At 40.7% G+C, this 72,089-nt stretch overlaps 1 protein-coding gene across 1 annotated transcript; it reads right to left on the bottom strand.

Moving 5' to 3' along the window:
* Nucleotides 1-35,433: 35,433 nt before the first annotated feature.
* On the bottom strand, nt 35,434-62,592 carry LOC141986965 (uncharacterized). The gene is made up of 11 exons (XM_074952059.1): nt 62,488-62,592; nt 59,835-60,006; nt 58,671-58,785; nt 57,874-57,950; nt 54,950-55,058; nt 53,117-53,216; nt 52,626-52,696; nt 51,801-51,897; nt 38,012-38,110; nt 35,677-35,771; nt 35,434-35,521 (listed from the first exon to the last, which is right to left on the bottom strand). The coding sequence occupies exons 1-11, from the start codon at nt 62,590-62,592 to the stop codon at nt 35,434-35,436; spliced, it is 1,128 nt and encodes a 375-aa protein (XP_074808160.1).
* Between the last annotated feature and the right edge of the window lie 9,497 nt (nt 62,593-72,089).

Here is a 72,089-nt window from a genome sequence, read left to right as displayed (position 1 = left end):
GAAGAGTGGGAGGAAGAGGAGATGAGGGTTTAAAGGTCCCCTCCCCCACAGTCAGTGGTGGGAGAGGAGGACCTTGAGCAGATTGATGGGGATGTAGCACAGTACCTGGAAAATAGTGGTTGGTGAGGGACACAAACATGCAGCATGGCTAGAAAGTGCTGCCCCCACCACAGGTCTGCTGCCTTTCCATTGGCTGGGGATGTGGGACCAGGTTAGCCAATAGGCTTTTGCATGTCACTCCTCAAACCCCTGCATATTTAAACTATCCTGGGCTTTTCAAAAGCCTCTTGCTCCTTCTGGCTCCCATGCCCTCCCTCCCCTTAGGTGTAGCATAGGAGCTGTGTTTTTAGAATATCGCAAGTCTGATTGATTGCCTGTTTCGGGATGAGGAAGGAATTTTTCCAGTTGGACCAAACTGGCAGAGGTCTAGTGTGGTTTTTTTCTGCATTCCGCACAGTATCACTGAGGCAGAATTGGGCTGCATGCAATAGGACTTGAAAGTTGAATATTCGGAAAGATAAGAATGTTGAGCTTGTCGCAACTTGTATCCAGTGTGGATAGAAGCTAAAAAGGCCACTCCCAGAGGAAAATGAGACCTGGGATTTAACTTGTAGACCACATGCCTATAAGAGAATGGGAGATCTGAAGTCTTCACGGTTTGAGGTCACCCTCCCCCTCCCCCCCTCCCCCGATTACCCCTAGGTGGACGGGATTCAGAAATGTATATTAATGCAAGAAGTATGGGGAATAAGCAGGAAGAGCTCAAAATGCTAGTAAATAAACACAACTATGACATAGTTGGCATCACAGAGACTTGGTGGGATAATACGCATGACTGGAATATTGGCACAGAAGGGCACAGCTTGCTCAGGAAGGACAGGCAGGGAAAAAAGGAAGGAGATGTTACCTTGTATATTAAACATGTAGACACTTGGACTGAGGTTGAGATGGAAATAGGAGACAGGCTTGTTGAAAGTCTCTGGGTAAGGATAAAAGGGGTAAAACACAAGGGTGATGTCATGGTAGGAGTCTACTGCAGACCACCTAACCAGGAAGAAGAGGTAGATGAGGCTTTTTTTTTAACTAACTAACAAAATCATCCAAAGCCCAGGACTTGGTGGCGATGGGGGACTTCAGCTACCCAGACATTTGTCGAGAAAATAACACGGGAGGGCACAGATTATCCAACAAGTTCTTGGAATGTATTGGAGACAATTTTTTATTTCCGAAGGTGGAGACAGCTACTAGGGGAGAGGCTGTTCTAGATTTGATTTTGACAAAGAGGGAGGAACTGGTTGAGAATTTGGAAGTGGAAGGCAGCCTGGGTGAAACTGATCATGAAACGGTAGAGTTCATGATTCTCAGGAATGGTAGGAGGGAGAACAGCAAAATAAAGACAATGGATTTCAAGAAGGCAAACTTTAGCAAACTCAGGGAGTTGGTAGGTAAGATCCCATGGGAAGCAAGTCTGAGGAGAAAATCAATCGAAGACAGCTGCCAGTTTTTCAAAGAGACATTATTAAGGGCACAAAAGCAAACTATCCCACTGCGTAGGAAAGATAGGAAGTATGGCAAGAGACCACCCTGGCTTAACCAGATCTTCAATGATCTAAAACTCAAAAAAGAATCCTACAAAAAGTGGAAAGTAGGTCAAATTACAAAGGATGAATATAAACAAATAACACAAGTATGTAGGGACAAAATTAGAAAGGCCAAGGCACAAAACAAGATCAAACTAGCTAGAGACATAATAGGTAAAATAAAATATTCTACAAACACATTAGAAGCAACAGGAAGACCAAGGACAGGGTAGGCCTGTTACTCAATGAGGGGGTGGGAAATAACAACAGAAAATGTGGACATGGCAGAGGTGCTTAATGACTTCTTTGTTTTGGTTTTCACCAAGAAGGTTGGTGATGATTGGACGTCTAACGTAGTGAATGCCAGTGAAAATGAGGTCGGATCAGAAGAGGCTAAAATAGGGAAAGAACAAGTTAAAAATTACTTGGACAAATTGGATGTCTTCAAGTCACCAGGGCCTGATGAAAATGCATCCTAGAATACACAAGGAGCTGACAGAGGAGATATCTGAGCCATTAGCGATTATCTCTGAAAAGTCATGGAAGATGAGAGAGATTCCAGAAGACTGGAAAAAGGCAAATACAGTGCCCATCTATAAAAAGGGAAATCTGAATTACAGACTAATCAGCTTAACTTCTGTACCCAGAAGGATTATGGAGCAAATAATTAAGCAATCAATTTGCAAACATCTAGAAGATGATGAGGTGATAAGTAACAGTCAACATGGATTTCTCAAAAACAAATCGTGTCAAACCAACCTGATAGCTTTCTTTGACAGGGTAACAAGCCTTGTGGATGGGGGGAAATCAGTAGACATGGTATATCTTGACTTTAGTAAAGCTTTTGATACTGTCTCACATGACCTTCTCATAAACAGACTATGGAATTGCAACCTAGATGGAGCTACTATAAGGTGGATGCAAAACTGTTTGGAAAACCGTTCCCAGAGAGTAATCATCAGTGGTTCACAGTCATGCTGGAAGGGCATAATGAGTGGGGTCCTGCAGGGATGGGGTCTGGGTCGGGTTCTGTTCAATATCTTCATCAATGATTTAGATAATGGCATAGAGAGTACACTTATAAAGTTTGTGGACGATACAAAGCTGGGAGGATAGAATTAAAATTCAAAATGATCTGAACAAACTGGAGAAATGGTCTGAAGTAAATAGGGTGAAATTCAATAAGGATAAATGCAAAGTACTCCACTTAGGAAGGAACAATCAGTTACACACATACAACATGGGAAATGACTGTTTAGGAAGGAGTACTGTGAAAAGGGATCTTAGGGTCATAGTGGACCACAAGCTAAATATGAATCAATAGTGTAACACTGTAGCAAAAAAAGCAAACCTCATTCTGAGATGTATTATTAGCAGGAGTGTTGTAAGCAAGACACAAGAAGTAATTCTTCCACTCTACTCTGCATTGATTAGGCCTCAACTGGAGTATTGTGTCCAGGTCTGGGCAACACATTTGAGGAAAGATGTGGACAAATTGGAGAAAGTCCAGAGAAGAGCAACAAAAATGATTTAAGGGTCTAGAAAACGTGACCTATGAGGGAAGATTGAAAAAATTGGGTTTCTTTAGTCTGGAAAAGAGAAGACTGAGAGGGGATGTAACAGTTCTCAAGTACATAAAAGGTTATTAGAAGAAGGGGGGAGAAGACTTGTTCTTTTTAACCTCTGAGGATAGGACAAGAAGCAATAGGCTTCAATTGCAGTAAGGGAGGTTTAGGTTGGACATTAGGAAAAACTTCCTAACTGTTAGGGTGGTTAGGCACCGGAATAAATTGTCTAGGGAGGTTGTGGAATCTCCATCACTGGAGATTTTTAAGAGCAGGTTAGATGAACACCTGTCAGGAATGATCTAGATAATACTTAGTCCTGCCACGAGTGCAGGGGACTAGATTAGATGACCTCTCGAGGTCCCTTCCAGTTCTATGAATTGTAGGGGTGGGCCTACACAGGTCTGCACAGAGGGTTCTTGTTTATACAGTGGGAGCCTGGTAACCCCACACTGGACCCAGTTAAATGCCTGGTATGTGAAAGCAGGGCAAGAACACATAGCTCCCCTTCCAAATGTTGAGTTAATAATGTTGCAGCCTGCCGCTTAAATCCATTCCATATGTCTGTCATTTATTCACCTGCATGTCCTGATCAAAAGATAGAAGGGTGACTTGTCTTTTAAAGATACCAGTAGTTTTACAAGTGTTCTTTTTGTATTTTGCAAAACAGTTACAAATAACTAGCTGAGCACTTTCCTCTTGCTCATTTTTCTTTATAAAATACAACCATTCATAAGGGCAAATTGTACACCTTTATACAAGTGTCACAATATGAGATAGCTTGGTGTGCCAGAAGGGATTTTAAACATGTTGCATAAGCTGTTGGTTTTTGGCAAACAAATTAGAGTGATCCATGTCAGAAAGGGCTACAGTCCACTTGGGTTGTAAAGTGTTGTGCTTTGTACAAAAGTATTATTAGACTTACTTTTTACATATACAGCCTCCTAACAGATCATGGTGCTTTACAAAGCAATTAAACTCTGAATTCCAGTTTCAAAGAACTGACAAGAAAAGAACAAGAGAAAATAACAATACGGAGAGAGAATTATGGAAATACCCCTCCCCATCAAAGCACTTTAATATGTACTCAGTTGATTTCAATAGGCCTGCTCACATGCTTACAGTTAAGTATGTGCTTTGCTGAATTGGTGCTAGTGTGGGAATGTGGTCCCTTAAGAGAATAATGCACCTATCTTAAGGGTTACATGTTTTGTTAGGTTTTTTAAAATTATTTGTGTATTCATTTTTTGTAGTTAAAATTTTTGAACCTGATTCTGACCCCTTATTATTATAAATCAAAAATAACTCCATATCAATAGGATTTTGCCTGGTTGCGAGAATCAGAATCAGGCTCAGAGATCGTAAGTCCCCTTGAACAAGCAAATTTAGTGGGCAAACAGCATGCCCACACCACATCCAGGAATAAAATACTCTATACTTTAAAAAAACCAAACCAGACACAAAAACCCCAACAACTATGGGGAGTAAATACAAGCAGCTATATAAACAGCAAAACCAATGCAAGCTGGTGGCTGAAATATGAAATTGAGGTTTGTTCCCTTATTTATGCAGGGCTGTTTAAAATAAATTGCAGGATTGCATAAATGTTCCTTTGAGGACATAGTTAAAATGTTAATAAAGGCTTCAGATTGTGTGAAAAACACTTCAATCTCTCTGGTCACGCGATTACAGACCTAAAAGTGGCAATACTTCAACAAAAAAACTTCAAAAACAGACTCCAAGGAGAGACTGCTGAATTGGAATTAATTTGCAAACTGGATACAATTAACTTAGACTTGAATAGAGACTGGGAGTGGATGGGTCATTACACAAAGTAAAACTATTTCCCCATATTTATCCCGCTCCCCCCCCACTCCCCACTGTTCCTCAGATGTTCTTGTCAACAGCTGGAAATGGCCCACCTTAATTATCACTACAAAAGCTCCCCCCCGCCCTGGCTCTCCTGCTGGTAATAGCTCATGTTACCTGATCACTCTGGTTACAGTGTGTATGGTAACACCCATTGTTTCATGTTCTCTGTGTATATAAATCTCCCCACTGTATTTTCCACTGAATGCATCCAATGAAGTGAGCTGTAGCTCATGAAAGCTTATGCTCAAATAAATTTGTTAGTCTCTAAGGTGCCACAGGTCCTCCTTTTCTTTTTGCGAATACAGACTAACAGGGCTGCTACTCTGAAATTTACATAACAAGAAGTTTACTAAGAACTGGATTGCACAATGTGTTGATTGTTTCATTGATCTGTTCCTCTTAATCCCTTAGTGCTGGAGCTGGAAGCTTTTACAGTCCCAATGATCTTTATAAATTTTTTGAGCATTACGTCTGAGATTTTTCAAAGGAACCTAAGGTAGTTAGGTGCCCAACATCCAATGAAACTCAATGGGATTCAGGCATTTTTCAGATATGATAGTTTGCACCCTTTTAACTCGGGATTCAAATGTATCATGTTCACCCAAATGTCTTTTCATGGCACTTAACTTACACTAGTATTACTGTCCCTAGAAGGCAGTACATACATTTTTCAGCTGAAGCAAAAGTAAGTAACTTGAGAAAGAAAAAGGTAACAGACACCATATCTACCTACTTGAGTAAGCTCCAGTAGCCCGGGTTGACAAGCTCTGATAATAGAACCAATGTGGATGTGACATGCATGATAAAAAATAATTTTGTTCTGTTTTGTATACTTCCTGAATTTGATTACAAGTCTGTGGAAAACAGGTCATGAGTACCTCAGACATTCTGCTAAATTACGGGAGAATATAAATGGTATAGTGATTTTTTTTTTAATTTTTATTTTTTTAACCATTTGGTCAATGGTTCAAACGTTGTCCCAGGTGGTTGGAAACTGAAAATTGTTAACGTTCGATGTTTTCTTTCATATTTAGTAGCCAATTGCAAAAGGAGTTTGTGGCTTTTTTGTTTTTTGTGTGGCTTTATTTTTATCTCTAATTTTTAGTGGACAAGAATCCACATCACAAAAACTACTAGCGCCTCTAGCACCATTGTTGTGGCAAGTCTCAGCAAAGAGATGGGGGTGGATAAGTGTAGAAATATGGGTATGAAATCTCCTTTGCCCCAAGAGGTGGTCATTTTATGTGAGGATTGAGGTGCTTGCTGTTCCTTTTCTGTTGCTAATTAGACAACTTCATTTTCCTGTACCATTACCTGTGTAGCTTTGATGAGCAATGAGTTCAATGTAATTACTTCTTTTAATTAATAAAGAAAAAAGTTGAAGTAAAATGGTAAGCTACTGTACAGCAAGAGGCAGATTCTCAGCTGGTATAAGTTGTCATCATAGCTCCAAACGAGTTCTGACCATTTAATCAACTGATGATTTACCCCAGGCATTTCCATCTGTAATAAAAAGTAGCCTTTTAGTTTTGATGCACTTTAGACAAGTGAAATCTATAATCCCATAATGGACCACAGTGCATGACTAGCATGCAAGAGAGCTTGCTTTGGTTTATGGCTAGTGTTTGATTATGCATTATTTGATGCTAGATTTCAAGATATAGAGGTCTCTCATAGATGAGAACAAGTGTAAACTAATCCAGGTCTTGTTCTCCAGTTTTATTCCTTTGATGTGCCATGGCCTCCTATTGAGAGAGTCATGTCTTGTCCCAGGAGATGTGATAACATTTTTTAAAAATGTCTGAAAAGAATATTGCTTCTTGCCTTGACCTATAATCCTCCGCTCCATAGCAGGATTGCTATAATCAGAGGTTTACCATCTTGAAACAAGTACACTATAAAGAAAGTTAAAAATGATTGAAACAAAGTATGATGACCACCCGCATTGCTAATCCACTGTTTTGCCATGGAAATTGAGTGTTTTATACATTTTCATCTTGTAGGAGACTACCTTAGACTATCTGAGATGTAAAGCTGAAGTGCAAGCCTTGCTTTCCTGAACTGCAAACTTCAAAGAGCACAGAGAAAGTCTTTGAGTATTTATTCATGTGTTTCAGATTCATACCCACAGAGTGGGAGAAGCTGATCGGTTTTGCTGCAACAGACTACTAAATGGCTTCTTTTTCTCTGTCACTAACTGTTCATCAATCAGACTGTCCCTAAAAAATCAACTTGATATGGCAGAGACAGAGATATGATTGATATATACAGGGAAACGCTCCTCTTTTTACAAACCGGAAAAATTTGTTGCTTGGTGCTAATTGTTGATTTTCTTTCAAATAACCGACAGAAATTACTGTTTACAGTGAAAGATAACAGAAATTCCAGTTAAAATACAAAAGAGGTAAGGGAGATTTAGGATAAGATAGTTTGTAGGAAAGATGAAGTGCTTTGATTCTTTTTTTTTATACTCTCCAACACACTGAAAGTTTTAATTGCCTGTCAACTTCTTTTTACTGGAGTTTGAATATTCAGATATATTATATTTTGGATTGATTACATTAATTTGGATGGGATTTGATGCAGGCACAGATCTGAGACATGCTTAAGTATTTAGATTCCAAGTATTTATAAAGACAGATCATAGCTGCAAATATGTCATTTACCTGGTATCTGTTGTTACACAGTAGAGGGTACATGAGATGACTGTATTGACAATTTTGCAGATCAAGAAAGACTAGAGTCTAACTTTTGTTTTATGTATTTATTATTTGGTGCAAAATTTCTAAAAAGTAATGGTACAGTGAAACCTACCTTCAGCGACCACACAAATTATCAGCAAAAATTGATTGCGTAGAAGAGGTGGATTTGGTTAAACAAAATTGTGCTGGGGGTGTAGTAGGTGAGAAAGCAACTGCCTTATAAGTTAAGACAGAGCCACAAAAGTTAATGAAAAAAGGAGTACTTGTGGCACCTTAGAGACTAACCAATTTATTTGAGCATAAGCTTTCGTGAGCTACAGCTCACTTCATCAGATGCATTCGATGAAGTGAGCTGTAGCTCACGAAAGCTTATGCTCAAATAAATTGGTTAGTCTCTAAGGTGCCACAAGTACTCCTTTTCTTTTTGCGAATATAGACTAACACGGCTGTTACTCTGAAACCTATAAAAGTTAATGTTTTCTTAATATTTTGGGCAGTAGGTGGCAGTGCTGCTACAACAAGGGGTCTCTTGCAGAGACTAGAGAAACTTTAAATAGACTGATAGACAATAGCTCAGAGGCATCTCTGTGCTGTTCCTCTTTTTTTCTTTTTTTTTAAGAAATAGCGAGATGTAATTCACTTTAACTGTGTGTAGTTAAGTCAATTCAGCAGAGTTCTGAACCAACTCCATTGAAGTCAATGGGACTCCTTCCACTGACTTCACTGTGTGTTAGATTGCCCGCAGTTGTGCAAGAGAAACCTTGGATTTACTCAGCTGGCTGCATAAGACAAGAGATACCTGTTAGGAAAAGCACTAGCACAAGGGCCCTTGTTCCAATTTCATTTCACTACCCTGCTCCATCTATGCTCCCATATGAAGAGATCAGGGGCACATTTTGCAACCAGAGTGCAAAGACAGGAAAATGCTGATTATTACTTAATATATTTCACATAGATCATTGCAACATTAACTGTTTTTATACATCTGTTTCTCTGATACCTGCATTTGTGCTTTAAACTGCTATAGTAATAATAACAATAGTCACAGCACTGTGTCCTTGACATTGAATTTTGCATAAAGCTAGGGCTGTCAAGCAATTAAAAATATTAATCACGATTAATCGCACTGTTAATAGTAGAATACCATTTATTTAAATAGTTTTGGATATTTTCTACATTTTCAAATATATTGATTTCACATACAACACAGAATACAAAGTGTACAGTGCTCACTTTATATTTATTTTTGATAAATAATTGTACTGTAAAAAACAAAAGTAATAGTATTTTTCAGTGCACCTAATACAAATACTGTAGTGCAATCTTTTTATCATGAAAGTTGAACTTACAAATCTAGAATTATGTACAAAAAAACCCCTCCACTCAAAAACAAAACTTTAGGGCCTACAGGTCCACTCAGTCCTACTTCTTGTTCAGCCAATCGCTCAAACAAGTTTGTTTACAGTTGGAGAAGATAATGCTGCCCGCTTCTTGTTTACAATATCACCTGAAAGTGATAACAGGCATTCGCATGGCACTGTTGTAGCCAGCATCGCAACATATTTATGTGCCAGATTCATATGTCCCTTCATGCTTCAACCACCATTCCAGAGGACATGCGCCCATGCTGATAATGAGTTCTGCTTGATAAACATCCAAAGCAGTGCGAACCGATGCATGTTCATTTTCATCATCTAAGTCAGATGCCACCAGCAGCTGGTTGGTTTTCTTTTTTGGTGTTTCAGGTTCTGTCGTTTTCCCGTTGGAGTGTTGCTCTTTTTGTTCGTTCCTCTCAGATTTTGGAAGGCACTTCAGATTCTTAAATCTTGAGTCAAGTGCTGTTGCTATCTTTAGAAATCTCACAGTGTCACCTTCTTTGCGTTTTGTTAAATCTGCAGAGAAAGTGTTCTTAAAACAAACAACGTGTGCTGGATCATCATCTGAGACTGCTATAACATGAAATATATTGCAAAATGCTGGTAAAACTGAATAGGAGACACACAATTCCCCCCAAGGAGTTCAGTCACAGATTTAATTAATGCTTTTTTTTTAGCGAGCACCATCAGCATGGAAGCATGTCCTCTGGAATAGTGGCTGAAGCATGAAGGAGCATACGAATGTTTATGAATCTGTCATGTAAATACCTTGCAATACCAGCTACAAAAATGCCATGCTAATGCCTGTTCTCACTTTCAGGTGACATTGTAAATAAGAAGCGGGCAGCATTATGTCCCATAAATGTAAACAAACTTCTTTGTCTTAGCGATTGACTGAACAAGAAGTAGGACTGAGTGGACTTATAGGCTCTAAAGTTTTACAGTGTTTTGTTTTTGCGTGCAGCTGTGTAACAAAAATAATCTACATTTGTAAATTGCACTTTCACCATAAAGAGATTGCACTATGGTACTTGTCTGAAATGAATTGAAAAATACTATTTCTTTTGTTTGCCATTTTTACAGTGCCAATATTTGTAATAAAAATAACAATATAAAGTGAGCATTGTCTACTTTCGATTCTATGTTGTAATCAAAATCAATATATTTGAAAATGTAGAAAAACATCCAAAAATATTTAATACATTTCAATTGGTATTCTATTAACAGTTTAATTAAAACTGTGGTTAATCGCGATTAATTTTTTTGAGTTAATCACTTGAGTTTGCGATTAATCAAAAGGCCTACATAAAGCTTCCATTGACTGTAATAGAAATTCTGCACATGACACATTGGCAGTATATGGCCCTTGGTTACCTTTTTGTATTTTACACAGTATAGATCAACCATATCAGACTTTACCATTTTTATTTATTCTTACCTAAATGCACATCAGCATTGCCTGATTAGATTACCTGATGCTTACTTAATATCCCAATTTGTTTAGGAAGAAGAGGGTTGTGTGGATTGTCACTTTTTTGTGTGTTACATAGAATGATAAAATACTCCAGTCCTATGCATTGTCTACACTGAGATGATACCACTAAGGGTTAGCAATTCTGTATCTATCGTCCTGTCATTCAAGCCTATGATAAATAATCAGCTACTGACATGAAATAGCATGTGGCTCTTATTTAGACTTTACTGCACAGGGACACAGGAAGCTGCATTCAAAATAAAACTACTTGGATTGTGGCAAAAATGCAGATGTGGGAGAGTTTTTTATGTAAATCCCTGGAATTTCAATTATCATCAAAATCCTTCAGGCAGATAACATTTGTTCTCTCTTTAAAACAGGAACCAGTTTAGCAGACTGGGGGAAATAAATTTAATTCCTTAAAAAAAAAATTCTCTTTTGAAGTGTGAAGGGTGAGAATATGTGAGCTCTAGAATGTGTGGACAGTTATCCTGGCTGTAGTTAACCTTGTGCTTCTTCTACACCTAACGATAGGGTGGTGCAGTAGCTTAGAGCTTTCACCTCTGGAGAGCTGGGTGCACATCTTGTCTTAGACCATGTGTGAAAATGAATTTGGTGGTTCCCTCTCACTCTTCATGTATTACTGATGCAGACCTGGACTAGCACAGGTGCTATAAGTCATTTCAATCCAATTCAGTGGAAGTCAGCCCACTTTCCTCCCTCCATGGTCTCTTCCCTTCAGCCTCATGCCACCTGCCTTCTCTTTTCTTTTCCTGTCAGTGTCCCATTTCTGTTCTTCTAGTTCCTTCCCAACAAACCCCCCCAACAATTTTGTTTATAAAAAAAAATATTGTTCAGCCTGCTTCTGTATGGTATCCCTTCCCGCAGCCCTTTGTCTGCCTGGCGTGTTCAGACTTAGGCTCTTCAGGCCAGAAATTGTTTCTTCCGATGTCTTTGTACCTAGCACAATGGGCTCAAGCCATTGCTACTAGTTCCTCATTTCTAGCAGTATTACATTTACAGACACATCCCACTCTGTCTATGTGTGCAGTTAGGCCCCGGGACTGCACAAGTCGGGACTTGCCCAGGGCAGCCTGTCGTACGGAATGCCAGACAGTTGCCCTGTCTGGGGAACGGTGTTTTGACATGTGGCTGAAGGGCTGTCACTGACAGCAGTGCAAGTAGGGTGGTATGGTCCCGTACGCCGTACTAGCAGGATACCTGTAGCTGGTACAGTGTACCAGAAAGAGGAGGAGCAGAATACAGGGCCTCAGGGTCGCCCCACAACTGCAGCTCCTCCGGTCCGGCTGTACCGCCCCAGCCCTTCCACGCAGGGTCTCCTCCCTCCGTACAGCAGCCCCGCCGGAGGGCAGGGGGTGGGGGGCAGGGCTGGAGCAGTACAGCTGCCGTCGGTGTTCTGCTCCTTTCCCCGCTGCCCCTCCCAGTGGGGCAAGGAGCAAACCCCAGCCCCACCCCCTGCCCTTCCACGCAGCTGCCTCTCGCCAGCTCCCAGCAGCAGCCCCACCGGTGGACAGGGCTGGGGGCGGTACAGCTGCCGGAGGAGCTGCTGGCGTTTCTGCTCCCTTCCTGGGACCCGCAGCCGGGAAAGGAGCAGAACGTGGGGCCACCGGGCGGCCCCGTGCCGGCAGCTCCTGCGGTGCGGCTGCTGCAGCGCCCCCAGCCCTGCCGTCCGGTGGGGCTGGCTGCTGTACGGATGGAGGAGACCCTGCACGGAAGGGCTGGGGGCGGTTCTGCTCCTTATGCCGCTGCGATACCAACGTCTCCAGCGCAGCGGCGGGAGGACAGAGCCCCCCCTCCCCAGGTAAGGGGGTGGATCATGGGGAGGGGACGGGGAGAGCGTGGGGGGCCCCGGGCTGAGGTCAGGGAGGAGTCACGTGCCCCCTGTGGGGGGCTGGGGGTGGCCCGTACCGGTGGTAAAGGGATTCCACTTGCATCACTGATCACGGAGGGCCGTAAGGACTGCAGTCTAAGGCCATTGAGTTTGTTTCGTGGGGGTGGCCAGCAACAGCTAGACAGTCAATGTTTTTCCTGCACTGGGGGGGAGGAGGGAAGCATGAATGGTGGATCTGGAGGTTTCTCAGTGCGAGCACGTGGCACAGAGACTGAGTTATGGCTACACTACAGAGCTTGCTGTGGTGCAGCTGCATCTTCCATCGACTTCATTACTCCCCAAGTAGCTATGTTGGCAGGAGACGCTCTCCCATAGACATAGCGTTGTCCACACCAGCACGTAGGTTGGTGTAACTTACGTCACTCGGGGGTGGCTTATTCACACCCTACGTGACATAACTTATACCAGTGTAAGCTGTAGTGTTTACATAGCCCGAGGCCCAATTTAAGAGTGGTTTCAGAGTAACAGCCGTGTTAGTCTGTATTCGCAAAAAGAAAAGGAGTACTTGTGGCACCTTAGAGACTAACCAATTTATGTGAGCATAAGCTTTCGTGAGCTACAGCTCACTTCATCGGATGCATACTGTGGAAAGTACACAAGATCTTTTTATACACACAAAGCATGAAAAAATGGGTGTTTCTCACTACAAAAGGTTGGAGTGGTTTTAGTTGGGGGCTGAAGGTGACAGCTAGTGGCGTTCTGTTATTTTCTTTGTTAGGCCTGTCCTGTAGTAGGTGACTTCTGGGACCTCTTCTGGCTCTATCAATCACCTTCAGCCCCCAACTAAAACCCCTCCAACGCATTATTAAGGATCTACAACCTATCCTGAAGGATGACCCAACACTCTCACAAATCTTGGGAGACAGGTCAGTCCTTGCCTTCAGACAGCCCCCCAACCTGAAGCAAATACTCACCAGCAACCACATACCACACAACAGACCCACTAACCCAGGAACCTATCCTTGCAACAAAGCCCGTTGCCAACTGTGCCCACATATCTATTCAGGGGACACCATCACAGGGCCTAATAACATCAGCCACACTATCAGAGGCTCGTTCACCTGCACATCCACCAGTGTGATATATGCCATCATGTGCCAGCAATGCCCCTCTGCCATGTACATTGGTTAAACTGGACAGTCTCTACGTAAAAGAATAAATGGACACAAATCAGATGTCAAGAATTATAACATTCATAAACCAGTCGGAGAACACTTCAATCTCTCTGGTCATGCGATTACAGACATGAAAGTTGCGATATTACAACAAAAAAACTTCAAAACCAGACTCCAGCGAGAGACTGTTGAACTGGAATTCATTTGCAAATTGGATACAATTAACTTAGGCTTGAATAGAGACTGGGAGTGGCTAAGTTATTATGCAAGGTAACCTATTTCCCCTTGTTTTTTCCTACCCCCCCCCCAGACGTTCTTGTTAAACCCTGGATTTGTGCTGGAAATGGCCCACCTTGATTATCATACACATTGTAAGGAAAGTGATCACTTTAGATAAGCTATTACCAGCAGGAGAGTGGGGTGGGGGGAGAGAAAACCTTTTGTAGTGGTAAACACCCATTTTTTCATGCTTTGTGTGTATAAAAAGATCTTGTGTACTTTCCATAGTATGCATCCGATGAAGTGAGCTGTAGCTCACAAAAGCTTATGCTCAAATAAATTGGTTAGTCTCTAAGGTGCCACAAGTACTCCTTTTCAATTTAAGAGTGCGGTTCTGCTCTGTGCAAGGGGCCACATCCTACATGTCAGAAGGACGTGCCGGAGACAGAATGTAGGAGGAAATGCTGACAAACTTCAGGCTCACAGCAGCAGTGAGATCAGACGGGGGGGGGGGGGGGGTCTCAGAACTTTTGTTATTTTCACACATCTGTAACTCTCAAGTGCTTTAAAAGGGAAGTCATGGTGGTTAGGAAATTCTTTACTAAGCAAATGGCCCTTGCTTTTCTGCCACATTGTCCCCAAAGGAGTTAAACTAATAAGCCCAGAGAGCCCAGAGCCTAGATGGAGCTCTGAGGGACCATGTGTAAGTGACTGGGTTGGCTAGGGAGGTCTGACACTGATTTTTGGGGTGCAGAATGGCTAGTTGGTGATGTCTGTGACGAAGTGGGACTGTTCTTAATGTTTCCCCTGAATAGTGTGGGGGTGTCTCACTTTCCCCTATTCAGTTCTTAAGTATCTAGGTGGTGGGATAAGGGTGTATGATCGTTGCAGAGCCCTAGAGGGCAGGTGCGTGCAGGGGTCTGGACACAGAATGGCCAACACCCTGTTTCCTGGCAACTGATGGCCTGGGCAAAGGCCTGGCCCCCCCGCAAGGTGAGAGCTAAAGGGGTTGGAGAACAAAGGAATCAGGTGCCCTCCTGGCCCGGGAAAGGGACAAAGCCCAGAGGAGGAGGGGCTGGAGAGAGTGTCAGTTTGGGGCTGGCTGGGACATGGAGTGAAGTGCAGACGTGGTTGTCTGGCTCACTGCCCCCCAAAATGGACCCAGCTGAGGGGTCCTGTTCTCTGCACCTGCAAGCTCTGTTTTAGACCATGTTCCTGTCGTCTAATAAACCTCTGTTTTACTGGCTGGCTGAGAGTCACGTCTGACTGCGGAGTTGGTGTGCAGGACCCTCTGGCTTCCCCAAGACCCTGCCTGGGTGGACTCGCTGGGGGAAGCGCACGGAGGGGCAGAGGATGCTGAATGCTCTGCGGTCAGACCCAGGAAGCTTTGTGTGTGAGGACAGGCTGCTCACAGAAAGGAGACTTCCCCAGAGTCCTGACTGGCTTCATGGGGAGCAGTTCCAGAGCATCACCCAGGGACTCTGTGACAATGTCCCACATCCCAAAAAAGGGGTCTCAAAAGATCTGAGTCTGGGAATGTGTCCTATAGTCCCAGAACTAAAAACAGTGACTAGATTCTGACCATTTGGCTTGGAAGCATGTGGAAGCCAGTGGCTGAGTCCACTTGCAACAGATTGGTGACCATACACTGCAGTAGTGGGCCAGTCTATAACACTCTTTAAAATTTTGAGTCACAAAAGACAGTCCTGACAGGTTCCAAAAAAAGGGTCTGGTCCTGTTTCCACTATAGTCAAAACTCTGTTTATAAGGCCTCAAATAAATTATCCAGTTATTACAGTCTAAATGTGTATTTATTAGCTGATAAACTACATATAGGTAAAATGAGACAGAGCTTAGAACAAGATGCTTCAAAGCATAGACGTGTATATTACTCTACACCTGGCTGGTTGGGAATAGGAGGGATTTGTCACCTCTCTCCCTTGCTTTCTCACTGCCAGACACAACAGTGACTGGTGCATGCTTTGAGCCAGTCTCCTCTCCACAAACAGGGATCAGCATTCGCTGTGGGGAGGAGCTCCTCAAGTCTACTGTTATCCATGAAAAACGTGTTTTCCACAATGTTTTAGGAAGGGGTGTGAAGCTGTTTTTCTTTGAGGCATCTGAAACCGGGCTCAAATGTAAAATAAGCAGAAAACCATCTCAAATGAAATTAAAAAAGAAAAATCAGTAAAAGGCACATCGTGAATGGGTCAGGAGAGAGGCTAATGAGTAAGATGAGATTCTGTGTATTTATTTTGGGATAATAGAATTAAGAATTTCTCAGAAGAGAGCAGTCAATCAGAACAGAGTCTCACTGTGGTAAGGGGAAAAGACTAGACTTTGACCCATGCCTCAGAGTTCAGATAGACTCATGTTTCCCCAAAATTTAGCTGATGTTTGGTCTGGATTTAAGTTCAGCCCATAATAGAAAGAAGAGCTAGCTATAAAATTTGGATCTGGATCTAAATTTTGGGGCTGTACAGATCTGGACCATCTCTATTAAAGACAAGTCTAGATTTTCTCGGCCTTGTATTCTGAGCTCCATTATGCCTAACTGGGACAAAAGAAACTCAAAAGTATCTCCATGAAAACTAGCCATTAGTCACCATCCAGGGAAGAGGAAGGTCTCTTTTTGTCATTTATGGAAACAAATCTTATCTGGGCAGTCTCAAATGCCTATGCCGCAAAATCCACACACAAACCTCAAATCTTCTTGCAGTCCATTACACCAAGCTTTCATCTAGCTACTTTTAAAGATAATTTTTAGGGCTCTTAATTGATCGCAGTTAACTCGTGATTAACTCAAAAAAATTAATCGTGATTAATCACAGTTTTAATCGCACAATTAAGCAATAGAATACCATGTGAAATGTATTAAATATTTTTGGATGTTTTAAGATTTTGGATGTTTTGGATTTTAAAATGTATTGATTTCAGTTACAACACAGAATATGAAGTGTACTGTGCTCCTTTATATTATTTTTACTGCACATATTTGTGCTCTAAAAATGATAAAAGAAATAGTATTTTTCAGTTCACCTCATACAAGCACTGTAGTGTAATCTCTTTATTGTGAAAGTGCAACTTAATATAGGGGTTTTTTTTGGTTACATAACTACACTCAAAAACAAAACAATGTAAAACTTCAGAGCCTACAAATCCTAATTCTTGTTCAGCCAATCGCAAAGACAAGTTTGTTTGCATTTATGGGACATAATGCTGCCTGCTTCTTATTTACAATGTCACCTGAAAGTGAGAACAGGCATTCGCATGGCACTTTTGTAGCTGGCATTGCAAAGTATTTACAGACATGCTAAATGTTCATATGCCCCTTCATGCTTCAGCCCTCATTCCAGAGGACATGCTTTCATGCTGATGACACTCAATTAAAAAAAAATGTGTTAATTAAATTTGGGACTGAACTCCTTGGGGGAGGATAGTATGTCCCCTGCTCTGTTTTACACACATTCTGCCATATGTTTCATATTGTAGCAGTCTCAGATGACCCAGGATATGTTTGTTTTAAGAACACTTTCACTGCAGATAGGACAAAATTCAAAGAAGGTACCAATGTGAGATTTCTAAAGATAGCTACAGCACTCGACCCAAGGTTTAAAAATCTGAAGTGTCTTCCAAAATCTGAGCGGGACTAGGAGTGGAGCATACTTTGAGAAATCTTAAAAGAGCAACACTCCAAGGCAGAAACTACAGAACCCAAATCACCATAAAGACAATCAACCTTCTGCTGGTGGCATCTGGCTCAGGTGATGAAAATGAACATGTGTCGGTCCACCCTGCTTTGGATCATTATCGAGTAGAGCCCCTCATTAGCATGGATGCATGTCCTCTAGAATGGTGGTTGAAGCATGAAGGGACATATAAATCTTTAACGCATATAGCACATAAATATCTTGCAACGCGGGCTACAACAATGCCATGTGAACACCTGTTCTCAGTTTCAGGTGACATTGTAAACAAGAAGCAGGAAGCATTATCTCATGCAAATGTAAACAAAATTGTTTGAGCGATTGGCTGAACAAGAAGTAGGACTGAGTGGACTTGTAGGTTTTAAAGTTTTACATTGTTTTTTATTTTTGAATGAAGGGTTTTTTTCATAATTCTACATTTGTAAATTCAACTTTCATGATAAAGAGATTGCACTACAGTACTTGCAAGGGGGGAATTGAAAAATACTGTTTGTTTTTTACAGTGCAAATATTTGTAATCAAAAATAAATATAAACTGAGCACTGTACACTTTGTATTCTGTGTAATTTGAAATCAATATATTTTAAAATGTAAAAAATACCATTTATTTAAATATTTTTGTATTTGATTATTGTTTAACAGTTTATTTTTTTTAATCACGTGACAGCCCTAATAATTTTATGTGCCCATAACACTTAACATTCCCCGCTGGAATAATGTATTTATGTTGCCATTTTTTAAAACTCTTTTTCAGAAACTCAGAACACAGGAATGAAAATGAATGGATGGTGAGGATTTTCTCCATCTGTTTCTTCCAATCAGACTTGGTGGAGTAGAGTGGATTTTTGTTAACACTTTGCTGATGGTCCCATAATTGTTAAATAGGGCAATGAATGCAGAATTTTGTACCAAATTCACATTACAAGGGCACTTATTAAACATGTCAGTGGCATCATTTTTCTTAAGAACAGATAATAAACATAAATCTCTTCTACTAGGATGAGAAAGCTTATAACCATATTCCCTGTAAATAAAAATAGCCCCTGACTTATGCAAGCATTGGGATTTGTCAGATCAGGCATTCATTAATCTTCTGAAAGGTCAGGGAGAACCAGAAGAACTTGGAGAAACCACAGGTATAAATGACAGAAGGGAGAACAAAGATCTTACCAATAGTGAGTGTTACTCTACTACACAAATTGACCTTCCCTCCTCCCCAAATGAACATCGGTGATAGCCATTTTGCATCAGTTGCATTTCACAACTTCAATGATATTGTCTTGGATTATCTACTGTGGGTCTTTGAGCATAAGGCATGTAAAGGGAGCGAAGTAACCATGGTAAATAAGTGTTTAACTGCCCCAGTGTGTTGCCCAGTAGGCACTTCCGATGCATTGTGTAAATTAAAATGCATGTCAATTAGTATAATAGTTGTATATTGGAATTCACCTGTGAGACAGGTATTTGTACATTCAAATTTAAAGCATTAAACAAATCTGAAAATTTATTTCTAACTTTTTAAGATAATTTTGTTTTAAATGGGTATTTTCAACTACTGCTCCTTTCCCTGGGGTCACTGCTGACATTTTTGGTTTACAGCTGGTTCTTTAGAAATCCTGCTCTCACTTTTGCTGATGTAAATCTAGAGGCATACTGCTGAATCATGAGAGTTACACCCATGTAACTAGGAGCAAAATTTGCCCCAGCCCCCACCATCACTATAGGCATTTTAGGATCACAATGAAGACTACATGGGGGTGAAAAACCCTTTTATTTTCATTTCTATTTAAATATGGATTTGTGCCAATTTAATGAGTTTCAAATGGGTCTAGGATGTGAGCTGCTTTGAAGTTTGCCCCATAGCTGCACCTATATTTACATACTGGGAACATGCATATTTCAGTGGTCACACCCAGGCAGGAGACCATGATGAACTGGAAGCAGGTGTATACATGGTCTTACTCCTGTATATAGCCCAGTAAATTGATATAAGGAACAGTAGGTAGTTTTATAAGATTATTACATTCTTCACAGGAAGATGTAATTGATCTGACTCTCAGAACCAGGCCTGGAGCAGAATATTTTATGTGGATGGAAAGGAGAATTAGCAGCACCAAGGGATTTTCTGAGCAACAGCAAAAAGAATGACATGGAAAAGGTATAGAGTTGAAGAAAATGAGTAAAGGAGGACTTGTGGCAGCTTAGAAACTAACCAATTTATTTGAGCATAAGCTTTCGTGAGCTACAGCTCACTTCCTCAGATGCATGCAGTGGAAAATACAGTGGGGAGATTTATATACACAGAGAACATGAAACAATGGGTGTTACCATACACACTGTAACCAGAGTGATCACTTAAGGTGAGCTATTACCAGTGGGGGGGGGGGGGAACCTTTTGTAGTGATAATCAAGGTGGGCCATTTCCAGCAGTTGACAAGAACATGTGAGGAACAGTGTGGGGGGAAATAAACATGGGGAAATAGTTTTACTTTGTGTAATGACCCATCCACTCCCAGTCTTTATTCAAGCCTAAGTTAGTTGTATCCAGTTTGCAAATTAATTCCAATTCAGCAGTCTCTCATTGGAGTCTGTTTTTGAAGTTTTTTTGTTGAAGAATTGCCACTTTTCACTCTGTAATCGAGTGACCAAAGAGATTGAAGTGTTCTCCGAGTGGTTTTTGAATCTTATAATTCTTGATGTCTGATTTGTGTCCATTTATTCTTTTACGTAGAGACTGTCCAGTTTGGCCAATGTACATGGCAGAGGGGCATTGCTGGCACATGATGGCATATATCACATTGGTAGATGTGCAGGTGAACGAGCCTCTGATAGTGTGGCTGATGTGATTAGGCCCTATGATGGTGTCCCCTGAATAGATATGTGGACACAGTAGGCAACGGGCTTTTTTGCAAGGATAGGTTCCTGGGTTAGTGGTTTTGTTGTGCGGTGTGTGGTTGCTGGTGAGTATTTGCTTCAGTATTTGGGGGGCTGTCTGTAAGCAAAGACTGGCCTGTCTCCCAATCACATTCCCACACTGCTCCAAGCAGTCTGACATGCTGTATTAGTGTCTAATTTGTCCTCTTCCTTTGTTAACAATGCAGCTATTAACAATAGAAACATGAATTTAGCCAAAGCTTTCTCCCTGGGCCTGGTTGTTCTTGTAGGACTCTTCCCTCTGCCTTCAGGGCCATGCCTACCTCCCTTATATCCTATCCATGGTGGGGTTAACAAGCCACACCTGCCACAGTGAGGAATCAGGAATCAATTAACATTTTTCAGCAGGGCACCTGACCCTTCCTTAGAGGTTGGGTCAACAGAGGATCGCTGACATCTGGTACAAGGAAACAAGCCCTAACACGTTTTGGTTTTTTTTAAATGGTGAAAGAAAATGACGGAAAGGGGAAGGCTATTGAATTGCTTGTAATAAAGATTATGAAGAGCTTGTACTGTGTGGAAACATTGTAGCAAAAATGACTGTACCCATGGAGCAGATACACGGCTACATCAAATCCGTGTTCTATAGGGGCCAGATCTTATTTAAACAGAGCTCCTATTGAAGCAGAATGGTTAGTGAGAGAATTAAGCCTGGAAAAAGAGACGGTGATTGAGTTCAATTTACAAGGGAGGAATTGTTGTTAAAGGTTAATTCTTGAATGTAAGTGTGTATAAATAAGAGTGCTGCTACCTTAAATTTCACAGGCATAATCTTTGCTTACTTGACTTCATTGTGTATCAGCATTTGTTACAGTATTTAACTCCATAAAATATATTGGGATTATGTGAAAAACTCTATACCAAGCGAAGTTGTGTAGTTCTACTTACCTGAGTTATCTCAGGGAACTTGGGGGGGAAAGGTGTCACCTGTGTTACAGTTTGATCCAACTTATAATGATGGCTATGACCCTTTGGCTCTTATTAGAATGTTGAATATTAAATAGGTACAGGGCCTTCAGAAAAACATGCCTCAGCCCAGAAGTTAGTGAGCCAAATTCACTCATAGTGTGACTACATTGATTTAATTGGATTCGGCCAAATCTGTATGAAATAATGCACCAGTTTACATACCAAATGTTGTGTTCAAATTTTAAAACTTTACAATGGGTTGAGATATAAATGGTCTCGATCATCAACTTGTGTTTTAAAAGTTATGCCTCCTTTCCGCCTTTCTCAGCAAAGCTAGTATTAATTTGTATCTTAGACACAATAAATATAGCAATTAACTCCATTATGGCATCTTCCAAGTGACTTGCTGTACCATAGTTGACCATAAAAATATTCAAATTAAGTTCACATCCACTTATTATTTAAGCAGTACAAAGCATGTCAGAAAGAATGGTTGTTAAAAGCTAGTTTTACACAGTTTCCATGGGGATTTTTCAAACAGCAATAACAAAAGGCTTAGATTTGCTTTTACTTAGAACGATCTTTAAGTATGCTTATGGATTAGAACATACTGTGTTTGAACTGTAATGTGTCCGAAGTGATCAAATAGCATAAAATAACTACATGTAAAATGTACAGGGCAGTGTTCAAATATTTCAGAAGACCACCAAAATAGTTCTAAACGTGATGCTCAATATTGTTTTTCACAGTTAACACACACGCTAGAAAGGAAAACTAGTTCTGCTAGTTTAATATCTCTTGTAATCTATAGGTGGTGCCACAATTTTTACATTAGGCTACCTTCTGGAATGCATTTTGGCTGTGCCATTTCATAACAAAATTAAGAAGTTTATCATGAGGCACTTAAGTCTTCCTGACAACGAAGACTATACATTGGCAACCACGCAGGAGCCCCAGGGCAAGTTGGAGCTATAAGCTTACCTACCGTGTTAAAGTGGAAAAAAACAAGGCACGCAATCATACTATTTGCTCATACTTAAGGCTGGCTAAAAAAATAATAAATTGCTTCTTGTTTGAGTTTGCTAGCAACCAGCAACTTCAGGCAATAATGTTTCTGCAATTACAAACAAAGGCCAACTTGTACAGGCCATGTGTTATATATGACTTCGCAGGTTGAACTTTGAGGCCCCCGGACTTAATCCATCCAGGATAGCCATTTGTAGTACATTGCAGGACGAAGACCTTTCCACACACCCTTGTGAGTTATTTGAACAGATTCTCACTATACTTCCTCTGCATGGTCTACAAAGCACTCAAGCATGTGCATAACTTTAAATGTGAGTAAACCCATCTGTGTCAAAGGAACTGTGTAAGAGTTTAAGTTATGCACATGTTTAAATGCTTTCCTGGATGAGGGCCTAAGTATTGATGGGGCTAGCGCACCATCAGTGAAGTTTATCTTTCTCTCCACTTACAACATGTTGTACTGACAGGGCTTGCTATCCCCAGTAAATCAAAAATTTGGGAGTATTTATTGCTGTGTAATCAGATTTTCACAGGTCTGATTTGTCATATACTTAGGAGATTTGGGACTTTAAGGGGCTAATTGTCCTTCACCTCTGCCTGAGCATCTTGCAAGATTGGGCCATTGGGCCCACATCCTCAAAGGTATTTAGGCGTCTAACTTCTATGAAATTAATAGGAGTTAAAAGTGCCTAAATACCTGTTGAGTATCTGGGCCTTAGTTGTCAAGAATTACCTCAGGTTTGTACCCTACGCACCAAAACCCTAGCAAGTTTCTGAAATGGAACAAAAATGTTTAGTGTTCTTTAGTTGTGAATTACAAATGCTGGAGATGGATTTTTTCTACAGCTAGACTGCAAGAAAAGCTACAAGCATGTACTGAGATTGAAATCTATTTTTGTTTTTGGACTGCTGGTGTTAAAGCCTGCTTCTGTGGTAGGCCCCTCCCTATTCCCACTCCTTTGGAGACTGCTCCTACACAAATTGCGCTCAGAACTGCGAGTTGGCACAGAAGGTTTGTTTTTGTTCTATAGTTACTTGTTTACTTTGGATGGCTGAGGTGAGGCTAGGGAGATTACGATACTTGTATTAAAAAATTTTCTGGATGCCTTTCCTTGTTGGGAAAAACATAGTATCACCTTCCAACAGAACTCTGGGGCAAATCTTAATCCATTTGGGATGAGTGCATAAGGACAGCAATTCTGCTGCTGTGGAGAGGATACACAGAAAACTCCACACTATTGTGTACTGGAGAGCAGTGCTGTGTGACGGTTTGCTCCATGGCTCCACAAAGGAGGGGCTGGAGATAGTAGTATAGCAGGGAGGGATTAGTGGGCCGTGACTACAGAGATTCTTAATCAGAAACCTCCATATGGAGGACTGTAGAGGCATCTGTGTAGGGAGGATTCTTTCCCCCTTCTGAGCCTGTAAAGATCTCCTTTTGAAAGCTCATTTACTCAGACTTCACACAGAGGGTCAACATTTGGTCCAGGAATTATGTGGGTGGTATGTAGGCCTTAAATCTGTTCAGAAGTGAAAGCTTGATTCTCTATTCCATACACCCATTTTATGCGGGTGTGTTTCTGCTGATTGCATTGGACTTGCACTTGCATAAAACAGGTGTAACAGAATGGAGAAATTTTGCCAAATCGAGTGTGCAACTAGCACTTGTGTGGAAATTCCCCATTCCCACCAGGCAAATTTCAAGCAGAAAATATGAGGATTTCACTAAAACTTTCTTTAATTTAAAAAAAAGGGGGGGGGAGGGGCACATTCTCACCCAGGGAAAGTGATGAGTGTTTGACCATGACTGGCTTCACTTTAGTTATCTGCTCCCTCCCTCTCCTCAGTAACTAGTTGGACATAAAATTTGTGCGACGCCTGGGACTGAAAAAAAACATAAGGGAATTCATGAGACACTTTACATGTGTGCGTGGAATCGTCTTTTGAATGCTGCATCTTCACTTTGAGCTGGCTTTATTGAAGGGCCACCCAGCATTCTGTAAATGTTGACACAATTATTTGTCTATTTCATCTATTCAGCTGCATTTCTAATAGTGCCATGTTCATATCAAAGTACCATACACAGAATTAAAAATTGCATCATATGCAATCCAAAATAGTCCTAAACTCGCCATTTCTCTCTTTGTAGCTGCTCTCCTGAGATCAGCTTTGATTAAGGGAACTGATACGAAACTCTGGACTGTAAATATGTTGGTCTTAGTGGTAACCATCAGTCCATGAGCTTAAACTGATAAATAGTATATGCAGTATATGTATTTTTAGCACAATAATATATGGCTCAGAAGAAAGGTATTGCCTAGGGTTACCATATTTGAACATTCAAAAAAGAGGACACTCGATGGGCCGGGGGGGGGTGGAATTTGCTTGCCCTGGCCCCGCCCCAACACCACCCCTTCCCTGCCCCCATTCCAACCCCTTCCCCAAATCCCCATCCTGGCCCCACCTCCTCCCCTGAGCGCGCCACGTTCCCCCTCCTCCCCCCTCCCTCCCAGCCACACAAAACAGCTGTTTCATGGTGCAGGTGCAGGGAGCTAGGGGGAAAAAAGCGGGCACTCTCTCGAGTGATCAACATTCACTTTCTTTCTCGAATGATCAACATTCACTCTCTTTCTTGAATGATCAACTCTTCTTTGGGGAAAAATAATAATGGCAAAATCCCGGACATTTTTAGATATTTAAAAATTCCTCCCAAACGGTGATTTAAGAACCAAAAAGCCAGGTGTGTCCGGGAAAATACAGATGTATAGTAACCCTATTATTGCCATAAGGAGGTCAGCTGTTACTTCTAGGGGAATTCTGTGCCACTGTGCACACACAGAATTCATGTCCCCCACAGATTTCTTTGCTTCCCTGCAGAAAAATTACTTTCTGATGGGAAAGCAAAGGGACCCTGCAAAAGCGGTCACGTGCCCCGCCCCAGCAGCGCAGGAGTGCCATTTTGCACAATTGGTGGAGAGGTAAATCATCACAGGGGTTGGGGTGGAGCTAGGGACGTCCTGGCTGGTGCTTCCTACCCTGTGCCAGGCTCAGCTGCTAGTCCTGTCTGGGCTCGGGGTGGAGGAGGATGGGACTTCCTCTTCCCCTGCAAGGAGTATCTGCGTCTGAATCAGACCCACCTCCAGAAACCTCCCCCGGCTGCAGGAAGCTCCATGCTCCCCCTGTCGTTTCCTGCCCCCATCTCTCCTCAGCCCATAAAGGAAGGGGTCCCTGAAAGGGGAGCTGATCCCCTGTCTGCCCAACCCCCACCCACACCCTAACCCCCCCCACCAAATGCCCTGCACTGGAATCCCCACCCTACTGAGCCTCACTCCACTGCACCTTCACCACCCTGATTAGTCCCTCGCACCTGGACCCTCACTCTGCTGAGCCCCAGCCCCCCACACTCAGACACTTTCTCCTGAGCCCCAGCCATCTTCATCTGGACCCCCCTGCAGAGTCCCATTGCCCCTTCACCCAGACCCCCCCACACAACGAGACCCTGTGCATCCAGATCCTCTCCCCCTGCCCCGCACCCAGACCCCTACTGAGCCACCTGCACCCAGATTTCCTCTCGCCCCATACCTGGATCCCCGCACACTGAGCCCCTCCACACTTGGATCCTGCTGGGCTGAGCTTGCCTGCCCACACCTGGTGCACCTGGCGTGGAGTGGCAGGACTCTTGTGCTGTGTCAGGGTCCTCACTGTTGAGTTTCTGGCCTGGGGGGGTGGGAAGGGCTGCAGGGTGATTTTCTGCCTCCATGCAGCCAGTGGCCTGTGCTCCCCAATGCCATGCTGGAGCCTCCACATTTATTTATTCATAAATAAAATTTGCAAATATTTTTTTTTAGTGCAGAATTTTTAATTGTTTGGCACAGAATTCCCTCTGGAGTAAACTGTAGAAATGCTGACATACAAATCATTGTTGGTTATTAGAGTACTTAATTTTAAAGTACAGAGGAACTCTCGTCAATTAAACACAGAAACAAGAAGCTCTGGATTGTTTATATAATGCAATATGTATAGCCGAATACTGCAGCTAAATTTACCTTGACATTACACCAATGCATAATGGTAAATAGCAGAGGCCAGTTATAATGCCCTGGCCTTGTTCCCTTACGGTCTTCATAATTACATGGCAAAAGAGCCTTCTAGTTTGCTTTGCTTTGCTATATGTCTATGACACTTCAAATAAACAATACAAAAATCTCCAAGATTAATTCTTATCCTTTTTGTTCTTATGAAGGTTTTATTATTGGCAGTCATATAGATATTGTTACTCGATACATGAATGTTAAAAGGCGAACAGCAAAGCAAATACAAATAGCATTTATTTTTGTCTTTTTTTTTGCTTCAAAGAATTGGCTCAAATTTATTTTAAAATGTTCTGTTTGTTTTTTTACATTTGAAAGATCAGCTCTTCACATCTTCATTTTTGCCTGAGGACCTTTGCAATTTACACAGAGAATTTGACCCACTACTTCTGATTTACTCCATTATTAAACCTGCAGTGTTGCTCTACTTTTTTCAGTGTAAAGTGTTGTGCTACCACAGTTTGTCCAAACAATGGGCTTGATTCTCACTTACACTAGTGCCCCTTTGCATTGCTGGAATTCTGTAAAGGGAATTTTCTCTTCATGAGAATCAGGCCTAGTGGTTCTACTTTTTGCCAGTTTTTGAGATGAGCATGTAGTACACTTAGCAGTTTGGAAGACAGGCCATAAAACAGAACTCCACAAGAAAATACAGTAAGGTCTTTAAGTAGAGGAGAACAAATGGAAATCATGGAAGTTGTAAGCTATAGTCTTTATGATAATTTATTTTTAAGAAAAAATCTTCTTTGAGATCATTGCTACCAGGCAAACAACTTCAGTTACTAATAAGAGAAACAGATGGAAATGAGTTGGCTCATTTAATAAAGCAGCAAAAGTTAGTGATCTCTGAAACAGATGATCGTTTTAATTTACATTAAACTCTCAGCATGATAGAGATCATTGGTTTTCTTCTGAGGACTCAGGTGACATTGAAATGTTAGCAATTTTTCTGAATGTTTTGTTTTAATAATGCAACACAATAATTACAGATGTTCCCTGGCTCAGTCTAGATTTGCAAAGGAAACAAAGGTAAAATTGGATAGACCTGTCCTTGGCTGGCTTCTGCTGCAGGCAGAAGAGATTATATTCAAACAATTTTCAGATGATATATCCAAGTACTGAACTTGCTGAATGATCATGTTGTGCCTGGAGGACTGTAGAGAACAGAGTTCTTAAATGTTTTCAAACAAAATAAGGAAAATGTTTTTGTTTTTAAGTGACCTTGTCAAGATTTTACAGTCCCATCACTGAACTACCTGAAAAATTACAAAAATCTGACTGAAAAAGTCTTTGTTTCTATAGTAAATATCTAGGAGCAGATCTTAAGGTAGTGTAAACTGTCATCACTTCTCTGAAGTCAATGGAGCTATGAGAGTTCACACCTGCTGAAGATCCATTTCCTAGACACTAAATCTTCCTGCAGCTGGGGGGAGAAATTTCGGGGTGGGTCTGACCTGGCCCTGGATGCCGTGCAGGGGAAGAGGAAGTCCGTCCTCTCCAGCCCAGCTGGGAGTAGTAGCTGAGCCCAGCGCAAGGATAGGAGCCATCAGCCAGGTCTTCCCGAGTCCCACCACCTGTCCCATAGTGATTTACCTCTCTGCCAGCTGCCCTGGGCACCCAAAACATACTGCTGGGGAGGGTCACACGACTGCTCTTGTGGCTTCCCTTTGCTTCCCTGTCAGAAAATCATTTTTCTGCGTGGAAACAAAGAAATCTGCGGGGGACATAAATTCTGCACATGTACAGTGACACAGAATTCCCCCAGGAGTATAGAGTGCATGTGTGTATGAGAAAATCAGAAATGCAAATGATCTTTCACTTAATGTTTCTTCACAACATTCCTGAGCTGCTGTGTCTCCTGTTATTCCAGCATAGGATATCTCTTGAGAGAAATCCTATCAGTTGTGTTATATTGTGCTCTGTTGCTTGCGTCCTGTTGTCTGCTGTTAGTGTCAGATCGTATTTCAATATTTCTAAAGCTCGGACCTGCATAAGATACACTTGGTAGTGAAATCGTATTAAATACTTAAAAATGGAATTGACAGTCTTAATCTCCAGTGGACAGACTATTGAAGAAACCTAATTTTTCACTGCCAGTATCAACTACGCTATTGTTTACAAGCCTTATGAATTTTAAAATGACAGATTGTTTTCTCCTTATATGTGGTGTGATTAAAACTTGCACAATATTATCATCTTTGCTGAATCAACAGCATTTGGTTGGCTACACCTTTGTGATCATCTAAGAAATCCTTAAAATAGCACTGCAGTTGAAGTTACAATATTCTACATACATACCGCAGTTACTGCTGACATAACAGTGGCATAAAAGGATGTAAAAAAGGAAAAAAGGTATTGTGTATGGGGAAAGGGAGATAATTACAGAATTTTTAAAGGTTATAAACATGGATAAAGTTGTATCTTTAAGAAACTATTTGGTGTCATGAAGAAAAATATTTCCAAGCTCGCTTTCAAGCAAGTGAGTGGATGATGGTTCTGTAGAATTTGGACTCCATGCCTCTAAAAACTCTAGAAGGAGAGAGTAATATCACTTAGTAATTTCACTTCTAAGTAGGAGATGAGTAGGGTGACCAAATGTTCTGATTTTATAGGGACAGTCCCAATTCTGGGGTCTTTTTCTTATATAGGATCCTATTAACCCCCACCCACTGTCCTGATTTTTTACATTTGCTGTCTGGTCACCCTAGAGATGAGGAGCAGAAAGAATGACAAGGACTGTATGAAAGTGGTAACAGCAGAAGCAGAGAAGACAATCTATGGCCAGTAAATATAGTCTAGGAGACAGTGCATGTTTCATGCTGTACTAAGGCCTTGTTCCTGATCCTTGTGGGAGCAGGAGTCTGCCAGCGTAAATCAGCTTGAAGGACCAGGGCCTAACTTTATGTGTTATACCTTGAAAACAAAGAGACATTCAAGTCTTCTCCTTTTGTGGTGCTGTTTTTTCCCCCTTAGCTAATATAGGTTTGGGTGATTTTTTTTTTCCGCCCCAGAAGGAAATGTTTGGGGCTTGTCACAACCGCAAGGCTGCAGGCACTAACCAGGAGGAAAAAATAGCACTGACTCGTTTGGAGGTTTTTGGAGAAAAAAACATTAAAATTGCATTGAATTTGCAATTGCAAACAGATGTTAAAAAAAAAATGGGTCAAACTTGGGGCATTGATAGGTTTTTACTAAAAGGGCAGCTAACTAGAAAATATTTCCAGACAAGATTTAGGTTGGAGTTAAACTGACAAGTTTGTAAGAAGATCTTAAGTACTAAATTCATCCTTGGTGTAACCATAGCTATATCTAATAGCACTGGAGAATAATTTGGCCCACTGTTTTTTCTTAGTAGAACATGGTCATTTCCATGAAATAGTTATTGGGAAAATCAGAAAATCCTACATTAAGATTAGTTTTTTTAAAAGCCCAAAGGTTAGAAAATTAAAAAATTCAGACTTACAGTACCCAAGCAACCTCAATTCTTGATATCCTCCATTTGAGTTATGCATAGACATCATGCTGTATCTCATATACCTTGATATTCAGAGCTATAGCCTCTGTTATACTGTCCCATACTCTACATACTATGCACCCATTATATATAAATGTTATGGGTAAATGGCAATACAAAGAATTAAATATAGAATAAAATTGTGTAGACAGTAGAACAGATTCCATTTTCTTGTAGATGAACTCCATGCTTTTTTATTCTTACTGACAGTGGCTTCCTTGTAATTCGTAAAGTGTGTGTAGCTATTATAACATCAAACACATGTTGCATTCCTATAGCTGAGGTCAGAGAGGAGCCTCCCCGCCTTGCTGGAATTTTTTGCTGCTCAGCTGACCAGATGTATGATTTAGGTTCACTTTCCCTTTAAATGTTAAGTATAGCCACAGCTCGAGGCAGGCCAGACTAGATAAACAGTGTCTTGTCTATTACAACATGACAACCCTCACGTTCCTGTTCAATGCTAAGAATTTTCCACTTTGATTCAAACAAGTATCTGAGTGTGGAAATGAACAATGTTTTAATTTCTTTTGCAGATATCCCAGAGTTATAAACAATAATACATGCTCTAGAAAATCTGCAGTGTACATCATGGACCATAAGGACACTTTCATGCTAAATATTTAAGCTGAGATGAAATTTATTCTAAGCTAAGAGAGAACTTGACAGTAGGATTTGTCCTCATACATGTATTTACCCCTTAATTTGACTCCCTATCTGATTAGTTATGTATTTCTATTATAGTAGTGCCCAAATACCCCATTATGCTATGCATTGTATAAACACAGACATGATCCTTTCCCAAAGCTCTTACAATCTAGACTTGTGAATTGATTTGCTGTTACTAGCCATAACCTACGAATACTCTCACCACACCAATTCTGGGTTTTAGTGTTTTCTTTTCCACCATCTCCAGCTTCACTTCTTTTAGTCTCTCTTTTATACTGATCCCACCACCTTTATCACCTATTCTCTCTCCCCCTCTTTTTCACTCCCCTACTTCCCCACAAATCCACATCCCACCTCCACCCCAGCCCTCCCTTCTCCATCTCTCTCAACCTTCCCCAACATAACCTTTCACCCTCCCTCCAGCCCTTGCCTTTCTTTACCCGCCTTGTCCCTCCTCTTTTCCTGATCCCTCTGAAATGCTTATCCCATTTCTACCATCCAGGTCCTCCATCTCCTCCGTTCTCCATTGCTAGGGGCTCACTGAAACCTGGTTCCCTTCTCTGGCACTGCCTTTGAGCTGTTCTCTCTCCTGGTGGTCTCTCCTCACAAACTCCTTGCCTTGGCTTCCACTCCTGCCACTTCCAGACAGTCCTTATTTGTTCTTCTCTTTGGAACAACGTTTCATTACATACGGCTCTCCCCTCTCACTCCATGTTGCTAACTACTGACGCCTAGCTCACATCTCCCCATTCTCTTTCCTCTCTGACTGTGATACCTGACTCTTTTCTTCTCTTCACCAAGCTCTACCCTTCACATTGCAGTATGTACTGTACGTAACCAAGAACTAGGCAGTAACAAGCTGTAGAGGGGTTTGACCGGAGCTCATCCCTCTCCAAGCAGTGGGGAACCACACCATCTCGCTACTTCCGTTCAGTTGTAACAAGGAATTAGCCTGGCCACGGGAGTCTCTCTCCACAACAGCAGTAGAGGCAAAACACAAACAGTCATTCATGCCTGGTCGGTGGGCAGTAGTGAGTCACAGGCTCAGGTCCTCAGACAGGAGCTGGGCAACGTTATATAATGACCAGGCCCAAGCCATAGATCTGGACAGGGCCGCAAAGAGTCAATGGCTCAGGCCCTCAGGCAGGGGCTGAGCAAAGGCAGGTAAACAGCAAGTCCAGACTCTTGGCTCCGAAAGTCTGGGAGAGGGGGAGACTGCCACCCACAAGTTGGGTGGCAGGGGGGACGCAGGCTCACCCACTCCACTGTGTCCCAGCCCGGGGCCCTAGCAGCGGCAGAAGGCTTGCTGCTGAGTCAGTGGGGATCATGGCAGCAACACACTGACATAGGCACTGGCAGCGCTGCAGCCAGGCTAGAGTCGTCTGCCCCCGGGCTACATCCTAACTCCCCCTCTAGAGGTACCTGGGTCCGGACGGTGTCCTCCGGGGGGGGTCAAGCACCATGGGCTCCTCAGGGTACCTGGTAAAGGGTAGGCTTGGCAGCTCCTCTAGGTAACTTGTGAGGGGCAGGTTTGACAGCTCCTCTGGGCTCCGGTCAGTGTCAGGTGCCAGCAGGTCAGGTCAGTCTCTGGGTCTACCGCCGATTGCCGAGGTCTCCCAACCAGGAACTAGGCTGCAGGCGTCTGGCCTCTCTGGCAGCTGTTCCTTTAGTGAGCTCTGGGGTTGGGCTTTTATACTTCCTGTCCTGCGCCTTGACCTCTGGGGGCGGGCGCAGGATTCACTGGCTCTGCCCACTTTGGTAACCGGAGAGGCTAGTCCCTCTCCGGGGCAGTGGGGAACCACACTGCCTCACTACACAAGCCTAGAAGAGGACTCACTTGAGTACACTGGTGCATCATAAATGTCACCAGAATCCCTCAATGGAATTATAGTCTCCTTAGGTACATTTGGCATAGTTCAAAAGTATTAGAAATGAAACAGGCCTGCTCAGGGTATTCAGTCCAACCTTTTCCACTCCAGGATTATATCCTACAATATCTTTTCTATTATGTTAGCTGGCCTGGTCTTAAATGTCTCACACAATCACTCCGTTTGAGTCTTCCACAGACTAAAAGATCTCACTGACAGGAAAGACTTCCCAATATTCCGTTTAGGTTGCACTGTTATGGACTATTCATAATTAAGCTTGGTTTCTATGCTTGTTTTTAGTTGGCCTTACCTAATTACTACTTGATATCAAATTTTGCTTTTATTTTGCTTCTCTTTGTAATTTGACTTCACTCCTCTCTATTTTATAAGCTTCTCAATCAGCACCATTTTCTAGGGTTTGAACAACAGTGGCCTCTGGAGAACCAGACACGTTTGCTGTCTTGCTTAACAAAGCACTAGTTGAACAGCAATGGTATGCTTCCATTGCAAATGTCACTGTTTTTCCTCCACCCACATGATGAAAGAAGGGGGTAATTCTTCAAATCCCAACCACCGCCAGTTGCCGCTGCATTTCCTTGAGGCACAGATCCATTAGCAATGGGGAAAAAATGCTTCAGTGACCACAATCACTGGGGACCCCATAGTAGACATTAAGGAAGACAACCAATGAATACAGTAAAAAATTTCAAATGAAATGAAATTGCAAAATGCACAGAGGGAAATAATTATTTTTATTCATGTTTTTAGGCTGGACTGACATGGCCCCTCTTGCTACAACGTCTGTTGTAGATTAAAGCTGAAGGGTTTCTCTGAAATGATGCTCTTACATAGTGGCCACAGCTGCAGAACTAGCCAAGCCTACTAATCTTTGGTCAGTCCAAAGAGGTCTTGACTTAAGATACATATTTTTGAATAAATATTTTAGAAATGGGGTTGAACACCAACGTGCCTCTCTCCTGGTCCCACCGGCTGATGATAATATCACTGCTAACAGCAGACTTTACCACTCTGCAGTGTCAGGAAGGAGGCTGATACGAGTCTGCCTCGCTGCCTGTAAAGTGTCCTCTTACAATAAAACTGCAATGGATTGTACTTTAGCTTTTAAGCCTTTTGTTGCAGATTTTAATTTAACTACTGATGGGTCCCATCAGGTTGGTTTGTGAAAGGGACATTCAGCATGGAAAGTGGGATAAAGCTGCCTCCATGATAGCATATGCACCTTCCCCGTCAAGTGCTGGTATCTCAATGAATTACATTCTGGCCCTTTGCATAAGACAGAAGCAAAACTATGGACTGAATCTATGAATGTTGTCGTCAAGAAGTTTAACAGTTGTTAGAAGCATATGTACAGGGATACTGTGCACCACTCAGCAGTCACCGTTAAAAACATCTCACAAAAGACACAGCACTGTTACCATTTCCTGTTCTATGAGGTCTGAATAGTGGCTCCCTGTTGAAAGACTGAGGTATGTCAGATACCATCATGCAGTAACTGTTAGGAAAAGCTGCCTTTATAATGCCTACTGCTCCATGTCCAGTTCTGCTCCCACTGATTTCAATGACAAAACTGCAGGACTGAATCTCCTATGAGGAAAGGAAGTAGTGATCAGATAGGTGTATTTATTCATATGACTAGGCAACTAGGTGCACTGCCATAGGATTCAGACTGCTGACTCAAGACACTTAAAGCCAAGTCTGAGCCCAGCGGCAGTGCACTTTGTCCATCACTGACCTGAAAAAAAAATACACCATGGTAACAGGGAGCCACTATTCAGTCATAATTTACATGGGCCTCATTCTAATATTGGACTGTCTGCATTTCCCACCTTTGAGCCCTTATGAATTGGCAGCTTTCCTCAAATCATCCCCAGGTGAGAGGTTTCTGAAAGACCTAATGCTGTGCTGCGCCAACAACAGGATCTTCTACACCAGAGCGCTCTAGTTTGAAAATCTCTGTCTTGCAGATTTTAATGTAACCACTATAGGTGGTACCTAGTAAATGAATTACCTGCTTGGCCCAGAAGTTTCTAACAAGTCCACTTCTTTGGCTTATGAAGATTCTGCTACCTTTGTATGTAAAGAAAAAATGTTCATTTCCTATATCTTACTTTAGTTAGGCCAGTTTTGTATTGCTTTTCACTGGAAGTTTACTTTTGCTATTTGTCTGGAAATCTTTCACTGTACCTTGGTTTATGCTTTGGGTTGGAGCACAGGAAATGTCCGGACTCCAAAAAAAAAAAAAGACTAAATATTTTACAGTTGTCTAGAAAGCTCCTGGCCAGTGCATTGACTTTATGTCAGTTATAAAACATCCTAATGCATCCATTGTAGTAAGAGAGCATGGTGCAGTTTATCTTTCTTAGAGAGATAAAAAGGCCCATTCCTGCAAACACTTAAGCATATGAGTAACTTTATGCATGTGTGTAGTCCCACTGAAATTAACAGAACTGCTTGTGAGCAAAATTAAGCACATGCATAAGTGTTTGCAGGATCTGGGCCAAGGTTTGGAACGCACACGTAATGTGGGGGGGAACAGATAGCTGATTAGTAAGGTAGAGTCAATCGTGTGTCTGTGCTGACCGCCATGAAACCAGCCTGTCCCCATAGGATTTTTGAAAGATCCTTCCATCAGGCTGTGAGTCATAAATGAAAATGAATAACAGAATAAATTTAATGTAGGTATATGAATGACTTTTAAAGATTATTTAGATGCTTCAGGCAATATTTTGGATACCACTGAATGTTCATATGTATTTAATATGAAATTACTGTCTTTAAGATAGCATTTTGGCATTAACTAGGTAATTAATTTGTGGCATGATCCTCTTCCCAGTAAAGAGGAAGGGAGTAGAATTGGGCCATTATAGATAAACGTGTTGAAGTTATGCCAACCCACCATCAATATAGCCAATTTTCTGCACATCTGCATTCTCTGCATGTTCCTCCAGTGTGTGTTTCCACATTTCTTTCCTGTTAATTAAGGAGGAAAACAAAATGTATAGGTTAGTCGATTCGCTCAATATACCAAAGCAAAACACTAATTCTCACCCTGGAAATTCATAGGCATTTCTCATGAGTGCCCTGTAATAACCAATTTTTTTTTTTCATTTTACACTGTCATGTACCTGTGGTGATCTCGAACTTTGATTTGTTGTAGGATAAAATGGGTTTGAACATCATCTTGATTTTTCTCTCTCTGCTTCCTGGCGTTACTTGCTTCCTAAGGAGAAAAATAACACTACTTATTGCCGATCCTTCCACATTTCCAACCGTGAAGGTTAGTCATTCTAGTGTTCCGAAATTATTCTCAGATTCATCCCTTACACTTTGGATAGGACTGTATTTATTTCTTATGCATTATCAATCTTTATTATACAAATTCCACTAATTTTCCTTTTGTGTATATGATTTCTTCCTACTCTTGCTTTTCCATTTAATTTTTAAAAAAATCTAAAATAGTTATTTGAACAGTTCTGTTATGCAGGTGGGGTTTTGAATCTCCAAACTATAAAAAAGAAGACATATAAAAATCAGATCTTGCTTTCTGGATAAAGTAATAAGATTTAATTTAAGAACCATTTCAGAAAAATATATAAATTAGAATGAATGAATGATCATAGGGCTCTCCGTGGGGATGCGAGCAATTCTGAGCATCAATAAGGTGATAAAATCAACATATGGGGTAGGAGGGAGGGGGGAAAGCAGAATCCAGATTACTCCCCAGGGACCAGTAGCATCAAAGGCAGCATTGGAGGTAGCTAATTTAGTAATGACTGAGAGATGGGGAACAGCTTAACATGGAATTAATTATGAAAGAAAACCAGAACATGACACCCATGTTGCAGCATTTAAACAGAGACTCATTCATTCCCAGCACACACCAATATAAGCACAAAAGCAGAGCACCTGGAGCTGGTGTTTACCTTAATCTACCTACCCCATGGATAAGTATATTTTTGCCTTGCAGACATACTGTTCTCAAAGCGTGGAGAGTTTCGTACATGAAACACTCATTTGTCAATATCTACAGAACACTATTCGCTCAGAGGAGAGAGAGAGAGAGAGAGAGAGAAAGATGACCTTTTTTGCAATTCTGATGTGAAGGTCTTTGTCATTGAATGAATCTGGGATGAGTGTTAGCCAGTGCTCAAGTTGGCAAATTAGTTTACTGCATTGCTCAGCAGAGTGGGCCCCATTTTATATTCTTCATGAAACATTATGTGTCCAAGAACTTGCTTTTACACAACTGTTTACTACCCTTGTGAGCCACACAGCAGCAGCTTTCTAGAACACATGGACTGTCTCTGAAAAGCTGCCAAAGGCGTATTTTTAAATGTCATAGGAAAAACAGAGCATGGTGGTCGCTGAAAGCAGAGTGAAAGAAATGTATGTGGGGGATTAAAGTTCTTCTCTAACAAGTCATCTATCCAGGTCTGCACAAAATCAAGGAGTGGGGTAAAAAATGCAGCTTTGTTTTTGTTTCCAGTGGTTGCTTACCATTATCTGTTAATTATCAAATGAGCATTTCCTACAGCTGGGACATTTCATTCTGTGCTTCATGGCTCAGTACAGGAAAGTACCAAAGGCAAGTGATAGACTTTGGTGAGCAGATGGAGGGCACTTCTGCCATCAGATCACATAGAATATGACAAGGACAAGAGTCTGGCAAAGCTGGTGTCTTATGTCAAAGTCCTACATGTGGTGTGAGGGAATGGATATCCAGGCATATGAAGTCACCTGAGAACCAGGGTGTAGTAGAAAGTACAAAAACATACTCAGTCATAGGATGGTAAAATTATGACTATTTTTGGCAGCTATGAGTGGTCAGAATAATAATGTGACTCATAATATTAATTCAAGTCTCCCAGATTACCAGGAAGACAGGTATGTACAACATTAGTGGTTTCTAAAAGCTAATCTTGTGACCTCAGCAATCAGGCCCCATAAAGCTTTGTTGTAGGATGGAGTGAGGGCTGGAATGAAGGATTAAAAGAACAAACTGTGACCGAACTGAACACCATCTAGTGTCTCTAGTCACTGCCTCAAGGAGCCAGCAGTCCATTAGGTAATATTAATCGAAAAGACAGTTCATGATAAGACTAAGATGCCTGAGGCCACTTACCACAAAAAGTTTATTCGTCAGAATAAAATAGCTTGATACACTATATCTGACTGTATCCTATTGTCCATCATATACACCACTGTACAGTTTCAATAAAACATATATCCCATACCCCTCCCCCAACCCAAAAAGTGCTGTTTATGTAAAGCTTCTACAACTCTTTGAAAAAGTAAAGTTATATGAGTGGATTCTAGATATCATCTAGAAATACCTAAGATATGGTACATACATTCGCAAGAAAAAGTGCACGGCGCTAGTATTGTATACGTGCCATAACATAAAACACATGACATATTGTATTCTATGATGTAAATTAACTTCTGATCTTTATTGCTTACTTCTGTGGCTCTGAAGATTATGTCAAAACCTAAAGTCCACCTTGTGCTCTTGTCAGTGAATGTCTCCTGCCCCAGCTTCTTTGCCATCTCAGACGTTACCTGGAACACAATACCCTTAATCACTAGTCTCTAAATGACGTGTCTAATGAAAGTTTTGCAGAAGCCACCATTGCTCCTCATCCTCCTCTTAAATTGCTCTGTGCATTCTTTGGATGAAGCTGAGGGTCTGGACTGCTTTCTTTTTTTTTCATTTATAACAGATTTATTTGTAAAACAGTTCCTCACACCCACACACACAAAACCCCTCTTTAGAATACAACAAAAGACTCATTTAACTATCATTTTTTAAACTTTCATGAAGAAATCCCTAGCCCAGCTACCTATGAACACAAAATACAATGAAACCTGTTTTAAACAACTACTCAGACTAAAATGTCTGAGTAGATGTGCTTAAAATGTGCTTAAAGGAGATGTCCTTCTATTAGATGTGAAAGAATTGTACGCAGAAAAATCGGGGATATGCTGGTGTTGTCAACTAAAACAGAAGAGTGCCTAATAATCATGATGATTTGTATAGGTTTCACTGTCTAAGAAAGAAGGATGAGATTGTGATTATCATGTATATTTCTTTTTTCTTAACCCCAAAACAGCTGGATTTTTATTAAATTTTAAGTTTACAGGCATAGATGTCTAATCTTGAAGTCTATACTCCAGCAAAATTCCTGCTGATCTCAGTGGAACTATTTAGATGCTTAAAGTTAACATGCTCTCAAGTGCTTAGCTGAATTGGGGCCTTAAACGAGCAAATATAATAGCAAAAATTATCTAATTTTTCTCAGTGTACCCTTTAATCTAAAACATATTTTTTTAACAATACCGAGCAATAAAAACTTTAATGAAATTATTTGGAATACACCTTTGTAGATCTTTTTTGAGAAGTTTCTTTGTTTATACAGTATGTTACAAAATGCCTTTCAACTCTACAAAATGTTCCTAGAAGTCTTAAAATAAACTATTTGAAAGCTGTTTGACAGAATAGTGCTGAAAGGGGAGCAGAGGTTGAGGTGGAATGTCATTTATTCTAAAAATTTCCAGGCATAAAACAAAACGAAATTGTCAAGTTATGTGTGCCGGGTCTAATCCCCAGACAGTATTAATCACCCAGCATGAATTAAACCTGTTACAGAGTGCTACTTGGTATGTGGATTGTTTTTCTTCTCATTCTGATCACCCATCCTGTCATTCTAGCTGGACTCTCTGCATGGCACCCACCACTTTAAAGATGGTGGAAAGTATGTGCTTTCCCCTAAAAGGTCTCATTCTGGAACAGTGAAATAGTTTGGACTGTTGGTAGACTTAGGCAAGAGCTGCCTACAAAGCAGACACTTAGAAATAGAAAAATCAAGTAATGGTGTGGCAGGCTTAGACTCTTGGGAGCCTCCTTATGCCAGTCATCTCTCCATATGAAGTGGAGTGTACCAACGTCCATGTCACCTGAATACAAAAAAATGGAATAGGTGCACACTAGTCATAGCCCATCATCAGTATCATTCTTAGAGCTGCTTGGAAATTTTCTGATATTTTTCCATCAGAAAATGCCATTTTGTCCAAATTGAAATGTTTGTGGAAACACGGCTATTTCACATACATTTCCTAGTGAAAAAAATCAAAGCAAAGTGTTTTTAATCATGCTGAAACATTCTGGTTTGACATTTTCCATATGGAACATTTTGATTTCTCATTTCAAAACAACTTTTTTAAAACTTTTTTAATTTAAAAACATTTACAAATTATTTTCAAAAGTCAAAAGAGGAACAAAAAGTTTTGATTATTATCAAAACAAAACATGCCAATTGACCAGAAACTAGTTTAACATATTTTCATTTCGCAGGAAAAAATTGTTTTTGTTCTCATTTGAAATGAGAACAAAATTTGAAATGTTGGAAATTCTGAGTTCTAACCAGCTCTAACCCTTCTAAAGATCTAGGCTGGTGTCTGATTTGGCATTCTGCAATTTCTGTGGGGATCCACAGTGACGTGAAGACCTAGGATAAGAAGAGAGCAGGTGTTCTTTGGGGGCCTGTGTGAATTCCCACTGCTAGCAGTTGCCTCCTAGCAGTGACTCCTGCAACTGTGAATGCACAGAGGTGAGTCTCAAAGAACCAGCAGTGGCTGGTAAGTGGCTTCTTCTGAATAGACAGAACTAAATTAACTCTTAATAACATACTTTTGAGGGCTGAAAATCACCCATTTTAATCTGAAGAATGAAAGAGAGTGATACAGTATATTTACAGGTGAAGGGTTGGGATGGATGGCAGGAAGCAGGCAATCTAAGGACATGAAGTACCAATGGAGAGCACCCCGATGGACGGTTAATCCATTATAGTATGTACAGAAATATGAAAGGTGTTGGGACAGCTGAAGGATCCTTGGCCAGAATTTAGGTTTTTAGGACACAAATCAATAGTTAGAAATAGCCTGGTTAGACTATTGGTCTCTTGTTAGCAAGTGCCAGCCAGGCTTTTATGAAATTTGATCCTCCGCACAAAGTCCTTCCTTTACAATGATTGCCTCAGCTTTGCCATCCACAAAGTAGCATTCACAGCTTTTAGCAATCTCCTTCCTATGATGTGAGCTTGTTAACAGTTTAGTTAACAGATTATCTGATCAGATAATGGCTTTGGCAGGAAGTGTAGCTTCTGCATGTGTATGCAGAGGGCAGTTGTTTTTCCCTTCCGACTCACTATAGCTCTGATCTTGATTGAACCCTGAGCTCAGAGAAATGTTCTGCTTCTGGTTCCAGGGGAAGCTTTAATCTTTCTTTCTTTTTTTTTAAAAAAACAACACCACATAATTGTTCAGTAGTTGTTGCAAGAAAAAAGGCAAACATCAACAAATTTCTAATGCACTTATTTTAGTTTTTAATTGCAATTTCTCCTTACTCTGTCCACTGTTTTAAAAACAAATATAAAATAAGGGTTCGAGCAAAAGATGGGAAAAACAGGTATTATCATTTCCCAGCACACCTAGAGCAAGATTTTGATTGGCCGTATGTCTGCTCTTGAGATGCTGGACGTGGAACTCCAACTGAAGTCACTGGGAGTTTTGCACACCAAAGCAACTTAGGATACTCCTCTTTTTCATTATTTTTGGAGGGTTTTTGGTTTTCGTTCTCTGAGCCAAAATGGGCTAGATCCTCAGCTGTTGTTCATCAGTGCAGCTCTATTAACTTTTCAGGCCTCAGCTCTTCAGCTGATGTAAACTGGCATAGGTCAATTGGCTTCTTCGGCCAGATTCTCTGCAGCTGGTGTAAATTGGCACAGCTCCAGCAGAGCCAAGGATCTCCATTTTAAAATGCCCTCTTCTGTTGACATTGGATTGCACCATCATGCCAATCCGAACATCTCAAACTGGGGGGTATTTGAAATCTGGGCCTGAATCAGAATTTTGTCCCTTGAGCCCATCTCTAAATTAAACACAGCTCTCTGGAAGTGAATTACTTTCCCCATAGAACCATTCCTTATTTAATTTCTGATTCTAACTCTTTGTTATTTATCAAAAAGGTCTGACCTGCAGACTTTCCAATGAAATTTCCATCTGTCTCTAATAAAGCACCAACTCCCTTCTGGGGCAGTATACATTTGGGGTTTTGAAACAGAAACTATTTGTTTTCTAGACAAGTTAAAATAAGGTATCAGAACAACAGTGCTTCCCTGCTGCCAGGTCAACACAGTTAAAACTTCCTTTCTAAACTCCATGAAAAGGCAAAACTTATTATTCTTCCAAAACCACATTACATTGAAAACAACAAAAGTATTGCTGACCTTGTTTAATAAAACCCAACACATTCCAGTGGAAAACATACTGAGAAGGATAGTGTGGATTAGAGGAAAGGAGCAAGGAGGGTAAATTAAAGACCTTTCATTTATACCACCTAGAGAAGGAATGTAAAAGGGTGGATTTGAAGGAGGGTTTAATTGAAGTATATGAAAATGTTAAATGGTTTAAGATAAGATCAGCAAGGATAACTACTTTCAACTTTCAACATTCCCAGAAGTCACCTACTACATTACAGGCCCAACAAAGAAAATAACAGAACGCCACTAGCTGTCACCTTCAGCCCCCAACTAAAACCTCTCCAGCGCATCATCAAAGATCTACAACCCATCCTGAAAAATGATCCCTCACTCTCACAGATCTTGGGAGACAGGCCAGTCCTCGCTTACAGACAGCTCCCCAACCTGAAGCAAATACTCTCCAGCAACCACACACCACACAACAAAAACACTAACCCAGGAAACTATCCTTGCAACAAAGCCCGATGCCAATTCTGTCCACATATTTATTCAAGTGACACCATCATAGGACCTAATCACATTAGCCACATCATCAGGGGCTCGTTCACCTGCACATCTACCCATGTGATATATGCCGTGTGCCAGCAATGCCCCTCTGCCATGTACATTGGCGAAACCGGACTGTCTCTACGCAAAAGAATAAATGGACACAAATCTGACATCAGGAATAATAACATTCAAAAACCAGTAGGAGAACACTTCAGCCTCCCTGGCCACTCAGTAAAAGACTTAAGGGTGGCAATTCTGCAACAGAAAAGCTTCAAAAACAGACTCCAGCGAGAAACTGCTGAGCTTGAATTAATATGCAAACTAGATACCATTAACTTGGGTTTGAATAGAGACTGGGAGTGGCTGTGTCATTACACATATTGAATCTATTTCCACATCTTAAGTATCCTCACACCTTCTTGTCAACTATCTAAATGGGCCATCTTGATTATCACTACAAAAGTTTTTTTTTCTCCTGCTGATAATAGCTCATCTTAATTAATTAGCCTCTTACAGTTTGTATGGCAAATTCCACCTTCTCTGTATGTGATATATATATAGATATAGATATATATAATCTTCTTACTATATGTTCCATTCAGTGCATCCGATGAAGTGGGCTGTAGTGCACGAAAGCTTATGCTCTAATAAATTTGTTAGTCTCTGAGGTGCCACAAGTATTCCTGGGTTTTTTTTGTGGATACAGACTAACACGGCTGCTACTCTGAATACTTTCAACACAGAAAATATAATCAGGGGTATACACAGAAGTTCCAGAGAAACAATTCAGAACAGACTTAGATGGGGAAGAATCCCAAGAACAGTGAAACTGTGGAATCCCTGCTGTACCAAGGATTTTAAGAGAAAAATACCAGTTGCTCAAAAAACCAACTGTCTGCTATCACATGGGAAGAAAGTGAATTTAAATGGGAGCAGAGGCGAAAAGACAAATGGCTCTTTCTTAAAGAAAGAATTTAAAACACTGGGTTATGAAGATACCTTGATTGTTGTTTAAAACCAGCCACATTAATAGTAAAACTTTGCAACACTAGGAAAGATAAATACACAGCCCTCATAGAATCATATAATCATAGAATATCAGGGTTGGAAGGGACCTCAGGAGGTCATCTAGTCCAGCCCACTGCTCAAAGCAGGACCAATCCCCAACTAAATCATCCCAGCCAGGGCTTTGTCAAGCCTGACCTTAAAGACTTCTAAGGAAGGAGATTCCACCACCTCCCTAGGTAACGCATTCCAGTGTTTCATCACCCTCCTAGTGAAAATTTTTTTCCTAATATCCAACCTAAACCTCACCCCGCTGCAACTTGAGAACATTACTCCTCGTTCTGTCATCTGCTACCACTGAGAACAGTCTAGAGCCATCCTCTTTGGAACCCCCGTTCAGGTAGTTGAAAGCAGCTATCAAATCCCCCCTCATTCCTCTCTTCCGCAGACTAAACAATCCCAGTTCCCTCAGCCTCTCCTCGTAAGTCATGTGTTCCAGTCCCCTAATCATTTTTGTTGCCCTCCGCTGGACTCTTTCCAATTTTTCCACATCCTTCTTGTAGTGTGGGGCCCAAAACTGGACACAGTACTCCAGATGAGGCCTCACCAATGTCGAATAGAGGGGAACGATCACGTCCCTCGATCTGCTGGTAATGCCCCTACTTATACATCCCAAAATGCCATTGGCCTTCTTGGCAACAACGGCACACTGTTGACTCATATCCAGCTTCTCGTCCACTGTAACCCCTAGGTCCTTTTCTGCCGAACTGTGGCCTGCCCATTCGGTCCCTAGTCTGTAGCGGTGCATGGGATTCTTCCATCCTAAGTGCAGGACTCTGCACTTTTCCTTGTTGAACCTAATCAGATTTCTTTTGGCCCAATCCTCTAATTTGTCTAGGACCCTCTGTATCCTATTCCTACCCTCCAGCGTATCTACCTCTCCTCCCAGTTTAGTGTCATCTGCAAACTTGCTGAGGGTGCAATCCACACCATCCTCCAGATCATTTATGAAGATATTGAACAAAACCGGCCCGAGGACCGACCCTTGGGGCACTCAGTTTCTACAACTGTAAATTACTTAGGCTATATTGGATGTTTCTTTTTAACGTGTTACATAAAAGAGCTTTTATTGACTCAAATATGCTTTTAATTAACTTAAATGTGAATGCAACAGGGACATAAAAGAAAAAACCAGGATGACTAAAATTATTTCATCTTCAAAAGAATGTACAGTTTCATTAACAACAAAAGAAGTCAAAGAGAGAGGGGTTTCTAAAAAAAAATCTCACACACACACACACTTTCTCTCAAAAGACTAGTCCAGACAGTTGCGCTGTCCATATACTCATGCTTCTTGTCAGGAGCACTTTAGGGTGACCAGACAGCAAGTATGAAAAATCAGGATGGGGGTAGGGGGTAATAGGAACCTATATAAGAAAAAGACCCAAAAATCAGGGCTGTCGCTATAAAATCGGGACATCTGGTCACCCTAGGAGCACTGGCAAATCTTTTTTTCCCTCCCTCTGACACAACGAAATAGCAATACCTATGTCCCCAACCTGCGCTGCTGCGAAACTCTCATCCGGTCCTCAGATGTGTTGGGTAGCGGAATCTATCTGAGCTTCATGCACGTGGTTTAATTCAGGGTCTTGCGAAGCCAAGCACCAGTCCTTTGGCCCCAGATCCTCAAAGGTATTTAGACACTTAAGTCCCATTGATTTCAGTGGGGATTTAGTACCTAAATGCTTCTGAGGGTCTGGGACTTGGTTCCCATTTGAGCTGTTACATAGCATTTAAAAAACAAATGAACTCTACTATAGATGAGTGAGTGGCTGCAAAACCACAACATTTGTCGTGTTGTGTCTGAGACCTTTTGCGTGAGACATAGAATAATTTCTCACAATAAATATTTTCTGATGATTCTGAAAGTGAGCAACAACCTGAACAGTTAAAAGGATTTTACCATTTGACTGACTTATTGGGGTTTTTTTGTTTACAGATACTGAAATAATTCTGCCCTTACATTTGCCACCTACCTGATTTTGATATATAGCTGATTGATTTTTCTTTTGACACACTTTAGTGTCTGAGATCTTTATCAGCTGACTGACTGATCTTGACATCTGATTATTTCTTGCTGTGTAACTGATTCTGCCATATTAACTGATCCCCCTCCATCTGATTGATCTGCCATTTATCTTTTGTTGTGTTTAACCACTTTATACATTGATTATTGCCATTTGATCACTTTTGTCAATGAACTGATTTTGCCATCTATTCTTTAACCCTGCCATCTGCTGCTGTGATAGTCAGTGAAATTGTAGCACAAATTAGACAGTCTCTCTCTTCAACTGGTCCTATCATCAGTTCCATATTCTAATCTTTCTGTTCTCACTCCAGCATACCAGCCTTAACAGTCATCTTTAATAGCCAACTAGCCTGTCCCTATATTGTGCTCTTGTCTCTATATCCTCTCCTCTATCTTTACTTGCCCTATCCACCGCATACCCCTCCAGTGTATCAAAAACATTGCAGCTAATGTAATAATCTTCTTCATTCACTGCTTGGACCATGGTTGGAATCTAGACATTTCAAAGCTGGTGTGTAGGTTGCAAACAATCCCCCGGGTGATCTTGAATCACACGAGTCCTATCACTGGAAAAGAAGGGTTGTTACAGGTCACGTTTTAGGAGCATTGGCAGAACTATGTAAGGAAGGTTATATGGCGCCTGGCTGGCTCTTTTTAGTGCACCAGGTCCATTTACTTCATTAGCACTTATACCTCTTTTAAAGTATTTATAAATCTTTATTGGGTGTTTCCAAGAGACACACATTATATAATTGGTCTTAAAATAAATCTGCTACAATATGTTTATAAATGTTGACTTTAGCTTCTCCGGAAATTTCCTCTTGGATGACAAGAGTTTATATTGAGGTAGAAATACAAAATAAAAGAAGAAGCCAGTTATGCGAGACGTTCTATTTTGGCTTGAAATAAACTAAACACTGAGTGGTTTAATTAGGAAAGGATTGCTAACACAGTGTTTTTCCCTTTTGATTCAAACTGTAACTTAGGCAGAAGCTTATTGATAAATATCATGTGCCTGATTGCTTGGTTTCCATTTTTTTTCGTCTAGTTAGGCCAATGCCTCAAGATTCACATCTGGATCCTGAAAGACCTTACCACCCTGACCATAAAGCTTAGGGGCTTAAGATCAGGGAGTTAGCATAAGCCTGTCTCTAGTTTTTTGTTCTGCAAACCTAAAAATACACCCATTCCTAGAACATTTTAAAACAGACAGTTTTACCCAATTCCTTTTTGCCTCTATACGGATATTTTGAATCTGAAAAGTTCTGAAAAGTTGTTTGGTGCAGTAGTTGACAGATGGCCTCAGTTTAAATTACAATGACATGGGCTTTCAATTCAGATAGCTAGCACCACCCACCACTTGAGCAGGTGGATTAGGTGGGGTGGGAAATAGGCAAAGTCTATAGCTGTTGGCCAACATACCTAACCATGCTGGTATAGATACCAGCAGTGAACCCCACTACTGTTTCATCTTGCCTCCCCTGAGAAAGGAGGAACCAGGGGAGATATAGTGACTTAGTTTGTGTCAGAGACACAATGCCTCCCAGGGCTGCTCCTAAAGTGGTGCAATTTGTGCACCACCCTTGCTCAGGGCTGTGCCTAAAATCAGAGTCTTTCCCAAAAGTAGTTGTAAACTGTTATTGCATAGCTTTTCCACATATAGGCTTGTCCTGCTATGCCCAACCATGACTGAGAGTTTCCTCATCTTCATTAACTTCTATCCCAACCTTAATGTTCTTTCACTGCCCTTTTTTCATGGTAAATTTGTTCTTTACTCTTGGTTAAACAGTTTCAGAAATTCAGTTCTGAAATTATGGGAATAATTTTTGTCTCTTTCTCAATCACTTCAAATATTCAAACCCTGCCCTGAACAAGAGGATAATTTATATAGAGCAGCAAGGGTGCATTGACTATTACAATCAGATAAAAAGACTACTCTGTGGAGTATGGTATATTCACTGTGAGTAAAGGCATCATGTCCTGGCCCTAAAATGCTGGTAATAGACATTTTATATAGATTAGCGAGATAACATGCCTCTGATCCTGCAAACTCTTATGGGCCAGATTCTGCCATGGTTACAGTGATTCTGCAACTTTAATTTCAATGGGACTAAGTCATGGTGCAAGGTACTACTCATGCTCACCATGAGTAAATGTGGCAGACTTGGCTCTGTGTGGTTAGACCTTACACCAGTAGTTCCATCAGCAATTGGGCTGCAGGAGTTAGATCAAGAGCACAACAACAAAAATTACAAAAGACCTTGTTGAGTAGGAATAGGTAAAGAGGGAAAGACATCTGTATACACAGTGAGCAGTGACCTGGTCTTGCAGGAGGTGTAGAGCAGATCACTTGAGGAAATTAGTATCACATTTTTTGTTAGTTACTTGGTATTTTTAAATGTTTTATTTAATATAGGTTAAATAAATTTTAAAATTCAGTATTTGGTGGGACTTGATTGGAAAGGCCTTATGGTGTTTTAAGGGAGAGTAGCCTGAACTTGAGATGGAAAGCAAGCAGGGACCAGTAAAGGAATCTGAACGGGCATGTGGTATGGTCCTAGATTAGGAGAGAGAGAGACTGTTTTGGTAGAAACATTTTGGGTAAGCTAGATGGGAACAAGATGAAAGAGATGATAATGACATATACAGGAAGATTATTCCAGAGTGGGGGCAGAATAGTAAAGCCAATAAAATCTGAGGTTAGTGGAACTCAGAGCCTCCCACAGAGATATCCAAAGATTTACTTTTGAAGAATGAGCAGAAATGAAATCCTGGGAAGCACTATAGCAACTGTCACCAGGGATACCATCACAAATCAGAAGCATATTTATCCAGAAGAATTACAAGCTGTGGATAGGATGACAAACTCAGAAACAGTATTTTAAAAGCCAAAACATTATTACCTGGTAATACCTATGGTATGTGAATGTGATGCTTGTGTGCCAGAATGAAACAAAGTTATTTTTAACAAGATACTGCATTAAGCTATTACATGCCATAAAATGTGTCTGACAGAAAAACCAGGATACATATACAGAATTGCCAACGAACAGAGGCCATGTCTGCACTATGGGTGCTACCACAGCATAGTTGATGGTGCTGTGTATTTTCGTAGGACAGCAAAATTTAGGATTGTATGAAAAAGTATAGTAATGATAAAATAAGAGGGTGCATGTACCGATATCATCTCAACTATCACTGCTAATAGCAATCTCCCTAATACAGCATCCAGACTTAAGCAAAACTGAATAATTTTTATAATTATTTTTATTTATTCATTGATTCATTTTGCAGTGTCCTTCCTGAAGTATACAAAGACAGGTTTAATCCAAATTCAGCTGCAATTTTTTAAAAAATGAGACATCCCGCTCAGCAATATACACATTTATATTAGACTGTTTTCTTTTATGTAAAATATAGTTATGACCTGAAAACGAACTTGGTAAGAAGAATAGTCTCATAATCAACATACTGAATGTTGTTCCCTGTGTCTTTGCTGCTTACTTGATGAACAAAAATAAGTTCTTACTACTCCAGAGCCAATACAGGTATTGGAAACCAAGTGAGGTTCTGTTTTGCTAGAGCACCAGTACATTTTGGTGATATAACAATAATACTTGACACTTTACACAGAGCCTTTCATCTGAGGATCTCAAAGCAAAGCACTTTACAAAGGCATTTAAGCATTTGGTTCTCATTTTACAGATAGAAATGGAGACACAAAGCACTTAAGTGATCAGCTTTATAGCACACGGTAACTCAGTCGCAGTTCTGGGAATAGAACCGAAGTCTCCTGACTCTTAATTCTTAGAGGTCTACTTAAGTCATGGAGATATCATACATTTTTCATGGGTTGGTCATGGCATAAATAGCAAATTTCACAGATATGTTCATACCAAGCCACCCTTACTCCTGCACTGCCTTCAGAACTGGGAGGCCGGTCAGCAGCAGCTGCTAGCCAGGTGCCCAGCTCTGAAGGCAGCCAGGAAGTAAGGGTGACAATACCTCAACCCCCTTGCAATAGGCTTTCAACCTCCTTTCGGGTTGTGATCCCCAGTTTGAGAAACGCTGTGTACTTCTGTATACTTTTACAGCTGCACATTTGGTAGGGCTTTACCAATTCCTTACTCTAACCCAGGGATCAGCAATGTTTAGCCCGTGGCCTGCCAGAGTAAGCCTTCTGGCGGGCCGGGCCAGTTTGTTTACCTGTCATGTCTGCAGGTTTGGCCGATCGCAGTCCCACTGGCTGCAGTTTGCTGTTGCAGGCCAATGGGGTTTGCAGGAAGCTGCGGCCAGCACATCCTTCGGCCCACGCCGCTTCCCGCAGCCCCCATTGGCCTGCAGCGGTGAACCATGGGCAGTGGGAGCTGTGATCAGCCGAACCTGTGGACATGGCAGGTAAACAAACCGGCCCAGCCCGCCAGGGGGCTTACCCTGGCGGGCCGCTTGCCAAATATTGCCAATCCCTGCTCTAACCACTAGATGACATTGCCAATGTTTGTTAAACATTTAATCTTGGTTGAGACCTTCTATAGCAAGTTTCAACAAAAGGGGTTTAGTTTGTGTTCAGGTTATATGCTTTTGATTTTAGGAGTTTATAATGAAAGTGCTGGCACAAAATATTATATCTTCTTATAGGCTTCCAACATAATTATTTCATTGCAGAGTCTAAAACTTCTCTTACCTATACTATTAAGATAATCTTTCATTTCCTTCACTCAATTTTCCTTGAAAAACTATTTGATTTTGACTGCATGGTCAGCTGAGATACAATGAGAATCTAAAAGGATATCCTTTAGTTTAATAGCTTTCATTTTATTATCAAGTCATCACTAGAATAAACAAGGAATTGTCTGCAGTCTGCAGGTTTCATTTGCAAGAGATGAAAAAGATCCAAGGTTGAGTTTGCACCGAAGAAAAAATAATCTTTTGACTTTTAAACTGTGCAAAATTTGACGTGAAAATAATTGAGATAGAATAAATTATAGAATCCAAAATATTTTCTAAAGAATTGCCTTTCCGACTATAATTGCATGTTAACCTGTGATTCTCTAATATTTTAAACCAAACCATCGTTTTGGTGAAGCCCACATTTTTGTTAGTGTCTTGAACTCAATGCTGCTCCCACTGAAATCAATTGAAAGCTTGTCATTGGCTTCAGTGGAAGCACGATCAGATCCATGGTCTTGGTAATTTAATAAAATTACTAGAAATGATGTGGGCAGTGTAAAGATGCTCACTGTGTAACATGGTAATACTGTTAAATAGGGAGATCCAATGATTATATTACTGTATAATGTTTCTCTGTGCAAAAGTTCACTCTTGTCTCTGATATTTAGGTGACTAAGATTTCTAAGCCTGTTAAAACTTTCTAAATAAAGAAATAGTTTAAAACTAAATAGTTCTGGAATATAGGAGTTCTGGGTTCTATTGCTGTCTGTCACTAACTCATTATGTGACCCTGGGCAAGTCATTTATTCTGCCTGCTTCAGTTTCGCTATCTATCAAATACTTACTTACCTGCCAGGTCTGAGGTGGAATGAATTAATACTGGTAATATTGATGATCTTGTAAGAAGATATGCTGATGCAATGTACCTTTAGAGGTACTGTCCCTGCCCCTCAATGGTCTGTAATCCAAGGATTACATCCAGCCCAACTGCCATGGAACCCTTTTGCCTTAATCCTCTTCGCTTGAGTTTAATGTGGGGTTCAGGATTTGACCCTCACTGCTTTTCTTCTAGTTGCAGAACCTGCAACAGCTGCTGCCTTGTCAAAAAAGATAACTAATGAAAGTGACCTACCTAATGTGCTAGCGTGTAAAAACACAGGTTTATACTGAATATACACAGTCAAAACTAAAGGTTTGTATGTTGCTATAGAGATGCATACAAAAGACTTTTGCAGAAGACATTTTTAGTGGTTAGTTTACAGGCTTGTGATTTACTTGGTAATGTGAAAATAGTTATAAAATAACCAGAGGTTAAAGACTAGACATCAATTTCAGTTTAACTATTTGGCTTTCAGATGCCACAGTAATGAAGACTGGAAATTTAAGCAACAGGAAAGAAAAATACAGGGCAATAAAACAGAAGACTCAGATTAAGAAGGAATTATTTTTGAATGCATTTATGGCAGTGGAAAATAAACATAGTGTCTCAGAACAGAAAGAGAGCTTTGTATATTTTGTGAAAGTTTAATGCCGATTTCCACTAAACTCTCTTCAGCCCTCCCCATCCCCCAGACCAAAGGTGATCCCTTCATTAAGCAGATTCTTGACTAAAAGACAAGCTGCTTTGCTTACATAAGATAGGTGAGAGCCAGGCACAAAATGATCCAAAAATACTGACCTCCAAAACCAACTCCTCCATGATGAGCTGAACTGCTCTTTCAAATGACATTTCCTCAAGTATCTTGACTCGTTTATCCTTTTCACACTCCGGTTGTCTGGAATTTGTCATGGAATACACAGGCAGAAATGATAAAATGTTTATAACCTGCCAAAAGCCATGTTCTGCTGAGGTTCCAAAAATTCTGATTGCATTGTGTGTTTCAGTTTACTACCATATACCAGTTATGAGCTCTCATAGCCAGTTCTGGCACCACAATGGGATACGTTCTGTCCACATTTACACCATTGAAGACAGTGGGGTTGTACTGTGGTTTTGTCCCAATGTCTGTTCACTTGTGTCAAATAAACATTACATGAGTGTAGGGACTAACTGACTAATATAATTTTGGGGGTATTTGGATTTGAGGTTCTGGTTTGGGCCCTTCTTTAATCATCACGTTCTCATCAAAACTGTTAGATATATTTTGTCCCTTGATTTTGTGAAATTCAGATAACAAAGATAGGGTAAGCTGGCTCTTGGATGGGGAAAAGAAACATTGAAAACAACCTCTGAGGTGATGAAAATACATTAACAATGTGAATTAGTTTTTGACATTGGTCTATCTCCCACTAAGGAAATATGTTGCATTGGATAAATAGGACAGCAGTTTTTCCTACAACTGTTGTTCTCTTTTGATTGATATTCAGTTGTACAATCCAGAGGAAACCAAAGCAGTGTGGGAAGCCACCATTAAAACACAATTGGACATACAATAGGCTTTGAAAGTAATCTGCCAAGTATACGCTGATTAGCTCGAAAGAATATTCTACAATGCAAGGATACATGTCTTGAGGTACATGTATTATGTAGTCATCCATCAGATCTTCCACCATTTCACCAAGTAGTTCTTGAACCTTAGAGACAGGATATTTCTTATTTGTAAAATTGCTAACCACATTGTTAGAAAAAATCTTTTTAATTCAGAGGCTCTTGTGTTATATGATTTAATTATTCTTCTAAATTTACCTATTATATCACCATTTAGCAGATTAAAAAAAGCTGTCTTTTTCTAAGTTTGATCAACATTAGTCCTAAAAGCCATTCAGTTAGATTCCATCTACAGTTTTGGCTTAAAGACACATGCAACAACAGCCTTACTAATGATTAGCTAAAGGCACAAAATTTGGATCGGGATATGAATTTTTCCAAAGTTCAGGAGTCCTCAGATGAATATTTTGGTTCAGGACCAACTCTAATTCTTAGTTTCTCAAATGGAATCAAATGCTGGGTTTTCTAACAGTACAAAAAAGTCATAAGAAATTCAAAGTACAAACCATTTTCATGTCTCGTAGCTGATAGGGCTCAGCACCAACTGACAAGGACTCTCCAACGTAAGGCCTTAGCTTCTTCTGATCTTCTCTATAACACTCCTCTCTGTGCAGTAACATATCATCATTTAAGCTTATTTTGCATAATCAAAAATATAAAAAAAAAAAAAAAAGTTCTTGCTACTCATGTTAAATGCCCCTTTCTGTCTTTTTAAATAAAGAGCCAATTGCCCTCTAAAACCAAAAACTTGTTCTGGCTAAAATATCTATTACCAGCTATTGGAAGCCCATTCCCCCTGCCAATGTAGGATGGGTCACCACAGTACATTTTCTAGCATTTTGTCCAGTCCCAAGCAACGGGGCTTCTTTTGGAAGGCTATTCTACAGAGCTGGGTGGGCAATGGTTCTCCTGTCCCATGAAAATTTTCCTGAATTGGAACAAAAATTCTTTCCTGGGTATCTGGCTGGATATGCTCAGGGTTTAGCTGATCGCCATACTTGGGGTCGGGAAGGAATTTTCCTCCAGGGCAGATTGGAAGAGGCCCTGGAGGTTTTTCGCCTTCCTCTGTAGCATGGGGCATGGGTCACTTGGAGGATTCTCTGCTCCTTGAAGTTTTTAAACCACAATTTGAGGACTTCAATAGCTCAGACATAGGTGAGAGGTTTTTCGCAGGAGTGGGTGGGTGAGATTCTGTGGCCTGCGTTGTGCAGGAGGTCGGACTAGATGATCATAATGGTCCCTTCTGACCTTAGTATCTGTGAATCTATAAAAAGTCAAAAATTGGGGGGGGGGGAATTGTGATCCTCCTCCACCCTCCAGAATTGGTCTAGGTCAACTGACGTTTCATTTCAATAACTTCAAAATGTTTCATTTTGATATTGACATTTTTTCTCTATAACTAGCTACAAATTCTATACAAAAAGTCATTTTGAACTGGAAAACTAGCATTTTTAATGTAAAAAATATTGAAACAGAAAGTTTCAACAATTTAGAAACTTTTTTTTAAATTTCAAGTAGAGATATTTTTCATGGGAAAGGACTGGTTTTGACAAGTTATGATTTTGACAAACCATTTTGTTTGAATAATTTCTGACCATCTTTAGTATTCTATGGCCTAATTTATATATTTCACTATCCATCTCTCGAAGACTTTAATTCTCTCATTGCCAGGATAACTTCTTAATATTCAGCCTAAATTTTTCTTTGTAAATTTCATGCCATAGATCCTCATTATACTCCCATATACCACATCTCTCACCCTGATGTTATCATCTTTCACATATTTACAGTCTTACACACATTGTGACTTAGTGTATATTTTATGTGTTATAATATAAAGAATACAACTGAGATTTATCATTTTGAGAAATATGTGCATATTCTTAGCTACTAAGTCAATTGTGACGTGACTATGAGGTGAAATGGTAAAATTAAGATATGACGTGAAATCATAGATCCAGAGAGCCTGAAGGCAGATGCACAATATAGCAAACATCAGTTATTTCTCAAATGAAATGGAACAAATGCTTACAGCAAATATTTCTTCAAGAGGCAACATATAACAAAGAAATGGCCCCAAGCCAAGATCCTGTAGCTGCTTGACTTGGGGAACTGCTGTTTACCTCAATCCAAGGTCTATGCACAGAGATAGCCATTGTGCAGAGGATTGGGCCATAAATTTGGAACTTGAATTAATAATTAATCAGAAACCTTCATAACAACTTTTAGGGAAGTTCTTAGTAAAGTAACGCTCTCCATGGAGATGTAGTCTTAGAAATACTGCATTTTTGCCCCAATTCTTATTTTACATCAGTAGAGAAAATCAAGTAGAAACCTACCTGAGGTTCTGGACTCTGGCCTCTAGTTCAGGCAAACACTCCATTGTAGAGTGGATTCGATTCTGAAGAGTACCTTTATTTTCCATGTCTCGAGGAGACACTTTGAAATCTAAAAGCACAACATAAATTAGTAGAGGGAGCTTCATCTTGTGCAGGATCCTACAAATTAACCATACACATTTTCCAGAAATTTCATAAACATGGACATCACAGACTATAAGATCTCTACAGCATTCTGTGTAACTAATAGTAATAATAATAAAATAAAATCCAGCCATGAGATTTAAAAAAAATAATTTGAAGTCAATGTTTGTGAAAGGTGACAATTTAACAGCCCTTAAGGCTAATGTTCTTTACTCATAGAACAGGTAAAGCACTGTGCAGCTATCCAAATTTCCCTGTTGACAAACTGCTTCAGGCCTGCCCCAAAGGAACCATTTCTGCAGTGCAAGAGGATCTCTCTCTAGACTCTTCAGTCTTTGTCCTCTCCACTGAAGCTGCAAACAAGCCTGCCAGTTAGTACCACTTCTGGTAGGATTTCCTGAAGGGTTTCAGCTTGTCTACTGGGAAATTGGAGTGTGACCACCAAATTATTTCATCCATGAGATGATAGTAATATGTGGAAACTATTGACCAGCTCTTGATTTCAACTGGCAGTCTAGAGGTGAAAGCTCTCTAACCCATTACAAATCCCTGGAGCCATCCAGTCCCTGCAAACTAACAACTTGATTGCAATAACCTTTGACTAAATGTATAATCAGAGTGGGCTCAGCTGTGAGTCATGCCACATGGCCATGCAGGGGAATACGGGTGATTACTGCAAATTTTTAGACAGGTTAACTAGTTTGCAGAAGTACTGCCCCTGGTTTTGACTTGGTTCAGGAAGCCCAGCCGATAAAGAACTGAGCATTGTATAAAGTGGACAGCCTACTACAGAGGAGTGGTGACCTTCACTGGATGCAAGAACTGACGCAAGACGTTAACCAGCATTGGCAAAACCCTGCTGGAAAGGTGTGAAGGACTTTGAAACCTACCAGGTTCTCCACATGGAAGATGGGTGACACCAGGTGGGACAGGCATGCATCTAAACTGTTTATTGTTTTCATGATATGTTTTCTCTGTACTGCTTTTGTCCTAAATAAATGTACTATGTTTTGTGAAAGCTAGCTGGTGACTCATCTCCCTGTCATAGCTCTTAGGCGATAACAGTGCTGAAGTAACATGCTAAAATGATCACTATGAAGAAGAGAAGGAATGGCAATCTAAATCCACAATCTGCAGGGAGAGGGATGCGAGTTCCCTCCCAGAGAAAGGTGGTGGCCAGAGGCCTAAATAGGGATGCTCTCAATGAGGCCATGAAGAGGTCAGAGGTGTAGTTACGCTGGGACTGTGACAATGTGCATAAATGTTTGCAGGAGCAGGACCATAGGGAGCCCATATATTAGCACATCAAAATGCAATCAGAAAAAGTTTTGAATTTAGGCAGAATAAACAACAGAAGAAACCTATTAACTTAGAAATCTAGATCAGGGTAATCATATTTGGTATTCAAGGCTCTATATAAATGTCATGTAAGCAGAGTCTGAATGAGCTGTCCCCTGACATGTAGTGGTGAGCTGTGGAGAAAAAGACTTCAGAAACTGATCTCATTTGCATGGACACACCCACCCTGCCTAGGTGCTCAGCATGATGGGATTGCTTTCCCAAATGATCACTTGTGGCTGGTGTTGGATCCCCAGTCTTCTTGTTATTGGGGCAGGAGTAATAAAGGGTTGTTATCCTTGTTGTGTGAACCGAGGGCAGCGGAACTGTGCCTGGCATACCCCGATGAAGGGACTCATGCTCAACTGAACAGCACTCGCTAGGCAGGGGACATGGGTTCCAAAGCCCAATGAGTTGAGAGAGGGTGGGTTTTGTTTAAGGGTCTTAGACACAATTTGATCCTCCCTCTCTCCATGACATAATAAAAGAGCTAATTTAGATTCAATTGGGGGTTCTGTTACACGCTGCAGAGCTGAAATCACTGATACCTAAGTCTAAGTATTAGACCTACTTTGGGAGAATGTCTCTATTGCAAGAGACTGCCCAATGTGTACCAGCAGTGAGGCTCCCCCACTAACAGCTGGAATCACTGAGAGCTGTGTTAATTGTGGGGGCCCTGAAGACATCTTGGTGAGCGACCAGCAGGGTGGCTGATGGAGAGGTGCAGCCAGCAGGGCCGCTGGTGGAGAGGTGCGGCAAGCAGCCAGCAGGGCCGCTGGTGGAGAGGTGCGGCAAGCAGCCAGCAGGGCCGCTGGTGGAGAGGTGTGGCAAGCGGCCAGCAGGTAGTCTGGTCGAGAGGGCCAGAGCAGAGCCCTGCGGAGGCATGGCAATCAGCCATTGGGGCAATGAGCGAGTGCCTGAGCAGTGGAGCATGTAAGATGCCTCTGTACCCCCACCCCGCCTCCACACAGGGTGGGAGGTGAATTCTGCGGATGAACCTCTGAACTCTGGGGCTGCACTGGCCAAGGACAGCAACTGTGAGTGGGGTACAGAGAAGGGACGATAACGTTAAAGGGACTTTTGGGTTGCTGGACTTAAGAATCTGAGGGGAAAAGGACACTGCCCAACTTACTTGGGGGTGGGTCTTTTGCTCATGGTTTGTGTTTATGAACCCTAGTTGTAGTATTTTCCCAAATTAATGCTGAGTTACTTCCCTCCTTTTATTAAAAGGTTTTGCTACACTCAGACTCTGTGCTTGCAAGAGAGGAAGTATTGCCTCTTAGAGAGTGGTGTGTAATTTCCCCAGGTCACTGAGTGGGGGCTCGAGCCGGTTTTGGTTTGTATTCTTGAAAAGGACCCCCTAGATACTGAACCCAGCCCTTGTTGCTGCTGGCTCCACCTGGCAGAAGGGTTACAGTCATGTAAATTGAGTGATACCATACCATGCCTAAAGGATTTCTTTTCTAATTGTAACTCCTGGAGCATTTTCTCCAAACACACTTTTTCTTCATTCAGCTTTCTGGAAAACCAAAACAGATGACATTTTCTTAAAAGGTTGCATTCTGGTTCTTTCTTAGATTTTGACTGAATACTTCCACTATGTCAAATAGACTCAGTGTTGTTGGGTTGTTTTATTTTTCCCTGTTTCTAGACTGCTGTATAATTTTACTTTGGTAGTATTTACGACAAGACTAATATTAATCAAAAGCCATTGCTCCTACAATGCAAAAATAGAAACATTCTCATGGAAGAGATTAAAATGAAAAGTGCACACAATACACATGCACAATACACATACTGTCGAACTCTGCTGTTAGTCTTCTAGCCCCTTCAGAGAATATTTCAAAGGGTAAAAACTAGATTAAGAGCAGCAAATTTTGTCTTAAATTACTTTAGAGCTCCTTAGTCAGGATGCCAGTAACAGACTACACAAGTTTATTATGGGATCAAACTATTTTTTCTGATTAGCATGATTACCATTTCTATACTTACTTGCTATGTGGGGAAAGCTTAAAATTTCTCTTTGGGCCTCCAAAAAGGTGCTTTCTTCCAAAATGGAAAACTCAATTTCTTTTCATCCTTTCAAGAAAAGACTAGGCTAAATAGATAAGATCTAGTATAGCAAAGTTACATAAGATGTCTGTAGAGATCATAGAGAATTAATCATGGGGGGTATCAATAATATAAAGTGTCATAAGTAACTTTACGGAAAGCTTGACCAAAACAGAAATGTTATTACTTGATCATTTTGACCGTTTGTTTTTTCTTTTCAAGCCGTTGAATACTTCTCCTGGCCAAGATGTAATCAATCATCCTCTGGCTGGGGAGTGAAACTGCTGTATTTGACTGGTTCCCTAAAGGGAAAATATATACTAAGTAACTTTAAGTTAGTAGTGGGCCTAATGCTATTATATTCCTTGTGCGCGCAAAACTCCTGTTGACTTTGCTGAGAATGTTGTATGCACAGACAATGCAGGATCTGGCCCCATTGGTTTGTTTACAGATCTATATGAAAAAGACAAAACAATTGATTCTGATCTTGCATTCTTAGGTGTAAATCAGGACTAACTCTGTAGAGAAGTCAGTGGAGTTACACTGGTATAAAATCAGCATAGATGAGATCACGATCAGATGCTATAACTCTACAGAGAATAAGTGCAAAACTGAAGAACAGAAAACAGAAGTTAGCACTTCTCATCCTCCTAACCCTTCCTTCCTAAAAATTAACCATTTGTTCCTCAGTACACCCCATAAATTAGCTAATAGCTCTATTTTTACAGCTGTGGAAAGTGAAATAGAAAGATTAAGTGAACTGTACAAAGCCTCAGAGGGAAAAGCTATGCAATATTGTAATGAATTATCTTGTCCTCTTTTGGCTGATTTTGTTGTTGTTACAATGATTGCCCTTGAAATCTTGTCTACTGTGTAAGGTAATATTATAAGCAATACTGTAAATAACACGGTAACCTCTCATTATCTAAAGCAAAACCAGAATGCTTTTCAGGGCGACCACTGAAGATTGTTGTTTAAATTAAATTCTACAGACAACTTCTAAAAAGGGCATGAGCTAAGTAGAAAACATAATGGACCAGAAATTACCACAAGAATAGCCCAGTGAGTTTATACCTGTACTTGTGGATACAGCAACGATTAACTGCCTAGGCTTGGGAAGAAATTTCCCTCCATAATGGGGTTTCTTATCCATTCCTCTGAAGCATGTGAGCTGGCCACTTTAGGAAACAGTATGCTGGATTTGATGGACCACTGGTCTGATCTGATAAGACAACTCCTCTGTTGGATTGCCTGTTATTCCTCACTTTGGGCCTGATCCTTTCTCATTGACTTTGTTTGGAATCAAGATTGTAGACCATGGTGCTTAGAAACAAATTTCAATACCACTAACCTTCTAGCAAATGCTCAGAATATATTTGCCTCAGTGAGTCCACTCCTGACAGTCCATAGTGCTTTTTGATCTCTTTGTAAAGTTCGTTTCCTGTCAAGTAATGGTCAACTATCTTTGCAGGCTGTAAATCCCCATCACTGAAAGCTGTGTTGTATTTATGAAAAGAAGGTATCTGAAAAGAAAAAAATAGCAATAATCTGAAAATCCCTATTTACTTTTCCCCTTGTATTACCAGACTTTTAGATTTCTTCTGCCCACAGAAACAACCTGCAGGTCCCCAAATATTGGCTAACCACTTGGCCTAAAAATGGGTAATACCACCTTAACAATAATATCTTCCACTTATATAGTACTTTCCATCCTGAAGAATCCCTAAGTAATTTATAAACTACCATATATACAACTGTAGATTCAAATACAATGGGTGCATAGAACTTATTCAGTTTAATGACATTTCAGATAAATGAGGAACTTTTCAGTGCAAATGATTCCAGGTTGACGATGCAGCATATTTTCAGCAAATAGTGCTTTTTGGATAAGATGTGTTTGGATAAACAGATTTATTACCACATGAGTAATAAATAGTGTGCAGTGGAATGCTTGTTCCGTCCTCCCTGTTACTTCAGAGTGAGGGATGGGTGTTAGCTCAGGAGAAGCAGAGCAACTAACCCAGTATAACAGGAAAATGTTTGCTCTTGGTGGATCTCTTCCCAATATAGTCACTACTAAATTAGCACAGTAAGCCAAGCTTGTCTATTTCATTGTTCCACTTGCACATAGACCAGGTTCTCCTGCAGAAGTGAGGGACTGGGGGGAGCTGCCTAATCTTGTGATGATTCAGTTGGCCTTCCTCATCCAGGGCCATTTTGTAATTGCATCAGTGGATGCTAACTGAGTGAGAATGCACATTAACTTTTCTAGCTAAATGCATGTATAATATTGCTGTCAAGTAAAACTCTCATCTTTTTTGTTTGCTGTCTTCTCTGGACCATGGTAATAAACACAAGAGTATAGACCTTGGTGGCGCAGTTGACTGTAGTCTGCACCACATAAAACAATCCTCTTAGCAGTCAAGATTCAATGGCAGAGAAAAGGGGGCAGAGGTGACACAATAAAAACCCAAGTGGGTAAGTAGGGAGGGGCAAAGGGGTGAGGGGCTTGGAAGGTGATGATAAGAAGCTTCAACTTCATGTAATGGAGAAGAAGGAGCTAGTGGAGGCATTCAAAGGCTGTGGTGACACAATCAGGACAATGGGCAAGAAAGATCATAGCAGAAGTTTTCTGTTGATGGCAGGATGCCCTGTTGGTGTCAGGGAGGCTGGAGAGGAGGAGGTTACAGACCATAATCAGAAGATGATGCTCCCCACCCATCCAGATCTGCATAGAGTTTTTCTGCTTTCTCTAACCTTTCAGCCTCTACTCTCCAGGTCCTCCTAAAAATCACCTTTTCCTCAAAAAAGAAAAAAGAAAAGGAGTACTTGTGGCACCTTAGAGACTAACCAGTTTATTTGAGCATGAGCTTTCGTGAGCTACAGCTCACTTCATCGGATGCATAGCATATCGCGGAAACTGAGCTATTGCCAGCAGGAGAGTGAGTTTGTGTGTGTGGTTTTTGGAGGGGGTGTGTGTGGGGGGGGTGGTGGTGGTGAGAAAACCTGGATTAGTGCTGGAAATGACCCACCTTGATTATCATGCGCATTATAAAGAGAGGTTTCAAAGAGGGATGGGCTATTACCAGCAGGAGAGTGAGTTTGTATGTGTGTCTGTGTGTGTGTGTGGGTGGGGGGGGGGAAGAGTGAGACAACCTTGATTTGTGCTGGAAATGGCCTTCCTTGATGATCACTTGATGATCACTTTAGATAAGCTGTTAGCAGCAGGACAGTGGGGTGGGAGGAAGTTTTGTTTCATGGTCTCTGTGTGTATATAATGTCTTCTGCAGTTTCCGCGATATGCTATGCATCCGATGAAGTGAGCTGTAGCTCACGAAAGCTCATGCTCAAATAAACTGGTTAGTCTCTAAGGTGCCACAAGTACTCCTTTTCTTTTTTCTTTTTACGAATACAGACTAACACGGCTGTTACTCTGAAACCTTTTCTTCAGACACTACATCCCCGCTTTTTTTCTCTAGCTGCCTCCAGACCTTTTAAAGATTAACTTCAGTCTAGTTTCCTCTGCACTGTATTCTGGTGTGTGCTTCTCTGTGCGGCTGGCCTCCTCCTATGCTTCAAAAATAGGATCCTGAAATGACCAGGGCAAGGTCTCCCCTGGCTGAATAAGTAAATCTTTCCCCTTAAGAACGGGAAGCAACCTTTTGGCCCTCATGAGTGGAAACTCATGAAAAATGGCCCGTGACCCATGGGACATCTGCTACAAAGACTGTTTGGGACTGGGCTGTGGCTTCTGATGATAAAATACTGCAAATGTACAGTGATCTACAGTGGAAAGAACTAAAAACTGTCAGGTTACTCCAGAATAAAATACTGCAGGGCTAGGTGTAATGTGTGTTATTACAGAGCTAGTTGAAGCCCTAAGCTTAGTGCTGCAATGTGGATATGTGGTTTTGTTCAGAGAGAGCCTCCTTTATGTAACCAAATGAATTGCCAACCAGTGCTTAAACACTTAAAAAAAAATCCTTGCTGTAAAGGATAGTTACTTTTAGGTTGTGCTTTGTCAGCAAGGCCAGCTTCTGATAGACGGCTTGGACTCCAGAATGGTCTGGTGGTACTGGTTGGTCTAACTCTCTGCCTGGGTCACTCATCTAGCAGGAACTAGAGCAGTTGCTATTAAGGTCACTATACAAGACCCCAGAATACTTGTGCAGATCTAAAAATAGAAAAAGAAACATCTAGAACTGAAAAATATAAAGAAACCAAATAAATGAGATGGCCCAGCTCAATCTAAAATGTCCATGTAGGTGCCTGTGATGTGATTGGTTATTTCAGGGGATACAGAATTCTGAACTCAGGCTTCAGAAAGTAAGGAATTGTTAGCGTAAACTGCCCAGCTGACCTCATCTGCCATGGCAGATTCTTGGGAAGAGAGGTGGTTTCTTGGATAGCCAGGGATCAAGTCACATAGTGCTAAATAGAAACACAATCAACACCTTGAACTATATCCAGCAGCGAATAGGACACCAATGAAGCTGTTGAAGAACTGCTGAAATAAGTCCCTCTTGGCTAACTGACAGGCAGCCACATTCTGCACTAGCTGTAGATATATTAAGACATGTTACTTTTAATACAAATGATATGGTTTCTATGGTTTTGATCAGCTTAAATGGTACATTAATTAATTACTTTGTAGGCTACTTTGAAGGTGGAAAAATGCTGCATAAAAGCCAAGTATAATCATTAACTCAACCAGTGATTTAATTAAGTGTAAGGTTCTGTATAAACTCTGAGTCTTGAGTTGCATTTTCAAACTGCAGGGCTAACTCCTAGTTTCAGTTTGAAATCTATTCCAGTCCTCACAATGTTACACATATTAGTAAAAAGAAAAGGAGTACTTGTGGCACCTTAGAGACTAACCAATTTATTTGAGCATAAGCTTTCGTGAGCTACAGCTCACTTCATCGGATGAAGTGATCTGTAGCTCACGAAAGCTTATGCTCAAATAAATTGGTTAGTCTCTATGGTGCCACAAGTACTCCTTTTCTTTTTGTGGATACAGACTAACACGGCTGCTACTCTGAAACACCTATCAGTGTAACTTATAATTACATACAAATCAGAACTCTCTGTACCTAAAGCTTCGTGTAGGTTTTGTAAGAAACCATGTGCTAATATCTACTCTCATTTACCCTGGTACAAATGTATAAGCATGTATGGAGTTAGTCCAGGTTTACAGTGATGTAACTTAGAACAGAATTTGGCCCCTGTCTGCAAATACATTCTCTCCTGGTGATTGATCGCTAAAGCAAGTGATGTCTAGTTTGTAGAGCTGAGCAGGCACCAGATTTTCTATTTCCCAGAAAGCAACACAATTTCAATGGAATAAAAACCAAAAATGTCAAAATGTCCCACAAAATGACATTTTAAAAATTCAGGTCAGAATGTTTTGGTTTAATAAACATCGAAATGTTTTATTCTAATTTCGACATTTTATATTATATTATACATTTTTTTAAAGGAAAGTAATTTCACAACGGAAAACAAAAATGTTACATTCCGAAAAAGTTCAGAACAGAACATTTTGACCTTATCACAACGCTCCATTCCATAGTTTTCCAAACAAAATTTACTCAAAATTAACACAGTGTCACAAAACATTTCACTTTTGATTAACTAGCTTTTTCTAATAAAATATTTTTACATAAGAAAATTTTCAACCAGCTCTACTAGTTTGGTTATTTACTCTTTAATAGTTAGACATTTTGCAATCTTTCCACACAAACGATCTCCTTCAACTGAAAGTAAATAGGCATCAGAAAAGTTCACAGTGGTTTATTTCATTATTTAGCTCAGCATCTGATGACTAGGTTTTTCTCTAACAAGTATTTTGCATTACCACATCATAAAATCCCACCCTGTGTTGAAACAAGACCAAAACATATAAAACGGAAGCAGTGGTGATATGGTATTGCCATCTGTGCAAACAGAAGTGTGAAATATACATTTGTACCTTATTTTTAAGTTCCAAGCTTGAGAAGTCTGAATAAAACTGGGGATGTTGTTAAAATAAAGACAACTAACATACACTTTGTCAGGAAGGTAATAAGTATCCTGCCTGACTGGGCAGTGTTTAGTTGTTATGTATAGTTGCTATGGGTGTGAAATGTAACTTTGTTGAGTTAGTGTCCTTGTGGTTCTATTGCCTGAGAATATTTATGATTTTTTTTCAAATGCATGTAGATTTGCAAGGAAATTAGATGTTGCCATGAGGCTCTTGGCAAATGTAATCATCATTTCAAATGTTTGGCTGGTCCTGATGTGTGATATTTTAAGTCAGATGTGTACACTTAACTGACAATACTAATACTTTCCCCAGAATTTGTTGCATTTTTTAGCAAAATAACATATTTTTCAGCATTTTGTAAATTTTGCTAATATGCATGAAATAGACACCATAAACTAAAAGATTAATCTAGCTCACATCTGCAGAAAAAAATAAAAAGCCCTCCAAAAACCGTTTGGTTAAGCATCACATCATAACCAAGGGGCCAAATTCTCTTCTGTAAGTGAGAGCAATTCTATTTATCTCAACAGAATTGTGCCTACATACAACACCAGTGAACTTGGTCCTAAGTCATCTTGTGTGAATTGCTTGGCTAATTTATGTTTTATACTACACATTTGGCTTGTAAAAAGTGTGTTTCTCTATATTGTTGAGATTGATTCCAGTCCTCGTTCTTCATTAAACTTCAAAATCTCCTTGGCTCACTCAGTTAAAAGTTTTCTTTCTAATAATCTAAAAAAGAAATTTGAGTCTGATTCTAGGTTTTTGTCTTCACAGAAGTTCTGTGCCTTAGCTGTGGAGTTTCTCACTCTCCAGTCCTTTGATAATACATAAATCTTGTTGCATCTTTGCTATAATTTTAACATAGTCTTACAGCAATGTTTGAATTTGGTTCTTCAGAGGAGTAACAAGAATCCATGTAGACAAGGAAATTTGCCTGCCACTGTAGAAGGTAAATAATGTTTGCTAATGAATAGTTTCAAGGATACAAGCCAACTGAGAGAATCTTTCACTTCTCTGACACGATTTCAGACTTCATTAGCAAGCACTTTCCCACTCTAGCAGTCGCAGGGAAATGGAGGTGTTTGGATCCTAGTTGCTCCCCTGTTGATATGGGTAGCTTCATTCTGCATGGTTTTCATTCTGTTCAGTTTCAGCTGTTCTCAGCAGCAAATGTTCCTGTTGGCAAGGTCAGTCATGTGATTTGAACAACTACTGCTAGGTGATGGAACCGTGTGTGTCTTCCACCAAAACAACTAAAGGGCTGCATACAAAAATTGTTCACTACAGACGCTTTACAAGTTGTTAACCCAAGTGGAGTTATATTCTCTCGCAAGGAGAGGCATTTAAAAGTCAACAGTACTGCTGAAGGAAATAATTTTTTTTTAAAGTCAGGTGCCTTCATATTCATAACAGTTCATAAACAATCTACATTGAGATTTGAGAAGCATGTTACATCTTGAATAAAGTCCATCTACAGACCCAATTCTACTCCTGTTGAATTCAATGCAAGCTTTGCCACTGTCTTAAATGGAAACAGGATCAGGTCTCTTGTTTAAACATACATGCAAGAATCCAAGCAAAACTAGCCAAGATAATCAACTTAGGGCGTTCTTTTTATTTACAAATGTAAATACAGTTAGCAAACAGAAAACACCTGTTTTCCTGTGTTACTACCTTGATATCAAACCATGTACATCACACCTCTGAGGATATTTGCAGGTTTGTGACACACATGAATGACTAGAGCAAACAGACACAAAACATTAATGTTACATCAGAATTGTAACTCTAATTGTTTCTTCCCTGTGATGCTTCCCAGGATTACTCAGAGTTGAGAGATACCTTGCTGCCACCTGCCCTTAGCATGAGAAAGCCTTGTCTGTGTCTGCCATGCATCAGCTCCCCAACCCCACCAGCCACTGGCAACACAAGCGCTCCCCTCTAGGCTTTGAAGACCCTGCTGTTACGCTGCAGGTTAGTGATAGGCACCTACCAGCTCTCAAGCTCTCCAAGTGTCCCCCTGGGGTGTCCACACTCTTGTCCACTGGAAACTCATAGTCCAGAGGAACAGGACAGCCCAGCTTACTGGTTCCACCTCAGACCACCGCTCCGTGTAACTCACAGCACTTATATTTGTTTATAGCGAATCATATATAAGTTTATTTAACAAAGCCCAGAGATTCAAGTGACAACAAGTAGAAATACTGGCAACAAATGGATATAGAAAAAAATCATAACACATTCTAGAGTCCGGATTTAATTAACAAGATACTCTCATGTCTAGTAGGGTATTGCTCATCCAGAATCCTTGCAGCACTTTACAGCTTCTTCTTTCATGACACATGCATGCTGTTAGCTAGTCTCCTAGGTGAAGGATTCAATGTGTGTCTTTGCATTCCATATACATTGGACCAATGCTTCATCTTTATTCATAAACAGGACGCGCCCCCCCCCCTTTCTTTTGGCTTGTAGATTTCCTCTCTCTTAGATTTTGCCATCTCTCAATTTGTTCCTGGCCCAGTGTGCAAATAGGCATACAGCATGAGGTGGACAATACACAAATGGCCAGACTGGGAGATAGGTGTCAGTTACCGCCTGCCTGAAAGGAACATCTCTGAGGTATGTCACCTTCTGGTGACCGGCCTAAATTCAAGACCTTAAGAGCATAATTCGCAGAATAGATACATAACTGTGATATTGCACTCCATATGCTTTATGGAAATATGCTTATGAATATGACATAACTGGAATATGCTTTACGCTGAATACCCCTTGTATGGTTGTCATTAGAAAGCTTGTAATCTACTAAGTGTGTTCATTCTATTTGTTTACATGTATTATTTCTATATCTGGAGTTAGGAGAATAAGATATAAAATTGTATCACTGATGTAAACATATTAAATGGAGGCCATTAAGGGTGCTCCAGAAACAATCAGTTGTAAATGGCCTTAGATACTTGAAAGCCTTCCTTGGACAGGTGGGCCACCCCATGGGGAATGGAGACTAGAGGTCTTACAGTGACATGTGACCATGTCACCTGATAATGAAATCGGTCTTAAATCTGGTACTTTTCCATTTTAGAAGGAGGGATGGGGACCAGAGAGACAAAAGATTCCCGCCTTGTGCCAAAGCTATAAAAGGGGGTGGAGCAGAACAAAGGGGACTGCCAGTCATGAGAACCCCTGCTTATCACCTGAGATGGCTGCTGGAACTAACAAGGACTGTACCATGGGAAAGGATTGGGCCCAGATTAGGAAGGAGTCTAGTCTGTGAAACTAGTTTATTGGAACATCTCTGAGGGTGAGAGAGTACCGGTAATCAGTTTCTTAATGTATTAGACTTAGACTTGCATGTTTTTTGCTTTATTTTGATTGGTGACTTACTTTGTTCTGTCTGTTTATAACTTGAAATCACTTAAAGCCTACTTTTTATACTTAATAAAATCACTTTTGTTTATTAATAAACTCAGAGTAAGTGATTGATACCTGGGGGAGCAAACAGCTGTGCATATCTCTCTATCAGTGTTATAGAGGGCGGACAATTTATGAATTTACCCCATATACGCTTTATACAGAGTAAAACGGATTTATTTGGGGTTCAGGCTCACAGAAAGGCTGAACACTGGGTGCTGGAACAGTCCCTGTTAACTGAGAAGCCACTGGGCTGAGTGAATCTCAGTTTCAGTGAACTGCAGAGAGGCATGGCCCAACCTCTTGATCTGTGCTGGAGCTGACTGGAGTGTCTAACTCAGCAAGACAGGAGTGGAGGGGAGCCTGTTCTGGCAGGAGCGTTGCTCTCAGTGGTATCCCAGCTCATCGAGTGACAGTCTTGGGGGGAGTCTCTGTGACTGAACCCGTCACAATAACTCCTTCAATATTATTCATATATAGATTTTGCCATGATTGTCACAATCAGTAGGCTACCTGCCCTCAATAGAGACCTCACATGTCACCCTTCAATGAACTATTATGCAGCTATCCGACCCAGGGATCCCTATAAAACCCTATATACCCCCTGTACCTTTAGACATTTGACATCAAGAAGTGCCTGGGTCACATCATCCTCCTAAAAATACCTAGCTCTTATATAGCACTTTTTATCAGTAGATTTCAAAGTGCTTTCTTGAGAAGGCACAGAGAGGTAAAGTGACTTGCCCATGATCACCCAGCAAAGAGCCAGAAATAGCACCTGCGTGACCTGAGTCCCAGTCTAGTGCTCTATCGAGTAGGCCATGTTTGGGTTATGTATGGTCTATAGATGATATACCCACACATGAGGTCTCATCATACTATTTTTAAAGTGGATCATGACTACATGGTAGTACTTTAATACTTCATACTCCATTTATAAATTAGTCAATAAGAAAGCTATAGTACATCAAAAGTATTGTAGTAACTTATGGGTACTTTTCTTTTTAAAAGAAAGGAAAGCCCCAGAGGTAAATAACACGGTTTCATCCCTGCTACTTTCTTGTCTCTGGCTAGTCTGGATCATTCCCAAATTAATACTTCCCTTTTGTGGAAAATATAATAAAGACAACAATTATGAAACATAAAGAATTGAAGCAAGATCAGTCTTTGAAGCAGCAGTAAATAGTCTCATGAGGGAAATTATCTCTTGTTGTGTATCTCCATTTAAGGATTCATCTTGATTATAATAACTAAACCTTCCACATCCTTGAAATAGTTAATTCTGAAAAGTATTTTTTCTCTTTAAGTTTGAGATGCTGAATTTTATAATTAATCCTAAAATATCACAAGTATGTTCAATGCCCCAGAGTGTACAGTTTTCTACTGTACACTCTAAGTTTGGTATATTTCCATTGTTAACATTTTTTAGTTTGTCTTTATAGTGTAACACATAGTAATGCTCATGTTCACCACTTCAGATTTGACTAGAAGTTTCCAACATTTTAAACTCATTTTCCTCACGCTCCACCTAAGTGAATGATTTTGGAGTAGGAACAGCATATACATACCATTCTATAGCCTTCAACAATACCCTTGTCCTACCTCCCTTCTTCCGCTGTATACATACAGTGGCTGAACTCTCAAGGTCAGCTAACAAGGCAAGTTCGAGTTATGTAATTTCCATTGGTCAGTATTCGCTAATAAAAGCCACCAGAGCTGAAAGAGTGACTCCATGAGAAAAATCACTTGGGCCTACAATATGCAGACCTCATACTGATGCACTATTGGGGAAGAGAAGCCGTCGCCAATTACTAGGAGAATACTAATAAACTATATGGTGTGTGAACACAAACCATATTTAGAGCGAACCATAACAAAGTTGTAGTGTTGACAGGGCACTGCACTCAGGAATTTTGAAAGTACCTCTAAATTCTTTATTGTGGCTGACAAGTTGTTCATTGGAGGACTGCAGGTACCTTCCTAAAGAACTTGCTTCTACCTCTTGGAAGTCCTCTAATGGAATACATAGGATGCATTGCCTAGTGGTTAGAGTAAAGGTCTTAGTTGGGGTAGGAGTTTGCCATAAGAGCCCTGAGTTCCAGGTCCTGCCCCAGACTTGCTAAGTTACCATAGATAAATCACTTACTCTCTTTTTAACATTATTACATGCGCAGGAGCTGCCACCTCCAAGAATCCTTCAGCTGGAAAGTGTTAGGCTATTAAATTGACAGTTGTGATTGGCCCACGGATGTTAATTTATTTTACATTGTGTGATCATCTAAGCCCTGATAGTCCAATGAAGTGGAATGATTAAAGAATTATAGTAACTAAGATCGTTAATAAAGGGAGTCAAGTTTGGTCTCATGGCTAAGCACTCAGGCAAAGCCAGCAAGCAATCCTCCTGGGGGAAAAGTATCACTAACCTGTAAAAAGACTCAAGATTAGCCCAGATGGCCATACCAGGAGGGTGAACACCTTCTAATAGATATTACCTGACCTTATATGCAAAAGGGATATGTTTATCTAACTGGTTCCTGTAGCCAAGTTCAAATAATTCCTTTGAAGTACCTCTTGTTAACAGGAAGGATATTAAAAGCCTGTTTTGTCAAAGCTTTCTAAGCATCATTTAGCTATTGACTACTATCTTAAATTGTGAAGAACAAACATCACATGAAGAATTTACTTAAAGCTTTTGCAATTGAGAAATAGCCTGGTCTTTTTACTGACCACAAAGAGGACTGTCTAAAATGGTGACGAGGTTATTCTCAGCACTGATATATACAATAAGTGCACGCCCATACAAGAGGAGCTTTCTTGACAAGCTTGGTAGGGGCATGTTACAATAACCCAGAGATGCCATGGGCACTGACCTAGAAAGAAATGTAAGGTGTTTACAAGACTTACGCTACCCAGTTCTCTCTTTCCTTTATATGGGCACAGCGGGTGGGAAGGAGGGAGCAAAGTGACTTATTCTCCCCCCAACATAAGGGCCAGGGATAATTGCAGCTTGAGTACATTAAAGATTGTGAAGTGCTTGGAAGTTATGGCATGGAGGAAGGGGGGCTTACAAGTATGACTCATTGATAAGGGGAGTACAGGAACCAGTGTAATGGGGGGGAGGGGTGGCAGAGGGAAGAGGTAATCCTTCATTTGGAGAAAAGGAAACGTTTCTGTAGCAGGTGTATTTTTTATGTGGTGGTCATTTATACTCCCAGATGGACCAGTGGGTGGAAGTAGCTGTCAGTTGTGTATGACAAATACAATTTTTCATGTAGATGCTACAACCACATATGTGATTTCTACTGTATGTATTATTCATTTAGATTTTAGACATGAAATCAGTTTTTGATTGGCTAAGCAAACCATGGTAAGCCATATGTCAAAAACTCAAATCTCTTTGTGTACAATATGCAGTGTACTTGTAGCTGTGTTCAGCCCAGGCGATTAGAGAGACCAGTTGGGTGAGGAATATCTTTTATTGGACCAATTTCTATTGGTGAGAGAGACAAACTTTTGAGCTACACAGCTGACCCAAGACACACCAACTCAAAGCAGCACCAGATCCTGCCAGAACAACAGATGCAAAACCTGCAGACGTATCTCCACTGCTACAATGATCACCACTCCCCACAACACACCTTTCAAGATCCATGGGTCCTACATGCCTGTCACAACATGTGGTGTACTCCGCTGGTGCACTAAATGCCCCAATAACAACTTTGTGGGTGAAACTAGACAATCGCTACGCTCTCGAATGAACTCACACAGGTTGTTTTTTTTCTTTTATCATTTTCCTATCACCTGTGGGTGAACACTTTTCACAAAGCGATCACTATATCTGATCTCTCAGTCCTCTTACTCAAAGGAAACTTGCACAACACTTTCTAAAGACGAGCCTCGGACCTAAAATTTGTGACTCTGCTAGTCACTAAGAATTATGGATTGAACCAGAGACAGTAGATTTTGGTTTATTACAATAATTTGTAACCTACCACTTACCTCTTTTTGTCCTGTGACTGCAGAGAGGTTAATGGGCCACTCTACCTTGAATGCTCCCTTACAATATGTGCTCACTACTTATCCTAAACAATCTTTTCCACTTTGCATTTTGCTGTGATGCTGGGAGTACCTTTCCCAGACCTGAAGAGATCTGTGTGGCTCAAAAGC

This window comes from Natator depressus, chromosome 4, assembly GCF_965152275.1.
Source record: "Natator depressus isolate rNatDep1 chromosome 4, rNatDep2.hap1, whole genome shotgun sequence".
NCBI lineage: Eukaryota > Metazoa > Chordata > Testudines > Cheloniidae > Natator > Natator depressus.
The sequence above is the reverse complement of the archived record's forward strand: the minus strand, read 5'-3'. Positions and strand labels throughout refer to the sequence as shown.

Coding starts and splice junctions, on each gene's coding strand:
- LOC141986965 (XM_074952059.1), bottom strand. CDS start 62,592: ATGAGTGACCCAGGCAGAGAGTTAGACCAACCAGTACCACCAGACCAT. Junction 58,786..59,834: donor TTCTGAGCATTTGCTAGAAG/GTTAGTGGTATT, acceptor TTTTCCCTTTAG/GGAACCAGTCAAATACAGCA. Junction 52,697..53,116: donor AGCTACGAGACATGAAAATG/GTTTGTACTTTG, acceptor CCTGTCTCTAAG/GTTCAAGAACTACTTGGTGA.